The sequence below is a fragment of the Oryctolagus cuniculus genome, chromosome 3, assembly GCF_051225735.1.
Source record: "Oryctolagus cuniculus isolate XC-2025 breed Fujian yellow rabbit chromosome 3, ASM5122573v1, whole genome shotgun sequence".
NCBI lineage: Eukaryota > Metazoa > Chordata > Mammalia > Lagomorpha > Leporidae > Oryctolagus > Oryctolagus cuniculus.
This window is the reverse complement of record NC_142869.1, coordinates 166,335,479-166,391,182: the sequence shown is the minus strand read 5'-3', so window position 1 is coordinate 166,391,182 and position 55,704 is coordinate 166,335,479. Positions and strand designations below refer to the sequence as shown.

Below are 55,704 nucleotides of genomic sequence, written 5' to 3'. Positions count from 1 at the left end.
ATGGAATTTGTAAGTATGAAAGAGTGAGTGAAGTCAAGTTGTAGCTGTGGCCATAGCTCCAAGGTCTCAGAGATCGGGCAGCTCGGAGTGACCACACCATTCAAAGTGCGGTCTTAAGGGAACTTAAGGGAGGACGAGGGCAGGAGCGGCCATGTTGTCGAGCAGGTCATCTGCACGTACACTTTAGTAGCTTAGAAGTACGCTGTTATTCCCAAACAGAGCCAGCGAGCATAACCTTTCTCCGCTCCTGGAAAAATCACTGAGGGCAGAACACAAAGGGTTACTGTGTTGTTCCTTCCGTGTAAAAAGAAATAATAATTTTGATGGATTTGGTGGGACATTTAGGAGCCAAGTCAAACTGTGTGTGTAATTGTTTCGCAAAGGTGCTAGGACTTAATTTTCAGATCTGCAATGAGAACAGGTGGTGGCTGGAGGCAGGAGTCACAATGGTTTCCATGACGACGGGATTGGGTCTTAGTCATCCTCCCATCCTCCACAAAACCTGCTGCAGCTCTCCTCCTAAGGTGCTTATTAGACATTTGTTAAATGAATGATGGACCACAGAATGCTTTGCAATTAAAGCTGCCTTCCTCCAGCTAACATAAAAGCTTTTAGAGCAACAATAATTACTGTATTTACACAGGAGAGTAATTTGCATATTAACCTGAAAATAGCAAACTATGTGTATATATAAAACACACACATACATGTATGTGTGCGTATATATATACATATATATATATTCCCGTCCCGCTGAACAGCCCTGAATCCTGTCCTATTCCTTATATATTCCCTATTGTGGAGGAAATACCCAGATGTTCGAGTAACACGGCCTTCAAGGAGGCTCGGAGCCGAGGGGTACGCGCGCTTGTGCGGCCACAGTGGCTGAGCTGCCTGCTCGGCCCCGCCAGCGAACCGCGCCTCTCTCGCGCGGCTCTGCGCAGGCGCCAGCCTCCCCTTCCCCGCGCCCCTCTCCCGCGCTGAGGCGGGAGCCCGCCGCCGGCCCCCAGAGCGTGGAAGCGCGGGCTCTCTGGCGTCCCTCGTTGCCCTTGGCAACCATTGATCGAGTCTCGTTCTCCCCCGACCCTAGGCGGGGACAGTAAACAGAGTTCCCATTGGCTGGTCGGGGAAGCCAAGCCAATCGGAGAGGAGGTTATAGGGAGGCGGCCAAAGCGAGGTCGTGAGGGTAGGAAGCTAGGGTTAGAGGCAGCCGGTGAGGCTAGAACCCTGAGCGAGGTCGGTTGGAGCAAGTATGTCTGTCCGGAGGCACATTGGGAATCCTGAGGTGAGGGCCAGGTCCGGGCCGCGCAGCCGGAGGGGGCGGGCGCACCGGAAAAGGCTCCTCGTGGGCAGGGACTAGCGCCAGCGACTTCCGCCGCCCGGAAGGCGGGAAGTGGCGGGCGAGGAGGGGTCGGGTGCAGGCCGAGGCGGGCTGGGCCTGGCCGAGAGCGCCTGCGGGCGGAGCCGGCCTTTCCGGCGACGACGTGCCAAGTACATAAAGACACAGCCCCGACCCTCAGAGTGCTTACCGTCGAGCAGTGACCGTTGCCAAGCATGAGTAGAGACAAGGGAGGCGCCCAGCACCAGGGGACGGAGATGGGGGTCCTGCCTTCTGAGTTAGAGCAGGAAGGAGCAGAGCACGCCACGGGGGGAGGGGGCAGAGGACACAGCGTTACCCCCTTTCCAAAGGACCCCTTGCTTTCTTCACCGGTTGGACCCCTGGAGCTCGGCTGCGTTCGTGTCAATGCAGTGTCCACAGAGAGGGGTCTCCCCGCAAGCAGCGGGGCCAGGCCTCTGTCCTGCAAGCCCGGGCGGCGGTAGACTGTGTTTGGGGGACAACTGAGGGATGGAGAGAAGGTTCAGGAAGGGGGCGGGGCCTGGGCGTGGCGAGGCTCTTAGCCAGGTGAAGGCACATCCCAGCAGGTGAACTGCTTGGGCGACGGTAAGGAGCGTGTGAATCGGCAATGGGCCCTGTGAAGGGGGCAGGGCTGCGTGCAGAGGGGCAGGGGTCCCGCTGGGAAGGGGCCTCTGTACCGAACAGGAGTTCGAATGGCTTACTGGTGCTAGGTTGAGGAAGTTGTAAGGCAGAGTCCAGGCCCGGTGAGAGGGCGCCACGATCCATTAGTTAACACCTAAATTCTGCATGATTGCACTTGCATGTGGAATAGGCTTAACGCAGAGAAGCAGTAAGTAGCGGGAATAAATTTTTGAGATCTGTTTCACATCAGGGTGACTATAGTTAAATAACAGTGTGCATTTCAAAGTACCCAAGTGAGAAAATTTCAAATTTCGGGCCACAAAAAATAATAAGTGAAGTGATGGATATGTTAATTACCTTGATGTAATGATTTCACATTGTGTGTGTGACACATTGTAATCCCTAAATGTACGCCATTGTGCTTTACCAATTTAATGATGATAAAAAAGTTTGTATTGTCATGGAGGTGGAGAGTGGCACTTTGCCACATCTTTGTCTTTGCTGGTGGTCAGAATTTTAGATTTGAAGAGTTACAGTAAGGGAGTGACTTGGTCAGATTTGCATTTTAGGTAGATGGCTGTAGTCACATTTTGAGGAGTGGATTTGAGGGGGCCAGGACCTATAGAGACATTGGATAGCTGATTATCTTGATACAGATAGGTACTTGAACCATGGGACTAGGACAGAATTAAGGAGAAATAGTTAGGGAGTAAAATCAAGACTCCATGATCAGATTTGAGAGACGAGAGAGTGGTGGATGACTAAGGTTCTTGGCTAGGGTTACTGACCACTGCTGGTACCATCAATGAGTTAAAAAACCTGAGGAGAGAGGAAGAATAGTGTTAGAAGCAGAAGGGGACAGGAGTAGGGATGCCTGTGTGGTCAGACCTTTGGGCCTAAGACAAAGGTGCCTCGATTGCTCTTGTCTGAGTGGAGCACAGTTTCAATAGTTTCTTAAGAAAGAGTGCATGAGAAATATTTTATGTATGTTGAAAAAGGTAGATGTATTTTAAAATGTTATAGTTGTGCCCTCATGTGTATTTGCCTAAGAGTTTGGTAGAATATAGAATAAAACACAGCTAGTGTTTGTCTGGTATGAGGTGTTGCTGTGGACAAGCCATTCAGTTGCTTTGTGTCTGTTTTTTTTTTTTTTTCTTCAGGCAACTTGTAGAATCTTCTCTTTGCCCTTAGTGTTAGGACATTTCACAAAGCTACTCCTTGCTATGGTCTATTTTTACTCATTTTCATGAGCATCAGAAACTCCTGTTTTTGTAGTCTGTAAAATTTTCTTGAATTATTTCATTGTTGATTTTCTCCCTCCTGTTTTCTCCATTCTCTCTTCCTTGAATTTATTGTTCTTTCCTTGTATCTGTGTGACTGCTTCTCCAAATTCCTTCACATTCTTCTCCTATTTTCCTCATCTTTGTCCTTTAGCTTTTCTTGGAAGATTTTTTTTTTTTGACAGGCAGAGTGGACAAGTGAGAGAGAGAGACAGAGAGAAAGGTCTTCCTTTGCCGTTGGTTCACCCTCCAATGGCCGCCACGGCTGGCGTGCTGCGGCCAGCGCACCGCGCTGATCCGAAGGCAGGAGCCAGGTGCTTCTCCTGGTCTCCCATGAGGTGCAGGGCCCAAGGACTTGGGCCATCCTCCACTGCATTCCCTGGCCACAGCAGAGAGCTGGCCTGGAAGAGGGGCAACCGGGACAGAATCCGGCACCCCGACTGGGACTAGACCCCGGTGTGCCGGCGCTGCAAGGTGGAGGATTAGCCTAGTGAGCCGCGGCGCCGGCCTTCTTGGAAGATTTAATTTTATCTTCCAATCTTCTTTTTTAAAAGATTCTTCTATCATTTATTTGTTTCTTCTATCATTTATTTTATTTTTAAGAGCTAATGTCCTTTTTAAAAAACTTTTTATTTTGAAATAAATGCAGATTTGCAAAATTAGTACAAAGAAGTCCTTTGTACCCTTCTCCCAGTTCCCCCAATGATTATATTTTACATAAGAAGTACAGTACCAAAATTAGAAAATTAAGGTTTGTAATAGGTATGCATAGTTCCAGGCCATTTTATCACAAGCATAGGATTAATAATAATCAAGGTTTACACATATTTTGATTTGGAGTCAGGATAGACAACTATTCCATCACCACAAATACTTCCCTAATGAATGCTACTACCTTCCTACTCACACCTGCTTTCCTCCTTCTCACAGTCCTAACTCCTAGAAACCACAATTGTGTTCTGTCTCTGTAAGTTTGTCATTGTGATACTGTTACATACATGGGGTCATATAGTATGTGACCTCTTGAGATTGCTTTTTTTTTTTCCACTCAAGACAGTGTCTCTGAGACACATCCAAGTTGCATATAATAACTATTCATTCCATCTTAACGTTCTATACTGTAAATGTAAGCAGTTTGTTTACTCGTTCAACTAGTATAGGACATTTTGGTTGTTTTGGACTAATACAAGTAAAGATATAAACATTCGGGTACAACTTTTTGTGTGTACATTATTTTCATTTCTCTGGTATAGACACCCAGGAGTTCAATTGCCAGGTTGTATGGTTAACACATGTTTAGTTTTATTAGAAACGGCTAAATAGTTTGCCATAGAGGCTGTGCCATTTTACATTCCTACCAACAGTATATGACAGATCTTGTTTTTAACTCCTTGGCAATGTTTGATATTATCATATTTTTTTATTGAAGCTATTTTGATAGCAGTGTAGTAACCATTTCATTGTGGTTTTAATTTGCATTTCCCTAATGGACGTTGTGGCTGAACATTTTTTCACGTGCTTATTTGCTGTCATATAGTGTCTTTCTTAAAATATCTTAGTGTCTTTTTTTTTTTTTTTTTTTTGACAGGCAGAGTGGACAGTGAGAGAGAGAGACAGAGAGAAAGGTCTTCCTTTTGCCGTTGGTTCACCCACCAATGGTCGCTGCGGCCGGCGCACCGCGCTGATCCGATGGCAGGAGCCAGGTACTAATCCTGGTCTCCCATGGGGTGCAGGGCCCAAGCACCTGGGCCATCCTCCACTGCACTCCCTGGCCACAGCAGAGAGCTGGCCTGGAAGAGGGGCAACCGGGACAGAATCCGGTGCCCCAACCAGGACTAGAACCGGGTGTGCCGGCGCTGCAAGGCAGAGGATTAGCCTAGTGAGCCATGGTGCTGGCCTCTTAGTGTCTTTTTAAAAAATGTTTTATTTATTAATTTGAGAATCCAAGTTACACAGAGAGAGAAGGAGAGCCAGAGAGAGAGAGGTCTTCCATCTGCTGGTTTACTCCCCAACTGGCCACAACGGCCAGAGGTGCACTGATCCGAAGCCAGGAGCCTCCTCTAGGTCTCCCATGCAGGTGCAGGGGCCCAAAGACTTGGGCCATCTTCTACTGCTTTCCCAGGCCACAGCAGAGAGCTGGATCAGAAGAGGAACAGCCGGGACTCGAACTGGCACCCATATGGGATGCTGGCACTGCAGGCGGCAGCTTTACCCATTATGCCATGCTGGCACTGCAGGCGGCAGCTTTACCCATTATGCCACAGCCCTATGTCTTTTTTTTTAAGGTTTATTTTTATTCGAAAGGCAGAATTACAGAGAGAGAAAGGGAGAGACAGAGAGAGAGGGGTCTTCCATTTGTTGATTCATTCCCTAAATGACCACAATGACTGGGACTGGGCCAGGCAAGAACCAGGTGCTTCTTCTGGATCTCCCACATGGGTGCAGAGGCCCAAGGACTTGGGCCAGGCTCTGCTGCTTTCTCAGATGGATTAACAGGAGCTGAACTGGAAGTGGAGTACTGGGACCGTACTGGTGCCCACATGGGATGCCAGTGCTGCGGCAGCAGGCTTAGCCCACTATGCCACACTGCAGCCCTCTTTGTGTCTTTTACATATTTTATTTTATTCTGTTGAGGGTGGCTTTTTGTTTGCTTTTTGTTGTTTGGTGGTGACTGTGTTAATTTGTTTATTGCCGAGGCAGTGATAGTATTATATTTCGTTTCCTAACTGCTTTTTGTTTTTTTCACAGTTTCTATCTGCCTTTATTTTTAGACTTTTATGAATAAATATGAAAAATTGTCTTATATTACTCTACATTTTTGGCCGAAGTTATGTTTTCTGAAACTTTCTGTGTACATTTGCATAGATAAAATTTTCACAGAAAACTTGAGTGTATATGTGTGTGGGGGCTGTGAATTTAACTTGTGATTTCACTTTAGATAAATCTTAGAACATTGTATATGTTATTCTTGACTTGGTTTTTCCTTTACTATATCTTGAAGATTTTTCCATGTCAGAATATATAATATATATAATATAATATTATAATTATAATATTATAATATATAATTATATATAAATATATTATATAATATATCAAATATATTGATATATCAAATACATTATATAATATATTATATATTATAATATTTAATATAATTAGTTCAACTTAATTATTTTCTTTTCATTCTAATGCAAGTATTTGGTAGGTTATATCAGTTTTGTTCATTTGTTTGGTTTGGTTTGGTTTTTCTAGTGTGTTTATACCTGAGCTGTACAAATGGATTGATATGACTCGATTGTTCATATTCCAAAGTTTTGGTTTTGTTACTTTTGACTCCACCCTTCTCTCTTTACCATAGGTATCTGCTACCATAAATTTAATGTGTATCTTTCTAGTTTATTTGCCATAAATTTCTTACATGATATAAGCCATTAAGAAGTTAAACATTTTGTAAAGACAGTGTTATTGCATGTCTTTATAACTTGGCTTTTATCATGTAAAGTATGTTTGAGATCATCCACATTGATGAATATGTTGAATTTATTCCTTTTAACAGTTGGATAGCAATCTAGCATATAGCTAGGCTACATTTGATTTATCATTTACTCCATGGTGGTCTTCTAGGTTGTTTTTGACTATCTGCTATCCTAAAGCCTGATGCAGTGAATTGCACTGTTGAGTTTGATAGCTCTCTCTATATTTGAGGTACTAATCCTTTGTCAGGTATGTGATTTGCAAATGTTTCTCCACAACCTTTTCATCCTCTTAGCGGAGCCTTTGTAGAACGAGAATTTTTGATTTTTAAATTTTATCTTTTCTGTGACAGTTTTTGAGATACTATTTTCACACCATAAATTCACCCATTTAAAGTGTACAATTGAATAGTTTTAGTATAGAGTTGTGAAATCATCACTACAGTCAATTTTAGAGCATTGTCATCACCCCAGAAAGAAGCCCTCTAACCTTCAGCTGTCACTCCCCAATCCTCCTACTCCCCGCAGTCCTAGGAACCACTAATCTGTTTTTTGACTGTCCGTTTGCATGTTCTCACGTTTTACATAAGAAGATTCATGCAGAGTATATGATCTTTTGTGATTAACTTCTTCCACCTAGCATAAAGGTTCATATTATATCATGCATAAGCATTTTGTTTCTTTCTGTTGCTGAATAATAATATTTCATTATATGGATAATGCCGCATGTTGTCTACCCATTTTCTATTGACAGATGTCAAGGTCATTGTTTCCACTTCGGGGCTTTTATGAATAAGGCTACCGTGTTTTTGTGTGGACGTGTATTTTCATTTCTCTAATCAAAATTTTCTTAAATTTTTTTCCCTGCATAATCTGTTTTCTCCGATTGCTTTTTTTTTTTTTTTTTTTTGTCTTGTTGGAAATGTTTGTATTTGTCAGTGTGAGCATAAGAAAATACCGTAGTCTGAGAGGCTTAAACTACAGAAATGTATTTCTCATACAGTTCTGGGTGTCCAAGACCAAGGTGCCAGCTGATTCCGTTTCTGGTGAGAACTCTTCCTGGCTTATAGATGGCTGCCTTCTCTCTGTACCTTCGTAGTGGAGGTGAGGGGACAGAGAGTTTTGTAGTGGCTCTTTTTAGGAAGCACGCTAATCCTTCTGGGTAACAGATGGTGTTCTTAGATTCCTTTTAAACCCCAGTTGCTTACATTTTCAAGTAGCAGACCTAAAAGGTGACTAAGATCTCTGTGTATTGGGAAGAGGCTTGATGAAGGTGAGTTTATTATAGAATGATCTTGCAAGGCCATGATTTGGGGACCCCCCCCCCCGCTTCCAAATCTGTGCTTTTCAATTTTCTTCAGAGACCTCCTGTCATCTCCTGAGAGGAAAAGCCTAGTGAACCCCTGGCGGGATTAGGGATGGAGGCTAAATCTCAACGTTAGTAGGTGTCGTCGCTCTCAGTAATGAGTTCTGTGCCATGCCCTGTGTGGAGACCTCCCACTCCAGAAGTGCTTTTCCAGTGAATCGATCTATAGGTATCTGCCAGGATTGGGAGGAGCGATTGCCCAGTGGCACTGAGGGGAGATGATTTGGAGATCCCAGTGCGTTTCAGAGAGCCTTCAGCCAAGCCCGTATTTCAGCCACTTTTATTCTCCACTTCTAGGGTGCCTGGAGCTGTCAGTTCCTCACTGTGTTAAGAATTTCTCTTCATTTTCCTTGTTGCCTTTGGTCTTTGGCTGTCTGGAGTCCACAAAGGCATTTTCACTTGTTTAACTGCTTTGCGTATTTCAGAAGTCTAATGCTGTCATTGCTGTCACTTCTCCCACTTTGTTTTCTTGGGCTTCATTTTCTTAAAATAATATCATTTTAATAAGGTTTTAGGAGTGAGTAAAATTAAATTCATTCATTCATTTTGCTACGTTCACTTAGTAAATAATCTGTAATTATTTTATTTGTTTTGTGACATACTTACAAAAACGTAAGCTTGGGTCTTTCCTGCATTGTCCCATTGCCTGGTCACAGTAATTGTTCCGTTAGTATCTGTTGAATGAGTAAGTGTACATTTCTGAAGTTGAGCTAAGTCAAGGCCGAAGTTCATTCCTTGAAACTCAGAACCATATGGATGGAATTAAACCTAAGTGGCCCACAGAGAAGCTACATATTGAGAAGTGGGAATCCCAGGGAACGTATTAATTATGGGGCTGATAGAGAGATGATCATGTGTAATTGGAGAATCGGAAGAGAGAGAGATCACTGAAACCAAGGGAATGGAAGCTGAAGAAGGTGGGGCTATGTAACAGTGTCGTATGGTAGAGACGGGCAAGCAGGTTCAGAACTGAGAAGTATCCGTTATATTCAGCATTCACTAGCTACCAAAGGAGCCTTGATAGGATGCTGGGGACGGCCACCAGCTGTAGTGGATTGGAGGGTGAAGTACAGTTACCCAGTGTAGATTTCCCCCCAAGGAGTTTAGCTGGAAAGGAATAGGATGGGTGATATTCTAAGAATATGTTGGATCCCAGTGAATCACCCCCAGATAGTGGCTTAAAAAGAGAGATTTATTGTCTCCCTTTGTTCTGAAAGTTGACTGGACTCAGCCAGGTGGTTCTCGCTTGAAATCTTGTCTAGTTTCAGGCTGCCCAGAGTTACCCTGAGGCTGCTTCATTCACCTTTGTGGCCACTGATGCCCCCTGTTGGCTGGGACCTCAGCTGGTGCTGTCAGCCATGCCATCTACAAATGACATTTACCATGTGCTGGCCTCCCTCACAGCACAGTGGCCAAGTTCCCAGAGAAAGTGTCCCAAGAGAGCGAGATGGAAGCTGTACTTGTTTATGATCTTGCCTCAGAAATCATACAGTGCCCCGTCGCTCCTAGTCACAGGCACATCCAGATTTAGAGAGGAAACAGAGGAGCAGTGGAGAGAGGGTCATGTCACAGTGTCTTGTGACCGTATTGAAGAATGCAGTCTCGCAGCTTGTGGCTGATGGAAAGGTGAGACTGCTGCACCTGGAGACATTTCATGGTTGATGAAATGTAAGATGCGTTATTGGGGGCCCAGTGTTGTGGCACAGCAATCTAAGCCTCTGGCTGCAGGACAGGCATCCCGTATGGACACTGGTTCAAGACCCAGCTGCTCCACTTTCAATCCAGCTCCCTACTACTGGCCTGGGAAAGCAGCAGAAGATAGCCCAAGTGCTTGAGCCTCTGTACCTACGTGGGAGACCCAAAGGAGGCTCCAGGCTCCTGCCTTTGACCTGCGCCAGCCCTGGCCATTGTGACCATTTGGAGAGTGAACCAGTGGATGGAAGATTCTCTCTCTCTCTCTCTCTCTCTCTCTCTCCCTCCCTCCCTCCCCCTTTCTCTCTGAAACTGCCTTTCAAATTAAAAAATATATATAAATTGAGACATTAAAATTCCCATAAAAATTCCTCTTTAAAAGACTTGTTTTAAATGTAAGGTTGCTTTAAATGTGGCTGTTTTCAAACTGGCACCCGCTCCCTTCATTTTATAGACTTCCCCTCTGTAAGCAAAGAAGATGAGTAGAGAACTACTGAACAAAATATACAGTGGTGATATATTTTTAAAGATTTTATTTATTTATTTGGGAGGTAGAGTTACAGACAGTGAGAGGGAGAGACAGAGAGAAAGGTCTTCCTTCCATTGGTTCACTCCCCAGATGGCTGCAACGGCCAGAGCTGTGCCAGTCCGAAGCCAGGAGCCAGGTGCTTCTTCTGGGTCTCCCACACAGGTACAGGGCCCAAGCACTTGGGCCATCCTCCACTGCCCTCCTGGGCCACAGCAGAGAGCTGGACTGGAAGAGGAGCAGCTGGGACTAGAACCAGCGCCCATATGGGATGCCGGTGCCGCAGGCAGAGGATTAACCTACTGCCCCATGGGGCTGGCCCCAGTGGTGATATTTTTTAAAAATCCTTTACATGTAAATCTGACTTTATATATAATATATATTACATATATGTTTATATATTCCAATTGAAATACCGACAACCTTGTGAGTCCCATTTTGAGAGAGGTAAAAAGAACAGTTCACTCCTTTTTCAATGATTTGTGATTGAGACCGTCTTACTCATTTTTGGGTGATTTTCTTTCAGAAAAATCCCATCTTTGACTTCTCATTCTTCTCCAACTCTATGTGCTCACAAAGCACAGCCTTATTTTGTGTTTTTAGTGAACGGCTAAAATGCTCACAGCTCAGCAGTTTTAATACTTTCCATTGTCTTCTGGGCCTAGTCCAGACCCTTAGTCTACATTCAGCATTCTCCACGTGGAGGCTACACACATATCCTGTCTGATACACGAGATTCCACATACCAGTGGTTCTTAACCCTCTGTGGATGTCACACCCCTTTGTAAACTGGTGCAAAGCAAGAACGTGTTCCCAGAAAGTGCACATACACATAACAGTTTGCACTCATTTTCATGGGTTTAAAGACCCTCTAACTCCCAGTAGTGGGCCCCATATGAAGAACTCCTACTGGAGTGAGGATGTGTAGTGGTTGTGAGGATTAAATGAGTTATTCTAGGTAAGATGCTTAGCCGAGTACCTGACCGTATAGTACATGATCAAAAAAATGTTAGCAGTGATTACCATTTCTGTTGTTAGACGTTCTCCGGCAAAGAGAACAAGTTGTGTTCTTTAAACATGCTTGTCAAGTAGCTTTGCTATTGTAATTTTTTTCCCTGTTTGGTATGCTTTTTCATCCCTCTTTCCCATATTTTTATGCAAGAAAGTTCAACTCTTAAAATACAGCTCCAATGCCCACTCTTGCATGAACTCTCTGTTGCCACCTCCAGTGCCTGAGCCCTCACCTGCTTCCAGACTCCTGGAGCCCTTTCTGTCAATGCTGCGTGACCCTATTGCTCTCTCACTAGAACAAGGCGTGGTAGCAAGTCAGACAATCTCCCACGTGCTGAGGGGTGAGAAATGTGAATGATACAAAGAGTTGTGAAGATCCAGGAGGGGAAGAGATTTCCATTTGAGGAGTGCATTCAGGAGAGTGTTCCTGGAAGATGTGTTTGTGCTGGGATTTGGAAGTCAAATTGAAGTTAAGTAGCTCACCCAAACAAATAAAATTTCCTTTAAAAACTCAAAAAAAAAAAAAAAAAGGAAGAAGAAGAAGTTAAGTAGCTGAGATAGGGTGAGTGGACAGAGGGCAGTGTCTTGATTCTTGCTAGAGATGTAAGCCCTTAAAGGGCCTTGAACATTTTTGTTTGTTCTCAAAGAACCTGTGATGATACCACAAACATGAGCTTTCTCCAGCTGATCTCCTGTGGACCCTTCTACCTATAGGCTGTAGGCTTTATCCTTGCCCACTGTTTCTACACCCTCCTGCCCCATTTTACCTCTTTTATCTTACCTGTTAGCCTATAAACACCCTCATATTTTCTTCCCTAAAACAACAACAAAGATTATCCCTTAGTAACTCTCTTGATGAAATAAAGAAAAGGACCATTTATCTATCTACTGCTATCCTCTCTCTCCTTCCTCTCCTATGCATGTGATGTTGTAGCCTCTGTCCCTGTCAGTTACTATAACTGCTTCAACAGTACTGTCAAAAGCATCCTGGTTTGCTAAATCCAAATTCACTTTCCCATTTTTCTCCTCTTCGCCTGTTGGCTTGTTCATGCTTTACCTCTTGTTCTGCTTGGACAGTGTTGTTCATGTTGACCTCTTCTGTCTTCCTAAAATTCTTTTTTGTTTTGTTTTGACATGCAGAGTTAGACAGTGAGAGAGAGAGAGACAGAGAGAAAAGTCTTCCTTCCATTGGTTCACCCCCCAAAATGGCCCCTGCGGCTGGCCAGCCGGCACACTGCACCTATCCGAAGCCAGGAGCCAGGTGCTTCCTCCTGGTCTCCCATGCGGGTGCAGGGCCCAAGCACTTGGGCCATCCTCCACTGCCTTCCCGGGCCACAGCAGAGAGCTGGACTGGAAGAGGAGCAACTGGGACAGAATCTGGTGCCCCAACCAGGACTAGAACCTGGCTGCTGGCGCCGCAGGCAGAGGATTAGCCTAGTGAGCTGAGAGGGGCTGGTGCTGTGACATAGCAGGTAGAGATGCCACTTGCAGTGCCAGCATGCCATATGGGCGCCGGTTCGAGTCCCGGCTGCTCCTCTTCCTATCCAGCTCTCTGCTATGGCCTGGGAAAGCAGTAGAAGATGGCCTAAGTCCTTGGGCCCCCGGATCGACACAGTTCCGGCCGTTGAGGCCAATTGGGAAGTGAAGCAGCAGATGGAAGACCTCTCTCTCTCTGCCTCTCCTTCTCTCTCTGTGTAACTCTGACTTTGAAATAAATTAATAAATTAAATAAAAAAAAGAGTTGGAGAGACAGACAGAGATATTTTCCATTCACTACCAAGATGGCTGCAACTCCCAGTGCTGGGCCAGGCTGAAGTCAGGAGCTTCATCTGGGTCTCCCATTTGGGTGGCAGGAGCCCAAATACTTGGGCCATCATCTGCTGCTTTCCCAGGCCATAGCAGAGAGCTGGATCGGAAGAGAAGCAGCTGGGACTCAAACTGGCATCCATATAGGATGCTGGTGTCACAGGCAGCAGCTTTACCCACTATGCCACAATACCAGCCCCCTAAAATTCTTCTTTAATTGTCATCACCCAATTTCCCATGGCCTTTTCTGAATCTCAACCAAGGTGCCTCTTCCCTATCTGACCTTAAATGTTGGCGTTTTTCTTCCTACTCAGGCCTCTCTCCTAGGGTGACTTCAGCCATTCTGAGGCTTCATCTGCTGCCTATATGTTGAAGGCTCCCAAATCCTTTTTTTTTTTTTTATGCCATCTTTCTCTCCTGATCTCCAGATCCAAATAGCCAAGTGGACATTGCTGTTTGGAGCATCCACACATATCTAGTACTCAACACCTCGTCTCTTTCAACGTGCTGCCTCCTTAACTCCCCTTTTTGTGGGATGGTATCACTGCCCTTCTCTCGTTACAGTTTTGAATCACACTGATTTTACATTTTAAAACTGTCTTCACACTCCCTTTCTCTTCATCTCTACTGCCACTTCCTTGTTCTTAGCACAACAGCCTCTTAACAGATTCTCGTGCCTCCCATCTTGACAACTGTCACATTCTCCATATTGCCACCAGGGTGTTCTTTCTAGAACAGAAATGTAGTCTTATCACTCCTCCCTAAACCTCCCGTAACTTCCCAGCATCTTCTCCAGGGTTTCTCAACTTGAGCGCTACTGACGGTTAAGCCAACCAGTTCTCTGGCATGGGGGCTGTTCCTTCATTTCAGGATGTCTAGCAGCTTCCCTTGCCTCTACCCATGAGACACCAGTAGTACCTTCCACCACCGCCCAGCTGTGCCATAAAAAATGTTTCCAGACACTGACAGATGTTCCCGGGGACCAAAGGAGCAAAGCTGCACCTATTTGAGATAAAATTCAGGTTTCTAAACACGTCCCTGCATTGCCAGGCCTGTAGCTCCGAACCATGGCTCCTTTCACTCGATGCACCTTCTTGGCCCCCCGGATTCAGCGCAGAAGCCATCCTTTGGGAAATGGTTTCTCACTCCTAGTCAGGAGTAGGTGGCAATCCTAGGGGCTCCTGTTGCCACCCCTACTTCCCTCTCCACATCCCTCGTGCAGTCTGGCAGTCAGAGAGAGCCAGGTGGCAAGGAGCATGCTCTTTACCGCCGACTCCTCTGCCCTGGTTCTGCTCCCAGTAGGCGCGCAGTCAGTGTGGTCTGAATGAATGGTTCCTGTTCATTCGGTGCTGAACAAACGGATCGTCGTCCTTGGAACGGCTTCCTTGCTCAGCTCTTTCACTTTCCACCATTCCATCCTGTTGATGTCATTGAAAGAAGGCCAGTTGGTCAGTAGGTCAAGAAGCGGTTACCCCAAAAGCGAGAATTTTAGAGAAAAAGTACAGCCTTTCCATAAAATCTGTGGTACTCTGCTGGCGGCGGAGCACACAGAGTTTCATGCTGTGGTTAACAGTAGAAAGTCAGGAACGCAGAAGTTGGACTAAAATGGGGACGTGGAAAAGAAACCCTACATTTTTCTCCTGCAGCATATGGATTTCTCATTAGTCCATGTAAGGGAAAACCGGGGGCGGGAAGGGCTCAGCGGCTGCAGCTGGCCACAGTCTCTCCCCTCATCATTCTGCCGCCACCACACCTGGTCCCCAGGGACACCCTCACTTCTCAGCTATTTTGGCTTAGGTATGGACAAATCCCCTTGGTTCAGCAGAGACTGGCCTGGAATTTTTCAAAAAGAAAGCTTTGCTAGGAAACTAGTAGGAAAAGCAAAACAAAGGGAAAAACAGGAAGTAGAGCATAGAAATGATAAAATACAGTGCAAAAAAATTCTCTCAACCTGGGATAATGAAAGTCTAGTATTAGCTTTCCTTGACTCAGTTTACCAAGGACATCTTTTCCCCGTTTCATTTCATTGTGATATTGTCTCCCTCTAGGAACTTATGTTAAGGTCTCTGTTTTCAGTCTTTCTGTGTTTTCCTGTTCCATCTTCATCTAGAGAAGAAATAGGAATTGGTGTTATTGTCATTCTGTGTTGTGGATCATTTGGAGAAACGAGCTTTTCAACCTTTCTCTCAGGAGAAAAAGCTCTGTGGTGCTAGCTACCACCTGAGGACCAATGCCACGCATTCCTGGTGCAGACTTTACTGGACTGGCATGAAGTGAGAAACAATGAAATGCAGTTTTTAAATAACATTAAAAGACTAACATTTTTTACTCTGAGATTTATTTTTTCTTTCTTACCTTTTAGCTATTGAGACAGCAGATAGTAGTCACCAAATTCTGCTTTGTTTTGGCTGTTTATGTCCTTACTTGGCAAAATTAAAAACTGCTACCTCTCTGTAGGTGCTACCAGTTCTAAAAAAATTCTCCATGAACTCTTTTTTTTTTTTTTTTTTTTCGACAGGCAGAGTTAGACAGTGAGAGAGAGACAGAGAGAAAGGTCGAAAGGTCTTCCTTCCATTGGTTCACTCCCCAAATGGCCGCTACTGCTGGAGCTATGCCGATCCGAAGCCAGGAGCCAGGTGCTTCCTCCTGGCCTCCTATGCGGGTACAGGGCCCAAGTACTTGGGCCATCCTCCACTGCCTTCCCGGGCCACAGCAGAGAGCTGGACTGGAAGAGGAGCAACCAGAACAGAATCCAGCGCCCCAACCGGGACTAGAACTCAGAGTGCCGGCGCCGCAGGTGCAGGATTAACCTAGTGAGCTGTGGCGCTGGCCCTCCATGAACTCTTGAATCCGAATTTCTGACCAACAGATATTTTGTAAGATATTAAAATATACTATATTGTTTTGATGCTTTATGGGCCATTTGAAAAGGTATTTTTGTATGTAAACAAATAGGACATAGCCAGGTTTTCAAAGGCGAGTGATGTGATTTTGTGAGTTGGTGTCCTCTTTGAAGGAGAGCATAATACAGTGCTCCTTCTAGAGTTTCACTTAGTGACCGAATATCAGTGAATGTACCCACCATGAATGAAGCCGTGGGCAGATGCACTATGAATATGTCATTGTCCCTACCCTCAAGAAAACCCTAGGCCAGAGAAGAAAATGGAGGTGCAAACACTGGTACGAGGTGTTGGCCCTCTGAAAGCCAAGGAGAAAGTGCCTAGTTCTGCCCTGGACAGCTCTTCAGAGAAAACAACTTTTGCCTAAAGCCAGGTTGAGGAAAAGACATTCAAGTCAGACAAGTGCCAAGGCTGGAGACCCGAGTGGTGGCACAGTACAGAGACTCCCAGCAGCCTGAGCATGGGAGTCTGGGAGAGGGGCAGAATTTGAAGCCAGAACCTTATTACCCATTTTAATTTCCGATTCCACAGCTACCTATTGCCGAACATAGGGTTTCCATACTCATAAACCAGGAAAAAGCCTACAGAAGAAAGTTCAGTTTTCCAACGTCTTGATTCTTTAGCCTGCCCTCACTTAATGGCTTTCTCACTGGCCGCTGGAATTTAACGTGGGTCGATGTCTTGTGCTTGGATTCAGAGTTCACTACCAGAGTCCAGCACGGGCGAGATCTGACGTAGACGGTTTCGCTGACCACAAACGTCCCCTGAGCATGAGTGAGCCTCCACGGCCACAAGAGTGGAAGCCAAGGCAGCGGTGTCTGCGGAGCTGACTCCCGAGAGGTGGCAGGACAGCCTGCCAGGCCGGGCCCTGTCTGACAACACCCGGGGCCCCGTGCTCAGGTCTGGATGCCCCTTGCAAACTTCAGGGGAGACGTGAATCAAGTCCTGGAAGTTTCTGGAGGAGCTGGCCCAGAGCCCCTCACATACAGAGCAACAAAGAGAGGGTTGATATTGCTGCCTTCTGTGATTTTAACAGATTCTTGAAAGCAGAGATGGATGACTTAATCTGGGTTGCAGTGATAGACTGAATGGAAAATTGGAGGGAGCCTGATTTTTGCTTAATGGAAGGAATAACTTTTAGATTTATTTCCCTAATCACATAGTGCTCTGAGATGATTTAGACAGAAGATAGAAGTGTTTTGACTGAAACGAGATTAGCTCCCTGCACCCGAGGAGACTGCAGTGACAAGCCCTGTGTTGAAGGCGTAGTTGAACCTGCAGCGCTCCTGCTGCCTTTACATTCTACAAAATTTTAGCATTTCTTCCATTTGTATTTATCTGAGTGAGAGACTGAAAAATGTTCCTATCTGTTGGTTCATTCCTCCTGGGAACTCCATCTGAGTCTCCCACACGGTTGGCAGGGCTCCAGTCTCCTGGGATGTTACTTACTACTTCCCTTCCCCCTGCCAAGGTCCACATTGGCAGGAACCTGGAGTCAGGAGCTGGAGCTGAAGTTGAACCCTGGCATTCCAATATAGGATGCAGGTGTCTTAACGTCCAGGCCAAACACTGTTCCCTGTTGCCTTTATTCATTATCTGATTCTTCCCTGACTTTGCCACCTTTATCCTTACATTAACCTCACTGATTGTCAATTTTCCTACTTTTTAGTATTTGACCAAGAGGATACCACAGAACCCAAGGTACCAGCATGTCAAGTCAAGGCTGGACACCGGTGAGTAAAGATTTAAAAAAGTAGAACTTTACAGAAAAGTTCAATAGCTAATTATTAACAGGATGCAGCTCGTCATACCTGGTATAAATCACAGCTAGAAGTTTCTCACTATCTCGGTTTGTGTCTCTCTGGGCTCAGGATTTATCGTTGAAAGCTGTTTTTCAAATTATCAGTAAAAGATTACATTCACACAATGTAGCTTATTATTCCTTACCACGTGAGAAATACAAGTATAGGGTCTAGCATTATGGCATAGCAGGTAAAGCCACCACCTGTGACCCTGGCAACCCATATGGGTGCCTATTCAAGTCCCAGCTGCACCACTTCCAATCCAGCTCTCTGCTAATGGCCTCGAAAAAGCAGCAGAAGATGGCCAAAGTGCTTGGGCCCCTGCCACCACATGGGAGACCCCAAAGTAGCTCTTGGCCTTAGCCTGGCTCAGCCCCAGCTGTTGCAGCCATCTGGGGGATAAACCAGTAGACAGAAGACCTAGCTCTCTCTCATATTGCCTCTCCCTCTCTTTCTCTCTCAACCCTCTGTCTGTAGCTCTGACTTCCAAATAAAAATACTTTAAAAAAAAAAAAAGCAATACAAGTATAAATTGAGAAAATGAAATTCTAGAAATTGAACCATTGTTCCATAAGTCCCACGGCTGAAGCTAAGCAAATATCAGGAGGTCAGCCTCTGTTTTGGACCACCTCGTGTATATTCCTTTAAATTGGCAGTAATAGATCAGCCCTGTGCCTCTGTGTTCAGTTCTGTGTTTGCAGAGTGCTGACTACCTGCGAGTTATGGGCTACATGGGATTTAAAGACGAGTGTGAGTTGTGGCTTCTGCAGAGAGCTTAGAGTCAAGTGGACGTAGACAGACTTGAATGAGAAACTAAAATACCGGACAAAATTTAATTAGTACTGCAGTGCAGGTAAAATGCAATTTGAGAGAGCATTGCTGCTCTCTATGTATCTCACGTTTTCCAGCATCGTGATAAGGACTGCTGCCCAGATCCTAGTGGATTTGCAGTCTTGTGAGGTTTTGGTTGTTTATTTGTTTATTTTTTTTCCCAATCTTTTAAAGCCTGCTGAGAAAATCCACCTGATTAAGACGGCTTTGCTAGTGGATTGGGTACCGTCAGTCTTTAGCAACGCTGAATCTTCCACCAGCAGTCTCAAGACAATGAGAAAAGCTCAGGGTGGATGTTGACTTTGTTTCAATCACCTGGTTTATTTCGTCTTTGACTTTCTCCATTCTCCTTCAGAATCATTATCTTCCATTATACATGTTTCTTCCATTATACATGTTTCCTCGTATAAAATAAGCTTAATGGAATGTTTTAAATGCACTACGTTTTCAAATTCTGTTTCTTAGTACCTTTCTTTCAACCATTTCCATGCCACACAGATATTTTTCCTTGCAAATATCCTGTTTGATGGGCAGGTGAAGAATATTATCTCTTATTTAGAGAAGGAGGAAATTGTAGCACAGAGATTTTGTGATTTATTCAAAGTTTCATAAAGAAAATAAAAGTAGGATCGTATGCAGAATGAGGAAGTCGATACTGGAGATTTCCACCACATGTAGCGAACTGTCTCGTGGTCTGTGCTATCTGCATTTCCCTCGCCATACCCATTAATTACAACTCGACCAACCCTTCTGAAAATACCTTTGAGGTACACACCCAGGTGGAAAGTGCCATGGATTTTCCGAGTCCAGATTTGATTTTAAAGACCACCATAAATGAATAAATTTCTTTTATAATCTATTCTTTGTAAAATTAAAATTTTTGAGATGAGGTTTATTTCAAGTATATGTAGATTTGTCAACACTTTTGTAGCTTTTTTTCCTAAAAATTGAATTATAATTTGTGATTGTGAACTCCCTTTTCCAATCCTGCAATTCTTAACCAAACTGACTCAACAGTGGTGTCTGAAATTGATTTCAATTTTTTTATATTGAAATGCTTAAATATGCTTTTTATAATGCATGTTAAATATTGATATCTTTTTTTTTTAAGATTTATTTATTTATTTGAGAGGCAGAGTTAGGTCTTCCATTTGCTGGTTCACTCCCCAAATGGCTGCAATAGCCAGAGCTGGGCGGATCTGAAGCCGGGATCCAGGAGCTTCTTCTGGGTCACCCACATGAGTGCAGGGCCATCTTCTGCTTTCTCAGGCCATTAGGGAGCTGGATCAGAAGTGGGGCAGCTGGGACTTGAACTGGTGCCCATATGGGATGCTAGTGCCACAGCACCAGTCCCCTATATCCTTTTATATTCTGAGAATTTTAAAATAGTTTTTGTTGTTACTGGTGTTACACTTTTTATTTTGGCATAATTTAGATTCATTTGTGTTTTGTAAGAGACTACAGAGAGTGTCCATGTACCCTTTTACCCCATGTCCCACAGTGATAACATCTTACAAACTGTACTGCACTCACACAGCCCTGCTGTTGACAGTGGCATGTACAGTCAAAACACAAAGTTTCTAGTAGCACAAGAAGTTGTCCTGTTGCCCCTTCATAGCCACAGCCACTGTCCACTCCCACCTCCTCCCTAACCTCTCCAAAACCACTAATCTGCTCTCCATTTTCATAATTTGTCATTTCACAAATGCTATATAAATGGAAGAAAATGTATGCAACCTTTTGGGTTGACTTTTTTCACTCAGCCTAATTTTTTGGTTGTTAGAAATAAAAGTGCTGTGAACTTTTGTGTCAGCTTAAACCTTCATTTCCCTGGAATGAATGTTGGGAGTGCAATTGCTGGACTGTATGGTAATTGCTGTGTGTGTGTGTGTGTGTGTGTGTTATTCAAAAAACAAACAGTTTTCCCAGAGTGGCTGTACCACTTTACATTCCCACCAGCAATGGATGACAGACCCATTTTCCCCCTGTCCTCACCAGCATTTATTGTTACCTGTTGTCATTTCAGCCGTCTAATAGGTGTGTGGTATCACCAGGTTGCAGTTTGAATTTCCCTGCTAGTTAATGTGCATCTGTTCATGTGCTTATTTGTTTTCTGTATGTCTTCTGCCATGAGATGTCCTCCCATGTCTTTTGCCTGCGTTCTAATTGGACTGTTGCTTTTTCACTGTTGGGTTTTTTAAGATTTCCTTATATATTCTAGCTTCTTGTCCTTTGTCACATATGTAGTTGGCAGATATTTTCTCCCAGTCTGTCACTTGTCTTTTTATTTTGATGAAGCCCATTTTATCAGTTTTTCCTTTTATAGATCATGATTTTTCTGTCAAGTTGCCGAACTCTGCCTCACCTAGAGCCCAATTATTTTTTTTCTATCATGTTTTTTCTAAACATTTTACAGTTTTAGGTTACATTTAAGGCAAGGATACGTTCTGACATAATTTTTACGTCGGGAATGTGTGATTTAGGTCATAACTTTCTGCTATGGCTACCTGTGCATCTAGCACCATTTCTTAAGTGGGGTTACTTACCTCCCTTGAATGAGTATTTTGTCAAAGTCAGTTGGGCGTATTTATGTGGCCCAAGCTTTGGATTTTCATTCTCTTCCTTTAATCTATGTGTCTGTTCTTCTGCCATTGCCGCCCAGTCCTGATTACCATAGCCATATGGTAAATTGGATACTTAAAACTAGTTAGGCTAATTGTTCGTACTTTTTTCTTTACAGACTTAATTTAGTATTCTAATTCCTTTGCTCTTTCACATGAATTTTAGAATAGCTTTAATTACATTTACAAAACCATTACTGAACTTTCTGTAGGAGTTGGACTAAGCCTGTTTATCGACTTGGGGAAAGTTGACATTTTTACCACGTTTGAGTAACCAGTAATCTGCTTTCTGTTTCTGTGGCATTGCCTATTCTGAACAGTTCATGTAATGGAATCATACAATATGTAGCCTTTTGTGACTGGCTTTTTCAACTTAGTGTAATGTCTTAAGGTTGGCCTATATCGTACCATGTGTCAGTACTTCATTCCTTTTTATTACCAAATAATATTCTGTTGTATAGCCAGTCCACGTTTTGTTTATCCTCTCATCAATTGATACACACATTTGGATTGTGTATACTTCCTGGCCATAGTGCTACTGTGAACATCAGTGTGCACAAGTTTTTATGTGACCGTGTGCTTTTAGTTCTCTTGGGTATATACCCAGGAATTAAATTGCTGGTCATAATGTAACTGTGTGTAATTTTTTTGAAGAACTGCCAAACTGTTTGCCAAAGCAGCCACTCCACTTTGCATTCCCACCAGCAGTGTGGGAGGGTTCTATTTTCTCCACATCCTTGACAATGCTTGTTATTGTCCATCATTTTGATTATAGCCATTACTGTGGGCGTGAAGTGGTATCTCATTGTGGTTTTAATTTGCATGTTTCTGGTGACTAATGATGTTGAGCACCCTGTTATGTGTTTATTGGCAGTTGTATATCTCCTGTGGAGAAATGTCTATTCAAATCGTTTGCCCATTTTCAAACTGCAATATTTGACTTCTTGTTGTGGACTTATAAGAATTCTTTTATATATTCTAAGTACTAGACTCTTACCAGAAATATGATTTGCAAAATTTTTTCCCATTTTGTGGGTTGTCCAGGGTTTTGATTGTACTTACCTGGAGGAGCAGAGGAAGAGTACGTCCACCCTGTCTTCCTGGGAGAAGTCTCCACACCAGTTTTGTAATAGCTTTTGATAGAACCAAAGTATGCCTCCTTGTTAAAGCTCAAAGTATGTTTAAGTCAGTGTGGGCAAGAAATATTACAGTGCTCAAATTTTTTGTGGTTTCAAATTTGAAATTAAGGTCCACTTAGGGAAGATACCTTAACATTTCTGTTTCTGTGTATTTTGTATGTGCGTATGACTTACCTTTCTATATATGTAGAGACGTTTTCCACCTAATATGCAGGATTATGGGTTATATGTGGAGACACAGATCCCTGCAACCCTGTGGTAGCCAGCAGAGCCTGAGGGCTGTCCAAACCCAGCACTTAGTGCAAATATTATCATTTCTCTGTGTGCCACATTTCCATGTATGCCATGAGGTGAAAAGGGTGCGCATCCTGCTTAAGAAAAAACAAGAGGCACCTTATAGACCAAGCAAGAGGAGGGAGTTTCCATCTGTGGTGTGTTTTTAACGTCTTCAATCAAAGCAGTGGAAACAGGCACAGGATTGAGCGGGCAATTCTCATTTCTAGGCTAAATAGATGGGTCTTTAATCTTTTCTTACAAACAGCAAGCAATTCAGAGTTAGCCACCAGAAATCTCCCGTCTTCCCCCAAATCATCTTCTACTGAATTTTTTCAGAGACCGAGAGCTTCCTCCTGGGTAAAGATTATTTTTTGTTTGTATACGCAGCTTCTCACTGAAGCCTGAGCACTGATGTATAGCCGTGGCTAGAAATCTCAGAATTATTTGAACTTCCAATATTTCTTTTGTTTCATAGGTGCCTGAGTGTGTGTCTTACCGGCTCTCCGGCATTGCCAGACTGTGCCATGAGTGGATTATGCTCCTGGTGAAATCCCTGGCGGGTCCTTGTGTCTTCTCGAGCGCCCCCTGAGTTTCTGTCGTGCAGCCGTGCAGGCCCATCGGGGGACACTTCCCGGGCCCTAGGCTGCCCCTGCTCACCCTCACACTCAGACTGCGTTGTTGCCTCGCTTCAATCCAGAGTCAACCTCATGTCAGAGTGTTTCAGGCTTCCAAAACTCCTGTGGACTTTTCCCACTCAGCCTTATTTTCAGTTTTGTAAAATTGGCCTTCCTTCTGTTATCACTACACAGACTAGTCATTTCCTTTTTTCCTCATTAGTCTTTCTGTTTCGTGAATATTCACTAAAAGCCTTGATCTTAAGCGCTCGAACTCATTTCAGACTAGGGACTCTTCATTTTCATTTGGTCTTTAATCCTGTTTCTTACGTCAAAGGAAGAAATGTACGTGAAAAGCTCTCTCAAGCCAGAAGGCACTATGTACACGTTTAACTTGCTGAGGTTAACAAAGGACCACTGTGCCTCTTTTCACGCTTTCTGCTCCTTCCAGCCAAAAGAACTTCTCTGTGGAGGAGGAAAATATTAAAGAAAAATAAAGCCATGGAGTTGTCGCTTAGCAACTGAGTTCGTGCCTTATAAATCTTACCCACTTTAGATTACCGCTGCTCAAAATCACTTGCTTTCCTCACTGGCTCAGTACAGATAATGTTATTGAAGTATAGGAAAACAATGGAAAAACCTAATGAATGACTCACTCAGTTAATCAGTTGTACTATGTCTTTGCACAGCACTATTGCTACAGTTGAGTTGTTTATTTCTCTTGATTTTAATTGCAACTTTTGTTGTACATCTTTCATTGCAATGATGGTTCTAAACAAATAAAAGCTAAACACCACCTTATACATTTCTACATTACCTGAGTTCTGAAAAAATATAGATCACGTAGATAGTATATAAAATCTACTGTATATAAACCGAGTTGTGCATAGTTTAAAGAAAACCAAGTGTGCCAAAGAACTCAGACCAAATTGATATATGATTATTTACATTATAAAATAACTCATAAAGATTTTTCAGATAGATCTTCATAGTGTATTTGATTTAAATATTTTTTGAGTGTCTCCTATGTTAGACAATGAAAGGAATAAAGTGTGTGTGTGTGTATCTTGAGCTTTCCATCCAATAAAATAGAGAAGACAGACTGTATCTGTATTTAGTGATAAATGCCCTGAGTGTCTGCTCAGTGCTATAGAAGTTCAGAGGTGGAAAAGGTCACTTCCTGCTGGGTGAGCTGACAAGGTGATAGAGAGCCCACAGCTAACAGAGGGTTTGTCAGATGTAGTAATTAAGGCAATATTGAAGAGGTAGGTAAGTTGTTGGTGCTTTTAGTGATACAGCAAGGAGCTTGGATTTTAGTCCATAAACAATGGTTGGTTGGTTGGTTGGTTTTTCTTTAATTTATATATTTGAGAGGCAGGGAGACAGAGAGGATACCCATCTGCTAGTTCACTCTCCAAATGGTTGCAAGACTGGGTCAGGCTAAAGCCAGGAGCCAGGAACTCAATCCAGGTTTCCTATGTGGGGCCAGAGAACCCGCTGCCTGAGCTAGCAGCTGCTGCCTCCCGGGATATGCTTTAGCAGGTAGCTGGAATCAGGAGCCAGAGGCAACCATTGAACCCAAGCCTTCCAGTGTGGGACACAGGTGTCCCAACCAAGCACTAGGCCAAACTCTCATTCCTGTTTTTCATTTCATGAAAGCCTTATCTAGAAAAAAATATCTGGCAGTAATGTATAATTTCAATTTTTTTTTTTTTTTTTTTTTTTTTTTTAGTTGATAGGCAGAAAGGGAAAAGGAGATGAAGACAGCAAGTCCCCATGTCCTGGTTCACTCCCCAAATGCCTGCAATGACTGGGCTTGGCCATGTTGAAGCTAGGAGCCAAGAACTCAAACCGAATCCCCCATGTAGGTGGTAGGACTCTAATCATTTGAGATGTCACCTGCTGCCTCCCAGAGTCTGCGTTAGCAGAAAACTGGGTCAGGAGCTGGAGCCAGGAATTAAACCAGTATGAGATGTGGGCATCTTGCAATTTCACCACTAGACCACATACCTTCCCCTCATTTTTTGTTTTCAAAATTAGTTCTCTGATGGCCTTTTAGACTCCTTTCTTTTGTGTAAAACAAAGACATGTTTATAAATAATTGATTTCATTTCTGGTTATTCTAAAAGGTAGTAAAACTATTTTCAGATGCAATTAGATACAGTAAAGCAAGCCACTTAGGTAAGATCTGTACCGTGTGTAAAATGCCACTTTTCATACTAACATAATTTTTTAGGCATTTCTTTGTTGATTTGAGTGTCAGCCGTTGTGTATCTCATTTCTCCTCTTGAAGCAATACAGAAATCTTTCATTCTGCCCCCACCCCCAATCCCCATTCTTGGTTGAAGCAAATGTCTATAAAGAAAAGAGCTGTTTATTAATAGCCTCTTGGATTTGTTCTTTATTTGCCAAATATTGGTACAACTGTGAAAGGTTTTGTTTCTCAGCCTCCTTCTTTAGTAGGACAAACAAGCCAGCAGTAGGCATGACAGGATTGTTGGGAGGGGCTGCCCGTGCCCTGTGAAGTGCTGGGTAAACCTTCTGGAAAATGTTGATCATTAATAAAAAAAAATCAATTTGAGACACTTTGTTAGCAGAAGCTGCTACCATTTGGAAATGTACTGTTTTAATAATAAAGGCTATATAAAGTTGGCTGCTGTTTGCCGTATGTAGTGTTTTATACTTCCCAGGGAATTTGCAGCATAAGGTGGTCTCCACCTGTCACTATCAAAGAAGTAACACTTCCTACAGCTATATCTCATGATGAATCATGTTTTTAAAACAACACAACTTGAAAAGCCAGGTATTTTGTGAGCCCTAATAGAAGCCAGGAGGTAGGGAACGCAAACTCTGGCTTAGTCATCAACTTGCTGTGTCACCAGAGGAATCAATAATCCTTTTTGCTTCTCCATTTTCTGACTAGACTGCTTGAAGATTCCCTAGCCAGAAGAAACGAACCGCTGTGTCAACAGCGCACAGCTGTCGGGGACTCGGGGCTACAGTGTACCATGTGTTGGGAGTGGGATTGTGGGAGCTGAAGGATGTATGATGTGCTGTCTTCCCCTGGGTCCTCAGTTCTGGGTGGCAGTGGGAAGGGGGCTGTGTCTTCAGCAGGGATTCGTGGCTTCTGCTCTGGAGGTTGGGTGGACCTTGTTCTTCCAGTCTGAAGAACCCACAGAAGATCTAATCCTGTTCTTTGGTGATATCCGGGCCTTTTCTGAGACTGACCGGGCATCTCTTGAGAAGGCTCCAGTCTTAGCAGCCCTGCTGCCCTAATCTCTGAGCTTCTAGGAGGATGCGGTCTGGATCTAGGACTGTGCCGAATCCTCTCTGACCCTGATACTGAGAATCTACATCTTAAGGTGTAAAAATAAGTAAATAAAAACATGTCGCTTGGATGAATTCATGGCAAACATTTCACAATAAAGGAGTGTTTTGGGTTTTGGAGCAAGGACTTGCTTTCTCTGTTTCTAAGCATAAAGAGGAGTTCAACAGTCCCAGGAGACATCAGTACCTGCCATTGACTGGAAGCATTTCCTTCATCTGAAGTTGGGGCTAAATCTAACTCAATCCTAAAGACCTAAGAAGTGAGAAGCGGCCGGCGCCGCGGCTCACTAGGCTAATCCTCCGCCTTGCGGCGCCGGCACACCGGGTTCTAGTCCCCGTCGGGGCGCCGGATTCTGTCCCGGTTGCCCCTCTTCCAGGCCAGCTCTCTGCTGTGGCCAGCGAGTGCAGTGGAGGATGGCCCAAGTGCTTAGGCCCTGCACCCCATGGGAGACCAGGAGAAGTACCTGGCTCCTGCCATCAGATCAGTGCGGTGCGCCGGCCACAGCGTGCCAGCCGCGGCGGCCATTGGAGGATGAACCAACGGCAAAGGAAGACCTTTCTCTCTGTCTTTCTCTCTCTCACTGTCCACTCTGCCTGTCAAAAAATTAAAAAAAAAAAAAGTGAGAAGCTCCATTTTAGAAATGAGAAATTATTTTGAATGTTTTCCTTTTGCCATACCTTTTAGGGGCCAGAGAGAGCTCGCTATGTTGAACTGAATAAAACTGAAGTATGCCCAGTAAAAATAATAATAATAATAATAGCTCTGGCTTGAGAGCTAGAATTTAATCCATTTGGAAACCAGAATGATTCTGGCCCGGTTTTAAAGTAAGGAAACTCTCCATACCACCTCAGCCAGAACTTAGTATTGTAGAACCAAGCTGTAAAACCTGCGGGCTGGGGTCTGGGGGCTGTCCGCAGGGGTGGGAATCTGCTGTCATTTCTCAGCAAATCAAAGGCACAGTGAATGCTAGTGTACAGACTGTGTGGTCTGGTTCAGGCTCCAACATCAGCACGAAGAGTGGAAGACCAAGTTCAGGAAAGAGGAGGAAACCACAAAGACGAAGGGGAGAGGAGAGGGTTGCTTAAAGTGGCCACAGAGGCGCATTTTAGACATTCAAGGAACATTTCTTCTTTCTTTTCCCTCCTCTGTTTATTTTCCCCACAAAAAAGATTACAGGGGAATAAAAGGAGCAGGAAAGTGTTGACTCAAAAAACAAATTGGTATAAAATGATCATTTTATTGCCTGGGACTTCTAAATGATTTTTGGGCATTTTACCCCAGCTTAGACACATTTAACCGAAAGCTTTCTCTCTGTTCCTCATGTTTTAATGATGCTGTGTAATCCAAAAGACCATTTACTACGTGTGGCCCATTTACCTACTGTCCAGAATCCTATAAAAAGGGGGCAGGAAATATTAGGGAATACTTGTTCTCTGCAGATCTAAAAATCCTTATTTTCTTTTCAGGTAACAGTATGACTAAGTACATTGAGAAGCTAGAGGAGATCAAAAAAAGTGAGTAACAATATTGATGGTACGGAAAAATGGAACTCTGTAGTTGTTATCCAAGTGAGTCCTTCACTAACCGCCATACTCTACAGCCGACACACACGGAGGGCTGCGGAGGGAGTCAGGTGAGCCTGGTAGATGCAGGACATGAAGACACTGGCACCATCCCAATCAGCTCCGAAGACTGTGGCCTGTGGGTGTGAGTTCTGCCAACTGGCATCCCATAGGCAAGCCTGCTGTTGGAAAGTGGAGTGAGGTGTGGTGGTGGAGTGCGCTCTGGTTGAGCAGTAGGAGCTAAGACTTCTAGTTTCATTGTACTGTTGTCATCATGGCCTTTTTCACGGTCTTTTAATATCTCCTACCTTCCTATTTTTGTCTATATCTGAGAAAGGGATAATAGTATTTTCCTTCATAACATTCTTGAGAGTACAAATTAGAAAGTTACGTAAGAAAGACTTAGAGGTGTGAGAAAGAAAGCAAGCTTACCCCTACACTATTATGCATTATCAATTCATTGTAGTCTGTTTTCTTTTAATTAAAAATCATATTTCCTGTACATGCTTTTTAAAAAACTAATCTGCAAAAATAAAATGCTACTAGTCATTGTGTGCATTGCCCTTGTACAAAATCATCATTTTTCAATCTGTGTCCAAAAACTGTGGCCAGAATTGAAAAAGAAATAGAAACAGCTATTTCCTAAGATGGATCTGTTCACATCGTAAGTAGGAGAGCCTGTGTTAGGGGCAGGGTTGGCTAATGGTAGTGCAGAGGCGCTCTGACTGATCACAGCTCAGAACTTGGCTCTGGTAGCATGCATCTTCTTGGAAGAGAAAATCACAAATCCAGAATATGCCAAAACTACTTTTTAACACAGCAGAGCTTTTAAGTGAAAATGATAGTGTCCCTTTTGAATTGCCGCAGTATTGGGAAGCTCCAGACAGTAAATGTAGATTTCGAGGCAGCTTTTTACTGACTCTGCTTGTTTTTTTTTGTTTTTTTTTTTTTTTTTTTTGTCATGTTCAACCATAACGGCTAGTGCCATAGACATTTATTTAAAAATGTATAATGTTGCAATAAGCTTCCCTTTTCCTTTTAGGCATTGTATACTACTATATAAGTATATATACAAGATATATAAGATATACAAGATATATACAAGATGTATAATAAGTTTTCAAACTGCAGGGAAAAAAAATTCTCTTTACTCACCTGTGCTTCTCTGTCGTCAGCCTTAATTCATCCAAGGCAGGCAGAAGCTGCTGGCCTGCTGCTGTGTGGGACTGGAGTCTCGTTCGCCTCTCATCCATTTGTGGCTGAGTGTGAGCTCACATGCCCTCACCAGAAATTCGTCCCATAAAAGTGTCCCCTTCTGCCCCAGATTGGCAAAACTTTGTTTTGGACATTCCCTAAAAGTACAATGTAAGGTTTATTAGAGGTATAAAATATTGTTTTAACATTTTAAAAAAATCAATGAATGTATTTTACCACATTAATGTGAATATGAGGAAAAACCATCAGATACAAAAAACAACAAATGACAAAATTCAACACCCATTCATGGTTTTACAAAATCACTTTAGGAAACTAGGAGTGAAAGAAAACTTAATAAAAAATATCTCCCACAAAATGCGATGATGAGTATCATAACCAACAGTAAAATGTTGAACACTTTCTCTGGAGCTCAGGACCAAGAAGAGGCTGGCTGCCATCGCTGTGTCTCTGTGAAACTGTATCACACAGCCTTGTCAGTTCATGGAGGTGGGGGTGGGGGGAGTCACTGAGATTGTTTGCAGAAAAGATAATTTTTTAAAAATCCCAAAATAATTCCCAGAAAAACTATTGAAATATTTGACTTGAGCCCGGTGATTAGATGTAATGACAGTATATAGAAATCAAGATTATATTCCAGCAATACAGAGAAATTTTAAATTTAAAAAATGTCATTTACAAAAAAAATTATAAACAATAACTAGGACTAAACATATCGATATAAATAAGGAGCTCAAAACAGAGTTAAGAAATTCTTTTTAAAAGAGCGATTAAAAGATAGGCCAGGCTTGTGACTTGTGAAATTTGATTAATTTAAAGATACCAGTTTCTTCAAATTGGTTCATAAACTCAAGTCAGGAATTTTTCAGACTACCCAAGTCTTCAGTGGAGGTGATCTCCCAGAAGCAGTAGCCCTGGAGCACAGTCCGCAGGAGCGCTCTCTCACCTCCTCTGAGGAGGCCGCGCGCTTCCTTGTGGTCAGGCCGGAGGCGCCCGTCACCTTGTTTTACACGCTCCCTCACAGAGTTACTTTAGATTCTGCTTTGGCATTGCATTTTGGAAGGTATTTCCTTCTCTTTTCCCATGTTCTGTTGTTAAGTGTTCTTTTGGGTTGAAAGGGAGGAGACACTGCCTTGTCTCAGGACACCCTAGACCGATCGCTTTGCTCGAGTTACCTTAGATGCCATGTCTTTCTGTGAAATCACAAACCTTGCTCTGTTACTTCCTTTGATTTGTCTTCCTCTGTGTGTCCGACTTCCCTTGGCTAATAACGCATTTTAACAGAACCCTGAAAACGCACAAACCCTTTGTAATCTGAATATTCTCTCAGTCCTGCCTGGGGAAAGCAGACACTCTGTGTCAATTGACGGTTTACAAAGCCTGTTCTTGATTCCTGGTGGTCAGATGACACTAGCTGGGCCCGGCGTGAACCATCCTAGATAGTCAGGTCTCTGTCCTTCCAGTAACTCGAGAGAGACAGCCTCAGACCCCAGACTCACTGCAGAGGCAAACCTTGATAAACGTATCTGAAACCAGGATTATTTGTTTTCCACCTGGAGTGTGAGAGAAGCGACAGCAGCAGCTGCATTCTCAAAGCTCTGTTCGCTCTTGCGAGGACAGACTGACAGAGTCTTCCAAGTCTTCCTTTTTTCTTTTTTTTAAAGTTTAAAACTGTACAACATCTAGTTTGTTCTTTTATCTCTGAGCAATAATGTCAGAAAGTCCTGCTGACGGCTGTCCTTCCAAACCAGAACCAGGTACGTGGAGCCCGGACTCCAGCATGCAGGGGCCTTCTGGTGCTTGTAAGAGGATGGTAGTGGTAGAAACGCCAGCCGGTGGAGTAGAGCGTTGGCTTTTATTTTGTTTAAGGGACTCTCTATGGAGTTAAAAGGGGTTTCATTGTGCACATTTTGTATTTAGAAGTAGTTCAAGCTATGTAGCTATACCAAAAGAGTATTGGTACATTAAATATCACAGTGCAGACGACTTGAAAGCTGTTGACTGTTTGCGCTGGCCGATTTGTTGCTGTTTCGATTTACATACATACTTTTGGTGGCCGAGTTGGTGGCAGTTGAGGGGAGCCCTGTCGTTACTCAGCTGCACGCCTTAAACTTCTCTGAACGGCCAATCTGGACATCCTGGCGGGTTTAAGACCCTCCCTGCATCTTTGGTAACTTGTTATGTCCAGAAGAACTGTGCTAGGAATTCTCTAGAAGTAATGCTGTGTTTGTTAAATTGCTCTCTTTAAGGCATCTTAGAACAGAGAAATTTTTCATTCCATGTGAGAAAAAGTTTTGACATATTTACCGTGGGCTCATTTTTAAGGTATAGTGTCATTTCCTGACTTTCTCTCTCAAGGTATTTAGCAAACCATGTTTCTCTTATCCTCTAAAGTAACCACTGGGTCTGTGCTGTTTCTTTCTTTCTTTCTTTCTTTTTTTTAATTCATGGAAATGATTAGCAACACCAATACTTTTAGTTCTTTCTTTTGTCGCTAGGAGTCTTGATTTTTGAGACATTTGTGCTGTGAAGACTGTAGCAATTACCCAGCTGACCTTAAGCAGTGCTGAAATAATTAGACAGTGTTTAAGGAACATGGGCGCCAATATGGAAGCCTAGAAGAGGAGGGAGGGATAAGGGCTGGCCAAGTTCAACACTGGAAACACCCCAGAACTGGCAGTCATCCTCAGAAAAGGAGGAAGTTGGCTTTTCGTGTGTATCTCCGGGAGGGACACTAGGTAAAGTGGGAAGGGCCCAGTTTGAATTAGCTGTTCAATGCGATGTGAAGAATTATTTCCACACGTGCAGAAGTCCTCCTGCGTGGGTTACGTCCCGCACCTGTGAAGATACTGCTGAATCAGTGTGGATGCTTTAGGTTATTTTCTTTTTGGTTTTGGTAAAAAGCACATAAAATGTGGCATGTGAACCATTTTTAAGTATACAGTTCAGTAGTGATAAGTACCTTCACATCATTGTTCAACAGAACTCCAGAACATTTTCATCTTGCAAAATTGAGTTGAGTTTTACTGAAGTGGGGTTGAAGACAAACTGATAACGACACATTATCACTACTACTCGTGACTTTGTGCCGGTACACACATACACAAGTGTGTTGCCCTGTGTCTCCAGCGTAGTTTGGAACTGCAGGAATATTACTGCTCTTTTCAAGCCAGAGTCAGAGTAGTTGAGTATAAGCCATCTTTCCAGCTGTATGGCCTGGGGCAACTCAGTGCCCCTGGTCTCTGTCCTCGTTTGTAAAGTACAGAGGTTATTCTTTCTCGGTTTGGGTTGGGATTTGAGGCCTCTTACGCTATACAATATGGTCCAAGTAGAGACAGCTTAGTAAAAGGAAGGGGATGGACTAAGCTTCCTAACGGCCAAAGCAAAGGGAGCAAAAGGGAAGGGACGACCGCACTACCTGGCACACCTGAGTTGAAGATGCCACAGAGGTCTAATGAGGTTACCATTTATAAAAGCGTGTAAATAACGACAAACCATATAACTTGACAAGTGGAAAGATTGATACCACTAAGAAAGGGAAATTAACATAGATAAGTATTTTTCTCCCCCCTGCTTTTCAGATTATAGATACAGAAAAGATGAGCTTTTCAAGAGACTAAAAGTTACAACTTTTGCCCAGCTGGTAAGTTGAACCATCTTTCCGTGGGAGCAAAGACTGTCTAATCTGTGCTGCTGCACTGAGGGTTTAAATCCCCTCTTGGGAGGATTGTGTGGTGTGTGCGTTCACACAAGATGCTGTGATGTTTTTCTCTTTTCTTTGATGAGAATTCCATGGCATACATATGTACTCTACTTTTAATTCATCAGATTTAACGGCATATGTTTTTTCTTTGTAGACCTTAACATATAGAACTCAGAGCTCTGCATTCTGGGTTGTCTGGATGTTTTCCTCAGTGGAAACCAGCTGATTTCCCTCTTTCTGTGGCTGAGTTCTTTGCCAAATTATCCTACCATGGGCCGTTGTGCTAGTTTGGGCAAGTCACTTGCTCCTTTCATTTAAAACTTACAGACACCATGTCTCTCCCCAGGCAAGAGTTCTATCAGTGTAACTCAAGCTGGGCTAAGTTGTGAAAAATACTTTTAAAAATGAAGACCGTACATGACTATAACGTGCTGCAGTCAGTACATTCATAATCGCATTTATTTCTTCCTTGTGTGGAGAATTGACGATGCCATCATATGTTATTATAGGTCAATATTGCATTTTCAAGACATAATGTGTTGTGTCGGGACCAGAAGGTATAAAGATGTAGTTTTAAACTCTCCTACATGTTTATTGTCCTGAACTGTCTTTTAAGCTGCTTGTGTGGTATTTTAAATGAATCTTTCCTTCTGGAAGGATTATCTGCAGTATAATTACCACCCCAAACGTAAGGGGGCCCGAGATCAGTTTGCAGATGAGCACGCCAGCAGCTTCCTGAAACAAGAGTTCTTTGACGTTGGCTGTTTCCCTGTCTTTTGTAAAAGACAAGAGTGCCTCTGTTTGAAAACAGACACACATACCTCTCCACCTTTCGTTCCCCTTTTCTCTCAGGTCATCCAGGTTGCTTCCCTCTCCGATCAGTCGGATCAGACCCTGGAAGTGACCGCCGAGGAGATTCAGAGGCTAGAAGGTAATGAGGATCGACCGTTTGACCGAAGTACTCCCACTGTGCACTGCCCCTGTAAACCTTACCTTGTGTCTGCAGGCCCCAGGGACCTGGATGTGTCTATCTGTAATTAGGTGGTTACTCTTAGAGAGTGCTGTCAGGTATTTTAATTGTCAAGTCTCATTTCTTTACAAAAGCCATGTGGCTTCTGGCTCTAACACTTACAGTTCTGAATCTATTAGACATGTTTAATATATGAATTACTTTTTCAGCAGGTATGTGTTAGCACCTTCTGTGTACACAAGATTCACAGAGACTGCGAGAGTACAGAGATGAGCAGAACACGAAACTCTCTTTCCATGGCATTTGTAGTCACGCATACATGTGTTGGGTGCAGAGAATGATTATAACACCACAGAATTATTAAAATGACAGACTTCAGTGATGGAGGCCTGGGAGGGCGCTTTAAAAAAATTATTTTGTTTATTTGGAAGAGTTACAGAGACAGAGAGATCTTCCATCCACTGGTTCACTCACTCCCCAAATGGCTGCAATGGCCAGAGCAGGGTCAGACGGAAGCCAGGGGCCCACAGCTTCTTCCAGGTGTCCCACGTGGGTACAGGTGCCCAAGCACTTGAACCATCCTCTGCTGCTTTCCCAGGCCATAGCAGGAAGCCGGATTGGATGTGGAGCAGCGGAGACTCAAACCAGCTCCCATACGGGATGCCAGTGTTGCAGGCAGCAGCTTTACCCACTACCCCACAACGCTGGTCCCAGCGCTGTCATTTTTTTTTTTTTAAGGATATATCGCTAGGTCCTTTGCATGAGTTTTCTTATCTGATCTTTTCAAAAGCTCCAGATGGATGAGACACCTTACACATGAGAAGCCCACCCCTCAGCAGCTGAATTCCTTGCCGCAGGTGATGCAGCTGGTGCAGCACGGGTCTGGGACACAAAGCTAAGTGTCCCTGGCAGCAGCCAGCTGCTTCTCACTGCTTGTGTTGCACCCTGAAGGGGGGTCCTGCACCTTTCGAGAGACATAGGCTGCCTGGGAGTTCCGAGGAAGGAATGGAACTTTGCCAGTAGAAAGTAGGCTTCCTTGAGGTGTTGGACCTGGCTTTGAAGGGGTGAGGAGTCCCAGGAGGTCCACGTGCAAGCGAGGCCCTTAGAAGCTGAGGAGCAGCGAGGGACGGGCCTGGAGACGAGGGGACACGGAGGGAGCGAGAAACCTGCTCTGGTGTGGGACGGGGACTGGGCAGGCGCCAGAGTTCTTTCTGAAGCAGCTGAAAAGAAAACTTCTTCCTTGTCCACTCATGAAAAGAATTCACAGAATCAAGGCCTTTATTTCATCCCAGAGTAGCCAGCGGTCAACATGGGGCTGTTTATCCAAGGGCAGTGTGTTTTGTTAAGGTTGATGTAGGTCAGGAATCTGACTTCTGATGCAAGACAAGCTTTCTCAGGAAGTCTGCACACTGGTTTTGTGCGACTCGGCTGTCACTTCCCTGGGCTGGTTTTTGTTAGGGAGGATAAAGAGAATCTGAAAGCGACAGGAATTCATCTTTGACAGATGCCTCTCACACAGCCGAGAAATAAGGGCTCTTTGTAACAGAGATAATTGAGTCTCCTCGTACAAGTACTCCCAATTTTAACCGGGTTATATAAGCACCTAGATCTGGTCCTTTAATTCATTGTTGAGATTGCAGCACCAGAACATATGGGCACATGCAATTTTCTCTTCTGAGATAAATTTGCACAGCAAAATAGGCTCTTGTAAAGTAGGACACCATAATGTGTGAGTAATATTAGTGTTTTTCTAGTGCTCTGCGCAGATAATAACTCACTCAGGAGTGCCTGTAGAACAGATTACATCTGTATGCATATTGGCTATCTTTGAGGGAATACAAAAATCTCCTTTTACACTGTTTATTGCTTTTCCCTGACATAAAAGTATGTTTCTGGTAAATTAGAAAAACTGCAAAAATGTATAAAGAAGAAAATTAAAATAACTGATAATCACTGCTAACATTTTGGTCTGTTTCCCCCTTATCTCACTCCTTACTCTAATCAAATCCATACTCTATGTGTATAGTTTTATATCATGCTGTTTTCAATTAACATTTTTCCATGCATACTTTCCTATATCATTAAATAGACTTCAAAAGCTGGATTGTAAATGTTGTGTTGTCGTAAGTCTGTCATTTGGCTATAGCATAAATTCAGTTCTGTTTGGGACATTGCCCTTTTTTTCTAACTTTTCATTTTTATAAAGCAATGCTGCAATATGTGCAGATTGTGTGTGATTCTCATTATTCCCTGAAGATGGTCAAAGGGTGCAGCCCAGTCAGGGGCTCAGTGCTAACTGCACGCCCTCTCCCACGTTGCTCTGCTTCCTTGCGTCTCTACCAGGAGTAGATGAGCAGACCTGCTTCCCTCCATCCTAGCCAGTGCTGCGTGATGATCATTTTGGTAAATACTTTCCAACTTGATAAATGAAAAATGGTATAATAGTTTTATTTTTTTTGATAGTGATTGTGAACTTGGTGGGTCTGTGTGAGTGTGTGTTCATTGGTCATGCATTTTTCTTCTTTTAAGGACTTTATATGGCCTTTTTTATGTTTTTCTAACAGGAGATTCATCTTTTTCTTTCTACTTTGTAAGAGTACTGAATCATTATATCTTCATAAAATAGAAACGAATAACCCTTGAAAGTGTATGAGAAAAATCTTTGATTATTTGTAACAATCTGCGAGCTATATTATTAAGTAAAAATAAAACAATAAAAAAAAACTCACAAAACCACAAAATATAGAACAGTATGAATTTAAAAGGAGGAGAAAGTAAAATATACACCAATGTATGTAATTTTATTTCTGGAAAGAGACATAAATACATAACAGTGGTTTCAGATGGGGGAAGAGGCCTGAGGACATGCAGATTTGGAATCGCAAGACACTTCCTTTCTATATTACAACGTTTTAAAATTGATCACTTTTTTAAAGATTTATTTATTTATTCATACATTCATTCATTCATTTATTTGAAAGGCAGAGTTACAGAGAGAGAGAGAGAGAATCTTCTGTCTGCCGGTTCACTCCCCAAACAGCCACAATGATCACAGCTTGGCCAGGCCAAAGCCAGGAGCCGGGAGCTTCATCCAGGTCTCCCACATGGGTGCAGGGGCCCAAGGACTTGGGTCATCCTCTGCTGCTTTCCCAGGCACATTAGCAGGGAGCTGGACCGGAAATGAATCAGCCAGGACTTGAACCGGCCCCCATATGGGATGCTGGGACTGCAGATAGCAACTTAACCCACTGTGCCCAGTGCCGGCCATATATTAACAATTTTAGAACATGTAATCTTACTGGCATTTTTACCCAATACACACAGTCCTTTTTCAATTGTTGATTTTTAAAAAACTATCTCATTCGTGTGTTACAGATTTTTTTCTAATTTGTTATTCAACTTTTGATTTTTTTTTTGTGTTAGTTTTTTAAGATTTACTTATTTGAAAGGCAGAGAGAGAGCCAGTGAACAAGAGAGACCTTCCATCTGCTGGTTTGCTTCTGAAATGAACACAAAGGCCAGGGCTGGGCCAGACCAAGCCAGGAGCCCGGAACACATGGGCTGATTCTCCCACATGGGTAGCAGAGCCCCAAGTACTGGGACCATCTTCTGCTGCCTTCCCATACACATGAGCAGAGGGCCAGATGGGAAGCAGAGGAGCTGGCACTCTGATACAGGATGTTGGTGTCGCAGGAGATGGTTTTACCCGCTGTGCCACAACACCAGGTCCTGTGTTATAATCAGATCTATTAGTCTGTACTATTGGATTTTCTTTTACTGCTTTAGACTCATTAAATCTAAGATAAATAATCCACCTACAACTCTTCTATTGTTTTGTTTTTTACATTTAAACTATCCATAATATTGTTTGATGTATGATGTACCACTGACTTGTGGTATGGGTATATTAACTTTATGTATATTCTAGGATTTGTTTCCATGTTCTCTGTTATAACTAGTGCTCTGGTTGTAGTTCTGCACATGTTTTCCTAATTATCCTTAATTTATATGTATTTGTAAATATGTATTTCATGTCCTTTTAAAAATCCCATTTGTGTTGGTATTAAGGTTATAAAATAAATCTGAAAAGATAGGCATCATTTCACATTTAGTCACCCAATGGAGGAATATGCAGAGTGTCTCACTCTCTCTACTGAGGTCTTCTTTAAGTCTCCTAAATAAAAGAAGTCTTTTAAAGGACTTACAACTTTTTATGGGTCCTTTACATTTGTTTTAGGCTTATTTCTGTGAGACTGTTTTATAACTTCAGTTACAGTAAATGAGATTTTTTTTTCATGTTATTTTCTAATTGATGTATAAGAAAAATATGTTGTTTGTTAGTATTTTTTAATCTAACTGTATTTATTGTGCTTATCCTAATAGTATTCTTGAAGTTTCTAGGCATATTACCATATCATATGCAAATTTAATTTTAATATCCTTTTTAATCATTAGGCCTCTTTTATTTCTTCTCTCATTGTATTGGTCAGAATAGCAAATCTCCAGACTTTTTGACTTCAGTCTCCTTCCCACTCTGAAAAATTATTGAAGACCCCAAAGAGCCTTGATTTATGTGGATTATGTCTATTAACATTTAGTGCATTAAATTTTTAAATTGAAAATGAACTATTCTCTTAAAATAAGAATACTACACCAATTACGAACATAAAAACATTTTTATGAAAAGCAACTGTATTTCCAAAACAAAATTTTACTGAAAATTGTGTTGTTTTACCTATTTTATAAATTTCTGCAGTGCCTGGTTTAATAGAAAACAGCTGATTCTCATGACGGCTTCTGCATTCAGTGTGTGGCAGTATGCCTTATGGGTCGAAGGAAATGAGGAAAATCCAGAGTTGGAAAAGGGAGGAGGATTTTAATAGACCTTGCGGACAATGGTGGATGTTTTTCTTTGATACTACACCACAACTTGACAACTGGTTGCTGCAGCTGTAATATGGCATCTGAAGCTGTATCGGCGAACTTTTCATACTGTGTTAAATTAAATCCATTGGTCTGCTTTGCACTTTGGGTATGATTTTTTTTTTAACATCATGCATTGGTCTTTTGGAAATTATTGGCTCACTGAATTCCGAAGATCTTCCAAATATTGATACATCTCATGGCGTACTTTCAAAAACATCACATTTGTTGATTTCACCATTTATCTTATCAGGAAAGTCTTTAAGTTTGGGAAAGCAGTTGCCCATATTTCAATCCCTGATGGTAATTCTGTTTCCAAAATTGCATTGTTTGCTCTCAGTTTAATCACTGGCAACAAATAACATCAGTTGTTCTTCTTGAAATGACACGCTCATTTAGTTCCTTTTTTTTTTTTTTTTTTTTTTTGAGAAAACGTCTGGCAGATACACAAGTCCAAATGACCGTAGTTTTTCTGTCAGTTTTTTCCCAAGTAAAATGGGAATCGTGGCAAACGCAGCTGCCGTGGCTGCCGCTCAGCATGGCACTGGTCCTTTCCCTTGAGAGGACCATGGGTCTTCCCTGTGTGTGGACTCCTCACATCCCCACACAGAACACTGAGGTTTAATACAGCTCCTTAACTTTTACTGCTTTAGAGGGACTTTCTTTACTGTGGCTGCCATATTAATTTACTGTGAGACAGTATGTGATAGTCAAAAATGCAGTGATTGCTAATAAAGTTGGGTGCCATGGCCCTGACGCTTGCTAAAGGCTAACAGTTTTGTCAGCCATTGGTCTTTGCGTTATCAGCACTAAGTAAAAACGACAGATGACATCCTGTGGATAAAAGTAGTAGTCGCGGCTGGTGCCGCGGCTCACTAGGCTAATCCTCTGCCTGCGGCACCGGCACCCTGGGTTCTAGTCCCAGTTGGGGCGCCGGATTCTGTCCCGGTTGCCCCTCTTCCAGTCCAGCTCTCTGCTGTGGCCCGGGAGTACAGTGGAGGATGGCCCAGGTCCTTGGGCCCCGCACCCGCATGGGATACCAGGAGGAAGTGCCTGGCTCCTGGCTTTGGATTGGCGCAGCACGCCGGCCATAGCAGCCATTTGGGGGGTGAACCAACAGAAGGAAGACCTTTCTCTGTCTCTCACTGTCTAACTCTGACTGTCAAAAAAAAAAAAAAAAAAAAAAAAGGTAATATTCACCTTTCAGGTCCCCCAGAAGGGTCAGAAGTGTCTTGGGGTTCACTACCATTTGAAAAACCTGTGTTTTAGAACTTCAGAATAATTTAATACTGATAAGATTTCCTTTGCTTGACTTAATTCCATTAGAACTACCCAATAAGTAAATGCAAATCCTGAGGTTAAGTTTAATTATTTCTTCACTTGGAAATTTTAGACAGTGACTCTGCAACGCCGGACCCTGAGGCTGAAGTCGCTGCCAGGACCAACGGGGAAGGGAGCCCGGGTGAGCAGCCCCCGAGCCCTGTGCAGTTCACCAACAGTGTGGGAGCAGGAGACTCCAGCCGCTCAACCCTCCAGAGGTACTCTCGGCTGATCCGTATTCTCACTACGTTTTACCTTGTGTTCATCTGGAGACCAGTTTCAGTGAGCTCAGCACCTTGGGAACAGAACTGGCAGCAGTAAAGTCCCACACTTTAATCCCAGCCCTCCTGCTTTCTCCTCATAGAAATGCGCCCTCCTAAATCTTTCTCACAGTATTCTGAGTGAGGAAGAATATATTAATAGGGGAGTGCTAACTTTCACTCCTGAGTTCCGGTCTTCTCAGCTCTCCCATATGTAAGTTTGTGCTAGGGCTTAGTTTACACATATTGTCTTCTGATTCAGAGAGTGTGATATGTCCTCCCCTTTCTGTCTGCCCTGTCTAGAATCAAGCATGGGGTGGATGTCAAAGTGCACTGCTTAACCTGCTGCTTGGGATGCCTGCATCCCATGTCAGAGTGCTGGGTCAAGTCCCAACTCCCTTGCTTCTTTTTTTTTATTTTATTTTTTTAAAGATTGATTTATTTATTTGAAAGTCAGAGTTACACAGAGAAGAGAGGCAGAGAGAGAGAGAGAGAGTCTTCTATCCAATGGTTCACTCCCCAATTGGCCACAATGGCCGAAGCTGCGCCAATCCAAAGCCAGGAGCCAGGAGGTTCTTCCGGGTCTCCCACGCGGGTGCAGGGGCCCAAGGACTTGGGCCATCTTCTCCTGCTTTCCCAGGCCATAGCAGAGAGCTGGATTGGAAGTGGAACAGCCGGGACTAGAACCAGTGCCCATATGGGATGCCGGTGCTTCAGGCCAGGACATTAACCTGCTGAGCCACAGCACCGGCCCTTCTTTTTTTTTTTTTTTTTTTAATGTTTAATTTATTTGAAAGGTAGAGTTACAGAGAGGCACAGGCAGAGAAAGAGAGGTCTTCCATCCACTGGCTCACTTCCAAGACAGCCACAACAGTCAGAGCTGGGTTGATCCAAAGCCAGGAGCCTCCCCTAAGTTTCCCACCTGGGTGCAGGGGCCCAAAGACTTAGCCCATCTTCTACTGCCTTCCCAGGCCATAGCAGAGAGCTGGATCGGAAGTGGAGCAGGCGGCTCCCATATGGGATGCTGGCACCGCAGGCAGCAGCTTTACCTGCTACACCACAGTGTCGACCCCCTCCTTTGCTTCTGATCCACTTTTCTGCTAATGTATCCTGGAGGGCAATAGAAGACTCGTGCTTGAACTCCTGTCACCCACGTGGGACACCTGAGTGAAGTTCCAAGTTCCTGGCTTCAGCCTGGACCACCCTTGGCTGTTGCATGTATTTCAGGTGTGAACCAGTAGATAGAAGATATTTCTCTTTCCCTCTGTCTCTATTTCTCTGTGTGTGAGTCTCTCCTCCTCTCCCTTTCCCTCTGCCTTTCAAGTAGGTAAAAAGACATAAACATTAAAAAAAAAAAAAAAAGCTAGAATTAGAGAATTAGTCACAGTGCCACACATAGTGCTGTGATAGTGAACAGGTGCCAAGGAGCGTGAAAGCAGTGCTTGGCGCTGATTCTGAAACTGCACGTGGCTGTCGCTTCTTATTCCGTGGACTCACCACGTGGCCATTATTCCGAGCTGGACTTCTCACAAATAGTAACTACTGGTTATAAACTGGTGCTGATCTTCCATCCCAAAATGGTTGTACTAGAGAAAGAATTGGCTCTCATCAATTCTATTATTTTTATTTTTTACAGCTACTTTTGTGAAAGGCCACTACATTTACATTCAAGAAGGGATAGGCAAACAGGAATTCCACTGAGGATGTAATTTCGTATTACATAGATTTGTTTTTCTCCTATGGTCCATTGAAATATGCACTACATAGTATAGCGCTATCATGTTTAAGGGATTTAAATGCAAAATTTGATTTGCTGAGATAGGAAAGGAACCATGTCACATACTGATCTGCAGGCTAGCTTAAGTGCCTAAATACTTTCTAGGAGAGTGATCGCCTTCTGTCTCAATACAGATATTTCAATGCTTGCCACTTTGTTTATAACACCAGCCTTATTCCTTTAATTCCTGTTTTCTCCACGTTTTATCTGTAATACTAAGATGGCAACCAATGTTAGTGACTTACTAGTCTTAGAACTCTCAGGGATGAATGTCATCATTTTAATCCCAGCTCTTTGTCCGCCTCATCAAATGACTGCTACGCAGTCTAACAGCCTCTTCAACCTCAACATTGTCCCCTGTGAGACAGAGTAACTGCTGTTAACTACTGCCAGCACGCGGGCTCACTATCTGTACTGGATGGGTCACTGTACACCTCGACAGGAGATTATTATTGCTGCGAGTTACAGGCACCGTAGGTGGAAATGCCTTCCACTTCTGCTGTCCTGAGGACCCTGTGCTGTTCCCCCGCTTTTGCTGTGCTTTCTTGCTGTCCTCAAAATTCCACTGGCTTGGCCGTTGCCCCTTTTCTCCCACCGATTGCAGCACGTGCCCCTCAGCCATGTTGTGGGCTAAGGTGCACCGCCTGAGGCTCAGCACGCACGCGCTCTGGATCCCCTCTTTGGTGAGAGGCGTCTGTGGGACCCAGCGTTCGGAGGCAGAGCAGATGGTCCATTTCCGGTTTTCTGTGAAGTATTTGGAGAGACACTCGCCGTGCGATTCTGAAGACGCACGTTTGGCCTTTAAGCCTCGTTGCTCCTGACCCGCTCTTCCCTTGCAGCGTCATCAGTGGTGTTGGGGAGCTGGACCTGGACAAGGGGCTGGTGAAGCGAGCAGAGCCCAGCACCAAAGACAGGCCTTACCCCGACTGCCCCTTCCTGCTGCTGGACGTGCGCGACAGAGATTCCTACCAGCAGTGCCACATCATCGGAGGTGAGAGAGAGGGGGCTTCGGCGCCCTGGTCCTGGAACAGAGCCTGCGCCTGAGGCCAGGCGGGCTCGCCCCCGGCCCGTGGTCAGCAGTTAGGAAGGCACATGTGAGCTGGGCCCGCTGCAGAAGCCTGCTCCGCCACGACGTCCCGAGAAGGGCCGCCTGTGTTCTCAGGTGCCTCAGGGGCCCAGCACGGAGCGTAAGACACAGCAAAATGAAGCTTGGGACTCTGGTCACAGGGACCTCTTCCTTTACATTCACAAAAGGATTTAGGGTTGTGGCTCGGTCAGTCTGTGGCTGGGAAGTAGGGCCACGTTGTACTAAGGGAGCTACAGATTTCCTCAACATTCTCTTCTCTTTGCAGCTTACAGTTACCCAATTGCAACCCTGTCTAGAACAATGAACCCTTATTCAAATGATATTCTTGAGTACGTATCCTTTGTTGCAGTTTAAGGAGTTGGGCGGTATGAGAATTACAAGATTCAGATTTAAGAGAACTGTGAGGGAACTCTTGAGCTACCCAGATTCCTAGCTGTTACTGAGAATCCTGACTAGGCAGATGCTTCCAAATCACATTCACTGGGCCAGAAAATGTTAGGTTAAGGATTGTGATCTGTTGAGAGTTTGTCTGAAGGCCTTTTTGTTTTGTCTTGTTTTATTTTGTTTGCCTCAAAAAGCCTTCCCTTAAGTAGAACTCAAGTAAATCTTTTTTCTAATTTTTTCTTCTTAAAAATTTTAATTTTCCAATCATATAGGGGGGCCGGTGCTGTGGCATAGCTGGTAAAGCCGCCGCCTGCAGTGCCAGAATCCCATAGGGACACCGGTTCAAGTCCCAGCTACTCCACTTCTGATCCAGCTCTCTGCTGTGGTCTGGGAAAGCACTGGAAGATGGCCCAAGTGCTTGGGCCCCTGCACCCACATGGGAGACATGGAAGAAGCTCCTGGCTCCTGGCTTCAGATTGGCGTAGCTCCAGGTGTTGCAGCCATCTGAGGAGTGAACCAGTAGATGGAAGACCTCTCAGTCTCTCTCTCTCTCTCTCTCTCTCTCTCTCTCTGCCTCTGCCTCTGCCTCTGCCTCTCTGTAGCTCTGCCTTTCAGATAAATAAATAAATCGTTTTAAAAAAATCATATAGGCAGCAAATAATTTAAATGCTGAGAAATATAAAAAAAGAAATATGATATAATCACACAGTTGAACAACCCCTACTACATTTTTGGTATATTTTATTTTGCAATGTCTTCTATATATTTTTTAAAGAAAGTTGAAATATTTTGTATGTAGTTTTAGTATCATACTTTTTTCCATTTCATATTATGACATATTTCCCTAAGTTACACAGTCTCTTTTTAAACTACTTTTTTATTCATCTGAAAGGCAAACTGACAGAGAGAGAGAGAAAGAGAGAGAGCTATCTTCTGTTTGCTGTTTCACTCCCCAAATGGCTGCAACAGCCAGGGTTGGGCCAGACCCAAGCTAGGAGGCAGGAACTCAACCTGAGTCTCCCACGTGGGTGGCAGGGGCCCAAGTACTTGGGCCACCTTCCATCACCTTTCCAGGCACATTAACAGGAAGCTGGATCAAAAGTGGAGCCAGTGAGACTCGAATTAGAATTCTGATCCTGGATGACACTGGCATCCCAAACAGTGGTTTAACCCACTAGGCCACAACACCAGCCCTATAAGCACCGCTTTTGATGTTGTATAATACCTTCATATTTACTATAATTTATGAAATCATTCCTCTATTTTTGTAGGGGTTTTGCATGTTATTTATTTATTTGAAACGTAGAATGACACACACACACAGATCTTTCATTGCTTGTTTACTCCCCGAATGTCTGCAGCATCCGGGGCTGGGCTGGGCAGAAGCCAGGAGCCAAGGACTCTGTCCGGTCTCCCTCCTGAGTGGTTGCGACCCAAGTTCCTGGACCATCTGCTGCCTCTCCCTCACAGCGTATTAGCAGGAAACGGGATCAGAAGAGGAGCTGGTTCATGAACCCAGGCACTCGATGATTTTACATGTGTCTCAAGTGGCAGCTTCACCCATTGCACCAATGTGCACTTTTTTTTTTTTAAATTCTTGTAATTTAATTTATTTGAAAGGCACAGAGACAGAAAGAAAGCAATATCCCACCCACTGGTTCACTCCCCAGATGGCCACAACAACCAGGGCCAGACCATGCCAAAACCAGGAGCCAGCAACTCCATCCAGATGTCATATGTGGGTGGCAGCCACCCAACTATTTGGGCTATTACCTGCTGCCCCCCAGACTTGCATTAGCAGGAAGCTGGGCTCAGGAGCAGAATCAGAACTCTGATAGGGGATGCGGTGTTCTGTGTGGCGTCTTAACCACCGCACCAGATGTCCACCCCTCATTCTTCAGTCCTGCACTTCTAGGTGGCTCCCACCTTCTTAACAATACAAATAAGGCTTCCATGGACACAATGGACGTAGACAGTGTCCTATCTTGTCTGTAAAATGAAAATTAGAATATTTGCAGGGCCCGTGCTATGACTCACTTGGTTAATCCTCCGCCTGTGGCGCTGGCATCCCATATCGGCGCCGGGTTCTAATCCCGGTTGCTCCTCTTCCAGTCCAGCTCTCTGCTGTGGCCCAGGAGGGCAGTGGAGGATGGCCCAGGTGCTTGGGCCTTGCACCCGCATGAGAGACTGGGAAGAAGCACCTGACTCCTGGCAGCCTTAGCAGCCATTTGGGGAGTGAACCAACGGAAGGAAGACCTTTCTCTCTGTCTCTGTCTCTCTCTCTCTCACAGTCTGTAACTCTACCTGTCAAATAAATAAAAAATAATAAATAATAAAAAATTAAAAAGTTATAATATCTGCTTTCTAAGATTATAAAGGATACAAGAGCCAGAGGATTTAAAGGATGTAGCTAGTGCCACCTTGGACCATGGCAGTAGTTTACAGCAGAAAAGAATGCCAGCTGATGTGATCTTGGTGGTAGGAAAAAAAGCCTAGTAACTGCTGGCGAATGGGTAAGAATGGGCTCATCTGTGTTCCCTTGATCTCAGGAAGGGGAGCCTTGGCAGCTCTTTGTTCTTGGGAGTTTCTTTGAATCTAGGCACCTTAACGCATGTGATCCTTAGAAGAATGCCCACGGCAAGATCATCATTCTCTACGATGACGACGAGAGACTGGCCAGCCAGGCGGCCACCACCATGTGTGAGCGGGGTTTTGAGAACCTCTTCATGCTTTCTGGAGGTAAGCAAAGCTGCATCCTGCTAAGGACTCCGCATTTCCCTCGTCCCCCTCCCACCACCTCCTCCTTCTCACTGCTCAGATGGTAGCTTTCTGGAAAGAGAGGCGAGGGCACTGGCCAAGAGGGTCAGGAGTGCTGGGAGACCCCCGTTGGCTGTGTCAGCACACGGTTTGAACGATGTGGTTTCGGGGCCCTGAAGAATGCTGAAGACTTGAGCAATGGCTCAAGTTGTGGAATTCTTGGAATCCCACGAAAACAACTGTTGTAATTCGCTGGATGGTGAAACTGTTAAGAAAGATCGCACATTCTTGTGTTGGCCTCAACTTGATGACCGAAGATTAGAAGACATGCAGGTTTTTCCCTGGGTTTTGACCCAGCCTCACCTCGTAATGCTGTTTCTTCATCTTGCTCCTCTCTACCCAGGTCTGAAAGTCTTAGCTCAGAAATTCCCGGAAGGACTGATCACTGGTTCCCTGCCGGCGTCTTGCCAGCACGCACTGCCTCTCGGTTCCGCTCGGAAACGACCCAGCCCCAAAGCACCGCCCTCCCCGGCCGAGAATAAGTGGAGATTTACTCCAGAAGACTTAAAAAAGATAGAATATTACCTGGAAGAGGACCAGGGCCCTGCAGACAATCCCAGTAAGATGTGCCGACATCATGTTTCCCGTGGGGCTCCATGTTTGCAGCTTTGAGCATCACCTCATCACAGGCGAAGCTTCGCTGCTTGCATTCCGATTCCCACACTATTGTGGGGCAGCGTGTGGGATAGCGTGTGGAGGTGCAGGGGGAGGGGTGATCCCAGACACCGCAAGAATGGGGCACTGAACACAGACGACAGAAGAGGGCTCATCAGTGTGTGCATCTCGGGCAGTTGGAAAGCAAAGCCCAAGGCTTTGCTTCTTTGGCACTTTCTGTTTCCTTGTGCTGCTTTTGGGTACATCTAAGCCACTGCCAAGAGCCTTAGTGATTTGTAGTCCTACCCTGTCTTTGGCCCACTACCTTCTCTTCCCCCTAAGCACACCTCACCATGTGCCTTTCCCTGCCGAAGGAATGAGGGACAGACCGGATAAGTTGGGGATGATGGAGAGGGAGGCAGGACAGCTGCCTGGGTTTCCCTCCATCCCTGTCCCCTTCCTCAGCTTCCAGTTGATCTCAGGGATCCTAGCTTGGAGTAGATGCTGCGTAGGACTTCATTAGCGTAAAACAGCTGCAGGCCATCATTAGCCGTCATTAGCTTAAAAGTGCACTTGGCGGATCGACCCTGCCTCCTTGCAGCTCTGCTCTTCTTGCTCCCTTCAGGCCGACTGAACCAAGCCCACTCCTCTGGAAGAGACGCCAAGGTGCCTGGTGCCCGCAGCGGCCAGAACCTGCTCGCCGGGAGCCCTGCCGGCCACCCGATCCCCCGCTCCGTCTGCAGCGGCCACCTACAAGGCAAACCCTGGAAGTGAAGACTTCGCCCTGCTTAGTCAAATAAATGCTTTCCCTCCTTGCGGACCCCTGAGCACTGCCCACGCTGGTCATTTGCAGAGACTGCTGCAGAGGAAAGAGCAGGATAGGCCCTCCTGCCTCTCCCCGTCTCCAGCCCCTCTCCCCCCAGCCAGCTCGGGAGGGGTTTTGACAGGTGACCACAAAAGCCAGAGGCGTGACGGGCTCTAGTGCGCTCCCCTTGTTTACAGAATCCTGAAGTCTTTTGAAGCCGAGTAGGAGAAAGGATCTGCCTTCCTAATAAGGCCCAGCTTGTCGGAGCTGTATCCTGTTATTTGTAAATGCTTCGGCCCCAGCTGCGGCTGTGTGCTTCCCCACTGGTTTTTTTCATTCGCTGTTCTTGGGTTCAGGTAGGCTTGGTGTGAGGAGTCGTCCCCAGCGGGTGCCAGCCGCCCGTGGGCCCAGCCCCAGCACGGGCCCTCTGGCAGGGCACTGCCCACCTCGCAGCCGCTGCTGGGAGTTCGGCCACGGGCACCCGTGAGCGTCACTTGCTCCCAGGACTTAGAGAAGCTCTGCATTTGCTGAACGCTCCCCCCTCGTCCGATGTTTCCCTGGAGCCCGCAGCTGTGGGGAAGAAGGCGTCTCCAGGAACGAACGCCTGGCCATTGTCCCGGCCTGGGCGAATCGCCCCTGGGGACCCGCCACTGAACTTCCCTGTGGTTAGTACCTCAGTTGTCACTTTCCCGTGGCCAGCTCGGGCCGTCCCTGGCCACCAGGAATCGCCCCCTTGGGTGGGCGACCGGGAACACGCAAGGTGAGGAGGACTCTGGGCCCTTTGTCGGGGCCGACAGCCTCTTAAGCCCTTGCTTAAAAATACAGTATTAGTCTAATTGAGTAATCAGTGCAATTTCCTGCTTACTTTTCATTCTCACGACTGAGCTGTGATTAGGAGGCTGTGATTATAGATTCTGGTTTGGGCCGGAATGTTGAATCAGCATTGATTGAGTGGCTGGGTGGCTGACATTCATTCCGCGCAATTGGGGGACCAGGAGACCTCAGGTGAGGATGAGGCGCTCCGAAGTCCTAACGGAAGAGGCAAAGAGCCGCGTCCATTTTTACGGCCTGCGATCGGAGCCGTGATAAGGGGCTAAGGAATAAATTGTGCTCTTTGTCATGGCCGCCAGCTTCTGAAAAAGCCCACTGAAAATCGCCTGTCCTTGGGTGGTTACGCGCTGGGCCAGCTTTGCCTCACAAGCACTATTTTCTCACCACCCCAAAAAGCAGGAAAAAAGGCACCACAGTATTTCCAGCATGGGGGCTGTGTTTGCAAGAGAAATAAACGTAATAAATATCTCACAGAGACATATGGAAAAATCACTTTCAGACTCGGCCCAGTGCTGTTTTAGGGTATGTTTATTCTTCTCTACTTGATTTCCAAAGCGCAACATTTTCCGATGCTTTAGAAATCAAACAAACCAGGGACATTGTTCAGATGTCAAGCCGTGCCCAATTTTCCACAAGATTCAAGAATCTTGTATAAAATGCAGCCAACGTACACATAGCTTTAATGAGGAGCCTGTCATGTTTCCCCATAAATTTATTGCCTGAGAACTTAGTTCAGCCTTTTGCTAATGCCAGAACGCTCTGGATTTTATTTTCTTTACAGCATAGATAGAAAAAAATGCAAATGTTTCCACATTCAACTTTCCCCTAGCATGGACAAGATTTTCAGCCATTTTTGATGTATATACATTCTTAAGAAAAAAAAATATTTTTCCCTGTAACAAAGTCCTGGTTATGCCATCTTAAAGTAGACCAACCAGGGGTTCGATTTGTCTGCCCGGTTCTGTTTTGAAAGTAACTGATATAGTCCCCGCTTCGTTCCTGCTCAGCGTCCCCACCTTCGTTAGGGTGTCAGAACCTACCACTGTACATATGCTGAGTCAGTTTAGCCGAACCTTTTAGTGTTGCTGTGTCCATTTAGCTGAGAGCTCTGGCGTGTTGAATATATTTATATGCATTTCTCCATAGCGTTGTGCCCTCTTCGGGAAGATTTTAAATAACCACACCTCAAAAGACTCACTGTGGTTCCTCTATGTGTGTGTGAAAAGTTTCTGTCAGACGTTTTTTACACACTTGACATTACTTTTACAGCTCCATGACGCTAGCTTCTTCATTAGATTATTTGACATGTAGCACTTGAATGATCGACTGTGCTGTGTGCAATTGCGAGTGTCGAAGATTAAAGTGCGCAGTTACTCGATTGTCGTCTGCTCTTGATATGCTGAAAGCTGCCACGTTCTCTCTTCTTGTCTGTCAGATGATGCGGGGGAGCCCCAGGAGGCGGGTGTCATTCGAGAGAGTGCCTCTTGTTGCTTCTCCCCGAAAGGCATGTATGCTTTACAAAAGTGAACCAGGACATCACTCCAATTAGAGCAAGAACGTGAGCCCTCGGGTCAGGCAGATGGCCTGGGTTTCGGGCAGGGGCTGATGGCTACCTTAAGCAAACGGTTTCTTGGAATCGGTGGACTTCCACTGCCTGGAGACCTAGTTCCCGGGAAACGGAAGGTGTGCCTTATCTCACGCACCGCTCCACGCTCCAGCTCCATCCGTGCAGCTGTGGCGGCCCGAGTGTAAATAATGCGTTGAGTGCTCTGAAGGGGTGGGGGTATGTTTGGAAGAAAGAAAAGAGGGAAGAGAGGAAGGAAGGGAGGAAACTGAGGCGGGGTGGGGAGGGCGGGGAAAAAGGGGAAAAAGAAAGGGCGGAGAAGAAAACATTATTCATTAGAAAACAAGGAAGGAAGGACATCCTGGGCTGTAATAATGTCAGGTTCAATCTCTTAAAAGTATAAAATGCTTCAAATGGCCTCCAAGTAATTCTTTATTTTTTTGCCTTTAGTAGAAAGCCAGAATCAACACAATCACATTAGACTTGGTGTAAATCAGAATTAAATAATGTTTGTTAGTTGTTCTGGGATTTTTTTTTTAACCATGGTGCTATTCAGATTGTACAAAAACTCATAAGACTTTAAGCTACTCACCAAGAAAACAGAATAAAACAAAAACCTTCTTTTCTCTAATTCCCATGTGGAATATAAATGAAATCAGAGCTCTAGGCTAGGAAGAAATATGTAGGTAATTTTTCTTGTGTTGCTTTTGTTCTCTGTCGTGTTGTTTATGGGTTAGATTCTGTTTTCTATGTTATCTGATTTGGGTGGATAATTAATTTCTGTCCACCTAGATTTAAATCTGTGACTACCTTCTTGCTCTGCTCTGAAGATAATCTAGAACATTTCTCTCTCTGGTTCCAAAATGTTCTCAGTGTCCTTCATGTGCATTTATTTATTTCTTTGAAAGATGCAACTAACTCCCATAACACTTTTCTTTTCTTCTTTCCCGAGAAACCCGTGGATGATAATTCATCAGTTAATTATGTGTGAGCATGTTGAGTGCTTATATGTAGTTCAGTTTTTTTTTTTTTAATTAACAAATATATTTTCTTATAGAAGCAATAAATAAGACCAGGCTGTGCTTCCGAAGTGCCGAGAGCACATTGGGTAGTAACACTTTCCTAGGCGTGTAGTCCTTTCTGAAGCCGTTCCCAGGGCATCCTTAAATGGGCATGCAGGTCAGTTACAGCAGAGGGAACTTAGCGGTGCAAATCTGTCCGCCTTGAATTCGTGGCGGAACAGGATTGAATGCGAGATTTTAGGCGTATGTACAACATTGCATTTGGCACGCTGAGAACCCCTCGCGGTCTCAGTCCGCCTCTGAGTCTCCGATCTGAGTGCAGAAGCAGATCCTGCTCACCTGGGGCACCTGCTGAGCTGTGTGGCCCACAGAGGTCGCTCGGGAACGTCTGTTGACCGATGGACTACGTTTGTTGTCCCAGAGGATATTAATTGCTGTGCCTTCCCTGTGAAACTCCCCAGCCTGTGAGCTCCTGGAGGCGCCACACCACCAGCTCTGTGACGGTGGCCCTTTCGGGTTTGTGAACGAGTGAACTGAACCTGTCGGACTTGGAGGCCGGATGTGATGCGCCTTGCGCGGGCCGCCCAGGGCAGCGCTGCCCACTGGAAACCTGAGAGCGCAGGACCTTTTGCACCCTGGCATCTCCTGCTTTTGTAGGGGAGGCATCCGCCACCCCAGGTCTCTGCAGTCAGCCATGGGGGTGTTCGTCCCCTGGTCATCTGCCGCCGTCAGGCCTGACTTCACATCCCCCAGGCTTGAAGTAGCTTTCAGGATTCATCTCTTAGAGGCTGCACCCCGTCCCCAGCCGAGAGAGGTCTGTTTTTCTCTCTGGTCTCCAGGCTTGGATATTTCTCAGTAACAGCCCAGCAGACATTCGCAGAGAGCTGACACTGTGAAGCAGTGCTCCTGTTTCCTGCAGGGTCCGTCTTGTCTCATTTAACCCCCCACAGCAGTCGCGGGAGGTGGGCTCCCTCCTTGTCAGACGAGCACCCTGAGGTCCCAGTGCAAATCCCGCCGCTTGCTCCGAAGCACGGAGCCAGACGGTGGGCAAACCTGGCTCGCGCCCGAGGACAGGGGCTCCGGCGTGGTCTCTGTCAGCCACTCGGCTCTGCGCTGTGCACTCGGGGTGGGCAGCACCACGTTCTCCCTTGGCGATGCCGCTCATTTACCTCCAGACGTGACTCTGTTGGTTCTTGGGGCCCTTTCCTCCTCGCTGCCCGTAGGAAAGGTGCGCACAGGCACTGGAGCATCTGCTCCCGGGAATACATATCTTGGTTTTTTTTTTAAGTTTTTTTTAAAGATTTATTTATTTATTTGAAAATCAGAGTTACACAGAGAGAGGAGAGGCAGAGAAAGAGAGAGAGAGAGAGAGGTCTTCCATCCGCTGGTTCGCTCCCTAGATGGCCGCAACAGCTGGAGCTGTGCCAATCAGGAGCCAGGAGCTTCTTCCAGGTCTCCCACGTGGGTGCAGGGGCCCAAGGACTTGGGCCATCTTCTACTGCTTTCCCGGGCCATAGCAGAGAGCTGGACAGGAAGTGAAGCAGCCGGGTCTCAAACCAGCGCCCATGTGGGATGCTGGCGCTTCAGGCCAGGGCGTTAACCTGCTGCGCCATAGCGCCGGCCCCACGTTCACTAAACTTGGTGATATAATGTGTGTCTGATCTTCTGTTTCTTAGCGGCGGGATCTCTGATTTAGGCAGAGCCTAAACTGGGGGAAGTGGCTGGCGGCCGCAGGCCAGGGTTTCGGGGGAGAAACAGAGGCAGATCTCTCGGCTGCAGCCCACGTCAGCAGAGCCCTTCCTGCACGGCCTCCCTCTCGGCGTGGAGCTGACGCCCGCACTGCGGCTGAGCAGGAGGCTGACTTTCCTCCTGCCACTTTGGCAGTCAGCACTTGGCAGCCTCGCTCTCTGGGGTTGCTCGACGAGGCTCACGGTTTGAGTTGCCAAATGAATGCGGATCCTGAAAGCTTTGGGGGAGAATTCATTGCCCTTTGACGGTTCCTCAGCTCTGACAGCAGCTGTGCGCGTTTCTCAAAGCCTGTCCTTGAGCCAGCCGATTTGGATGCCGCGCTTGGCGGCACAGCTTCCTGAGCAGCATCTGGGCCGCGCGTGTTCCCAGAGTGGCGTTCTGCAGCCCCTAGAGCAGGAGGCCCGAGCGTCTTCAGATCCACCTGGTCCCACTTGCCTTTACAAAACCATTTCCAGGGTGATGAATAGCGCAGCCCTGGATGAGAAACCGGTGAAGTCATATCTGGATTGTGCTCAGTGACATTTCAATGTTAACTTCGGGCCAAAGCCAGAAAGCTAGGCATACATATCTGAGTGTTCATTCAAGAGACTGCCCGAAGGATGCTGGTGAACCACCAGTGGCCCCAGGCCTCACTGAGAACCACAGACAGTGACCTAAGATAAAAGTAGAGCGAGTTCATTTAGAAATAAAGGGGCGGCATTTGGTGCGGCAGTTAAGATACTGCCTGGGATGCCCGCATTCCGTGTCACAGCACCTGCCTTCAAGTCCTGGCTCCACTTCACTTCCTGTTCGCTGCTAACGCATACCCTAGGAGGCAGCAGGCAGTGGCTCATGTCAGGGGCTCCCGCCACCTGTGTGAGAGAACTGGATTGAGTTCCAGACTCCTGGTTTCAGCCTGGCCCAGCACTAGCTGTTGTGGGCAATTGGAAAGTGAACCAGCAGCTGGAGTCAGTGGGTCTCTCTCTCTCTCTCTCTCTTCCAAATAAAAGAAAGGTTGTTTTGAGAGGCTCTGGAGAATAGGCGCCCACATCATCAGTTCCCAGGATTGCCAAGGGAAGTAAATGAGAAAAAAGGGCTCCCGGGATCTTCAGCAGAGCGCTTAGGGAATGGTTCCCAACGAGGGCCTCAGCAGTGCCTTCCCTGGGCAGCAACACCGAAGAGAAGCCTGCAGTGTTCCGGGCAAGATGGCGAAAAAGACACCAGGCCAAAGAAAGCAACCCACGCAAGAGCCAAGATGGCCTTCGGACGTGGGGTGCTGATAGCAGGCTGGGAGCAGTGACTTCACACAGGCATCTGGTGTGTCTGCAATCGCGGTCCCTGCCTCCCCTGCTCCCCTCCCTCACCAACCGCTCATTAAAAGAACCTGGTGACAACATTGCATTGCAAGAAAAGTATAAAGAGGTGGCCGGCGCCACGGCTCACTAGGCTAATCCTCTGCCTCGCGGCACCAGCACACCGGGTTCTAGTCCCGGTCGAGACGCCGGATTCTGTCCCGGTTGCCCCTCTTCCAGGCCAGCTCTCTGCTATGGCCCGGGAGTGCAGTGGAAGATGGCCCAAGTGCTTGGGCCCTGCACCCGCATGGGAGACCAGGAAAAAAAAAAAAAAGCACCTGGCTCCTGGCTTTGGATCAGCCGCGGCGGCCATTGGAGGGGGAACCAACGGCAAAAAGGAAGACCTTTCTCTCTGTCTCTCTCTCTCACTGTCCACTCTGCCTGTCAAAAAAAAAAAAAAAAAGTATAAAGAGGAACCCCACCACCACTACCCAGGGGTAGCCACAGTTATTATTGGGGAATATGTTCTCCCAGGTACTCTGTGCGTGTGTGTGTGTGTGAGAGAGAGAGAGAGAGAGAAGAGCGAGAAGCAGGACTCACACTCAGCACACTTTTTAGCGCCTTTCTTTAAAGCAATGGTATTGAAGTGCAAATCACGTACCACCAAGTTCACCTGCGTTAGGTGGACAGATCACCGATTCCCAGTCTGAGAACACTTCCGTGTTGTAGCCGCCTGCTTCGGCCCGCGTGTCGGGAGCGGGTTTCCACGTGCACCATGCCGGCTGTGCGGCCACGTCCAGGCAGTCCCAACCCTGCTAATCACTCGGCTCTTTTCCTTCTTACTACTGTCGTCTCATACATACAGATTTTTGAACCCCATCCAATGTCTCTATAAAATAAATTCTCCCAAGTGGGTTTTCTGGGTCAAAGCAGCAACACATTGCTTTTTTTTTTTTTTTTTTTTTTCCTGACAGGTAGAGTTACAGACAGTGAGAGAGAGAGAAACCGAGAGAAAGGTCTTCCTTCCATTGGTTCACCCCCAAAATGGCCGCTATGGTCGGTGCTGTGCCAATCGGAAGCCAGGAGCCAGGTGCTTCTCCTGGTCTCCCATGCAGGTGCAGGGCCCAAGCACTTGGGCCATTCTCCACTGCACTCCCAGGCCACAGCAGAGAGCTGGACTGGAAGAGGAGCAACTGGGACTAGA

General features: G+C 45.1%; 1 protein-coding gene across 3 annotated transcripts; it reads left to right on the top strand.

Moving 5' to 3' along the window:
- The first annotated feature begins 1,117 nt into the window (after positions 1-1,117).
- On the top strand, positions 1,118-50,272 carry CEP41 (centrosomal protein 41). 3 transcript variants are annotated; one of them, XM_008258191.5, is made up of 11 exons: positions 1,118-1,285; positions 17,705-17,768; positions 28,113-28,160; positions 33,005-33,066; positions 33,979-34,057; positions 40,413-40,557; positions 43,216-43,367; positions 43,729-43,796; positions 46,472-46,586; positions 47,008-47,223; positions 47,884-50,272. In XM_008258191.5, exons 1-11 carry the CDS (start codon positions 1,253-1,255, stop codon positions 48,030-48,032), a joined length of 1,131 nt encoding a protein of 376 aa, XP_008256413.4. In that variant the 5' UTR covers positions 1,118-1,252; the 3' UTR covers positions 48,033-50,272. The 3 variants fall into 3 exon arrangements, 2 of the variants coding, with proteins under 2 accessions (XP_008256413.4, XP_089184714.1); XM_089328588.1 differs by lacking the exons at positions 1,118-1,285; positions 17,705-17,768; positions 28,113-28,160 and adding an exon at positions 30,826-31,180; XR_016231045.1 differs by lacking the exons at positions 28,113-28,160; positions 33,005-33,066; positions 33,979-34,057; ... (4 more) ...; positions 47,008-47,223; positions 47,884-50,272 and adding an exon at positions 23,180-23,319 and having other exon boundaries at positions 1,210-1,285.
- Positions 50,273-55,704: the final 5,432 nt, after the last annotated feature.

Coding starts and splice junctions, on each gene's coding strand:
- CEP41 (XM_008258191.5), top strand. CDS start 1,253: ATGTCTGTCCGGAGGCACATTGGGAATCCTGAG. Junction 43,797..46,471: donor CAAATGATATTCTTGAGTAC/GTATCCTTTGTT, acceptor TGTGATCCTTAG/AAGAATGCCCACGGCAAGAT. Junction 47,224..47,883: donor GGGCCCTGCAGACAATCCCA/GTAAGATGTGCC, acceptor TGCTCCCTTCAG/GCCGACTGAACCAAGCCCAC.